General features: G+C 35.5%; 1 protein-coding gene and 1 long non-coding RNA gene across 2 annotated transcripts; both read left to right on the top strand.

Moving 5' to 3' along the window:
* Window positions 1-37,664: 37,664 nt before the first annotated feature.
* Window positions 37,665-62,236, top strand: SEC6. Its single transcript, XM_012220514.4, has 25 exons — window positions 37,665-38,016; window positions 38,441-38,479; window positions 38,608-38,696; window positions 38,836-38,926; window positions 39,353-39,442; window positions 39,563-39,642; window positions 40,235-40,327; window positions 41,802-41,828; window positions 42,269-42,376; window positions 42,563-42,701; window positions 42,793-42,837; window positions 43,644-43,699; window positions 48,327-48,435; window positions 49,309-49,449; window positions 49,558-49,737; window positions 50,006-50,089; window positions 50,194-50,280; window positions 52,051-52,095; window positions 59,464-59,542; window positions 59,642-59,711; window positions 60,424-60,511; window positions 60,622-60,711; window positions 60,856-60,972; window positions 61,258-61,320; window positions 61,830-62,236. The coding sequence occupies exons 1-25, from the start codon at window positions 37,888-37,890 to the stop codon at window positions 61,956-61,958; spliced, it is 2,268 nt and encodes a 755-aa protein (XP_012075904.1). The 5' UTR covers window positions 37,665-37,887; the 3' UTR covers window positions 61,959-62,236.
* Window positions 62,237-63,061: 825 nt separating this feature from the next.
* Window positions 63,062-64,173, top strand: LOC105637110 (uncharacterized). The gene is made up of 2 exons (XR_016322645.1): window positions 63,062-63,477; window positions 63,674-64,173. It is a non-coding gene; the product is annotated as an uncharacterized LOC105637110 (long non-coding RNA).
* Window positions 64,174-72,089: the final 7,916 nt, after the last annotated feature.

Below are 72,089 nucleotides of genomic sequence, written 5' to 3'. Positions count from 1 at the left end.
TATGTATGCATGATTATCCACTTTAACTTGTAAAAAAAACGGGATTTTCAATTTCAATTTTCAATTTTTTCCAAAAAAAAAATTATTTTGTGAAAAACTCTTTTATTATCATTTCTTCCAGAAATTATTTTTGTACTTTAACCAGAAAAAAAATGCTCAAGAAACCACAGAAGAATCCTAAAAAAAACAAACAAAAAGTAGGATGGGCAGCAGTTGGAGCCACCAAGGGGGCAGCAAGCGACTCCGGCGGCGGGCGCAGCCGCCTCCGACGGCGGGTGCGGCCGGCGGGTGCTACCGCCGACGACGGCGGGCTCCGCCACCGTGGAGGGCGAGCGCCGCCGCCGAGGACGGCGGTAGCGGCCGCCTCCACCGGCGGGAGCAGCCGCCTCCAGGCGCATTTTTCTATAAAAACGCCATTTTTTCCAAACTCCACTCATTCCCTCTCGAAATTTGAGCAAAAAAGCAGTTTCTGTAGGAAAATTAGTCAGTTTCTTCTTCTTTTTTTTCAAAAATGAATTCCTTTTATAACCACAACATGCACAATTGGACTAAGAGTCTCTCCAAGGTAGAAAAGATCAATTTGGGGAGATACGGTCTATCTCCTATTGCTACCCTTAGGGGAGTAGTTATAGACTGGGATTTTTTACAGGCCTGCATCAGATTTTGGGACCCGGAGGCCCACGTTTTTCGATTTGGTACCATGATGGAGGAAATGTGTCCTCTCTTTGAGGAATTCTGCAAGATTATAAGGTGCGATCCCAATGCCCCTTTGGTTAGACATGAGGTCAGAATTGGGTATATGCGGTCGTTTGAAAATCTTTTCTAGTTCAGCCGGCCACAGGCTAGGGCCATGGTTGTGGATGACCAGAAGACAATTCTGCTACCACTGATTGATGAATTTTCAGAGACTCGACTAGATGACCCAGACCGAATGAGGCTGAGGATGCGGGCTTTTGTTTTCTGCTTATTGGCGGGTTTCTTGTTTAATAAGGACCCAGGTTTTGGAGATTTACGATTCTGTCCGATGATTCGTCAGATGGAGGACATGGGCTGCATCGGCGGTATTGTGCTAGCCGAGACTATCCGAAGTCTTAACAGGGCCGCCTTGGGTTTTGACAATTGGACTGTCTCTCCGATCATTCTCCAGGTATTTTCCCTTCTCCTTTTCCTTATTGTCTCTTCTTTCTTTTGGCTCATTCCTTCGTAATAGAAAGGATCTATACTCAGTTTTGGTTAAAGGACCACCTCCGAGTGGTTGCTGCTCCTACTTTCTTGCCTTATAAACCCTCTCAGTATCGTATGCGGAGGATCCTGATCACTCATCCGTCTACTGATGCATGGACCTCATGGCTAATTGAGTTGGGTCCAGATGAGGTGCTGTGGTACATTTCCTGGTATGATATCACCCGCTTTATCCAGGTTAGCTTCCGCCACACCCGAGTTTACCTGCTAGGCCTTACACATTGCACGTGGTACTGCGCTTCACGCGTTTTAAGGCAGATGGGGATAGACCAGACTGTTCCGATTGTGGATGGCATTTCCGTGGATTCAGTTATTACTCCGGGTGTTACCCGAGCCATCCTTAAGGCCTGGGTTAGAGATCATCATATGGTTAGGCCCCTACCTAATCCTGCCGGTGTTCATATTTCTCTAGAGTACCGAACCTGGTTCATTGCTGCTGTTTGGCTGATTGAGAGGCCAAGGAGGAACGCACTGCTGAGTGCACTTGAGGGTTGGGCTCAGGTTGGCACCGATGATGCGGACGGGACTGATGAGGAGATTGTGATGGCTTCTCGGATAGGCGAGGTTGGAGAGGGTTCAGCACCTAAAGACGACATTGAGGATGTTGCCCCACGTAGGCGACGGGACACTTAGATTTTTTTTGGACTTTCGACTTTATCTGGAATTTTGGCTTTGGATTTTTTTTTTCTATGGATGTATGTTTTTCGGACTTAGACTTTGATTTTTTTGTTTTTTGAACTTTATGGACTCTTTTGCTTGACTCTATTGGAATGACATTACAGTTTTGACTTTTGGGCTTTCCAAGCATTTCCCAATTTATTTATTCAAGCTCTAACTTTTGACTAAGCCGCCCTTTCGGGTTTTCAGCTTAGCGAGCTACTCATTTTTGCCTAAGCCGCCCTTTTGGGTTTTCAGCTTAGCGGGCCCCGACTTTTGCCTAAGCCGCCCTTTTCGGGTTTTCAACTTAGCGGGTTCTTCTTTTTTTTTTTTCACTTTTTCTCTTTTCTTTCCTCTTTTTTTTTTTTGGCAAAAGAAGAATGAATTATGAAACGATTTTTTTCATTAATGTTTAGACCGCGCCCAAAATGACGGTTGCCTACATATCTCCGATACATAATTTCTTTTTTTTCGAGGAGAATCAGGTCTAATGTAGCTCTTTTGTACATCATGCAATGATTATAATTACACATAATATCTTTTCAACTGATCTAAATTACATGGATTCGTGAACTCCAAACCATCTAAATCAGTCAAAATGACGGCTTCGCTGGACAGTATTCTCTTTAGAATGTAGGGCCCAGCCCAATAAGGGAGGAACTTCCCACGTGGGTCTACGATTGGTTGTCTAATTTCCTTCAAGACCAAACAACCTTCTTCCAATTTTCAGTCTTTGACCTTCTTATTAAAATGCTGAGCCATTCTCCTCTAGTAAACCTGCGTTCGGTGGATCGCTTGTAACCTTTTCTCATCAATACCCAGGAGTTGGAGGTGGTAATTCTGGACCCAATTTGCTTCGCTGATTTGGCTTTCCCGGATGATTCTTGCCGACTGAACTTCCAGTTAAACAGGCAGCACTGCCTCCATACCATATACCAAGGAATACGGAGTTGCTCCGGTGGGCGTTCTGATTGAAGTCCTATATCCCCATAGGGCATTCGGTAACCGTTCATGCCAAGCTTTGTGCTTTTTAACTGTCTTCTGCAAAATGACTTTTATAGCCTTATTTGCAGCCTCTACAGCCCCATTTATTTGTGGACGATAGGGTGAGGACTTATGATGTTGGATTCTCTTTTCTTTCAACAAATCCGAAAATTCACTCTGAAAAGTGGGACCCATTATCAGTGATGATCTCGAATGGCGTTCCGTACTGACAAAGGATGTTAGTACGAACGAATTGCGCCGCCTTCTTGGCATTCAAAACCGAATAAGAGGCTGCCTCGATCCACTTAGTGAAATAATCTACAGCAACCAAGATGAATTGATGACCATTGGAAGCCTTTGGGTGGATCTTTCCGATCACATCTATGCCCCAAGTTGCGAATGGCCAAGGTGAAGCAATGGGATTCAAATTGACCGGAGGCTGTTTTTGCAGCTTAGCAAAAATTTGACACTCATGGCACTTCTGCGCGTGCCTCACGCAATCTGCATTCATAGTTGACCAGTAATAACCCAGGTTCATGATTTTTCGAGCCAGAGCTATCCCGTGCATGTGTGGACCGGACTCCCCATTGTGTAGGGAATCCATAATAGTTTGAGCTTCCCCTTCATCTACGCATTTTAGATGTAAACCGTTCCAACTTCTTTTATATATAACTCCCCCAGTAAGGAAATATCCAGATGCTAACTGTCTCAATGTCCGCTGATCAGTCTTCGAGGATCCATCCGGGTAAGCCTTGTTCTGAAGATAATTCTGTACGTCCCAAAACCAGGGCTTGTCATCGACCAAATTCATGATGTGGGCCGGCTGTTTCTGTAGCCGAACTATCAAAGGTCGAATGATTTGATTCCCCTCTACATTGACCATGGAAGCTAAAGTAGCAAGGGCATCAGCAAACTGGTTCTTGGCTCGGGGCAAGTAATGGAAAGACAGATCCTCAAATTGCTGAGCCAATTCGTCCAAGCGTTGTAGGTAAGGAACCAAACGCTCTTCCTTAATTTTTCACTTCCTTAGAGCTTGAGAGACTATTAAATTGGAATCCCCGAAAATCCTAAGGACTTTTATCTCTTTTTCCAGGGCCGCTTCTAACCCCCTAATGCAAGCTTCATACTCGGCTTCATTGTTGGTGCAGTCGAAATCTAACTTGACTGCGATTGGGACGTATTCTCCACAAGGAGTTTTGAACACGACTCCAATTCCATTTCCGTGATAATTCGAAGCTCCATCAAAATACATCTCCCAAACGTCATTTTCCACGTTCAAGAGATCTTCGTCGGGAAACTCCACTTCTTTCATTTCATCTTCCACGGGCAGTTCCGCCAATTGGTCAGCCAAGGCTCCTCCTTTTACTGCCTTCCGCTGTACAAATTTCAAGTCATAGGCTGTGAGCACTGACACCCACTTAGCCATCTTACTGTCAAGAACCGGCCTCTCCATAAGGAATTTCAAGGGGTTCGATTCAGAGATAACATATGTGGTATAGGATGGAAGGTAGTGCCGCAGCTTTGTACAAGCCCAAACCAGAGCCAGACATAACTTCTCTATCTTATTATACTTCAGCTCATAGTCTAGCATCCTTTTGCTAAGGTAGTACACGGCATTTTCTACCCTGGTGTCTTCTGCTTGTTGAGCTAGCATTGCACCCATCGCTTCTTCTGTCACTGATAGGTACAATAGCAAAGGTTTTCCTGGCCTTGGTGGTTGCAAGACTGGCAGAGATAATAGATACTGTTTGACCTGATCAAAGGCTTTCTGACAATCTTCGTTCCATTTGACGGATACCCCTTTCCTGAGTAATTTGAAGATCGGACCACAAGTATCGGCCAATTGATTAATGAACCGGCTGATATACTGTAGCCTTCCCAGGAAACCCCGAACTTCCTTTTCCGTCTTTGGTGCTGGCATTTCCAAAATGGCTTTAGCTTTTGAAGGGTCAATCTCTATGCCTTTTCGGCTGACCATATGCCCCAGAAATACTCCGGATGTAGCTCCAAACAGACATTTTGCCGGGTTGAGCTTTAAATTGTACTTTCGAAGCCTAAGGAAGAACTTCCCAAGTGCTGTGGTATGTTCTTCAGCTGTCTTCGATTTAACAACCATGTCGTCCACATACACCTCAACTTCTTTATGAATCATGTCGTGGAAGATAGTTGTTGCCATTCTTTGATAAGTTGCCCCGGCATTTTTGAGCCCGAAAGGCATAACCCTATAGCAGTAGGTTCCCCACTCTGTGATGAATACCGTCTTCTCTTTGTTTGGCAAATGCATCATTATCTGATTGTACCCAACAGCGAGATCAGTCAAGGAGACCATCTCGTGTCCAGCCATTCGGTCAACCAACAAGTCAATATGAGGCAAAGGAAAATCGTCCTTCGGACATGCTTTATTCAGATCCCAGTAGTCGACACACATTCGCACCTTTCCATCCTTCTTAGGAACCGGCACTATGTTTGCTAACCATGTTGGGTAGGCAATAGGCTCTATGAACTTGTTTTCCAATTGCTTAGCTACTTCCTCCTTGATTTTCAAGGACCATTCTGTTTTCAGCCTCCTTAGCTTCTGTTTTACCGGCTTAGTCTCGGGGTACACTGGAATCTTGTGTACTGCTATTGCTGGGTCAATTCCCGTGATGTCACTAGCCTTCCATATGAAGCAATCGGCAAACTTCTTCAAGCATTCAATGATCTGTTCCCTGTTCACACAGTCAGATGCAATGTATGTATGTTCATTTTCTTCTTTGCCAATGATTATTTTCTCTTTTTCATTTTTTATTTCATTTATTTCTTTTTCATTATTTTTCCTAGGATATGCTTGGAAAGATTGACACGCAGGGTAACCAATGATCTGTAAGCTTTTATTGATAAGGACGGAATCGTCCCCAAAGATTACATCAAATTTAAAATCCGGATTTTCCAAATCCGATACAGAAGACTCGGAACTAGACTCTGACTCGATTTCAGACTCAGGGTCAGACTCAGACTCAGTACAGGACTTGGCATCAGGTCCAGACTCTAGGTTTGGCTCGGGAAGGGTTTTGTCAGCAGCGCGCTCCTCCTCGTTATACCAGTTGGTGAAAGGCCCTTTATTTGGCTTGATCAGGCTCAGCAAGTCTTGGTTCCCATCATTACTAGTAATAACTGCAACCTCGTCAAAGAGACTGGGCTGCATGAGATCTTCTATCTCCAGCTCGGTTATTGCCTCTGGCTTATCGTCCCAGGCATCAGCAAATATTTCCAGCCCGGGCAGCATTTTCTTAGCTGTCGAGAAGTAGAATGGTTCCGGGAAGCCACAATAGGGAATTGTTTCTCCCGGTTTGCAGAAAAGACCATTCAAAGTCAAAAGGTAAGGCCGCATCTGTACACTCTTCTTCTTGCTTCCCTCGGTCCTTCCAGCAAGGTCTTCATCAGTGGGCTCATAACCTAGCCCAAAGGTCCCTTTGTTCACCGGACACTCCCAAGCTTGCAGTGTGGGGTATGTCTTTCCAGACCTTGCCATAGCCATTCCCGGCAGATAGGACATTTTCAGCATTAAAGGAATCATGTAGTTTATTTGCGTCGTCCCGAAATCAAAGAGAATTCGAGAGTTTGCAATTTTTTCCTTTATGCACTGTACTGTGTCATACTGAAATCCTGAGAGGGGCAGGTTGGCATTCTCAGGGTTGACCTCAAAGAGAGGCTGGCCCTTTGTCTTCTTCAGTTGGCTATAGTAATCCCCCTGAATAGTGAATACTTTGCCCTCGTAAGGAAACTTGACCTTTTGATGCAGAGAAGAGGGCACTGCCTTAGTATGATGTATCCATGGTCGCCCCAGGAGCAGGTTGAAACTAGTAGGCACATCAATTACTTGGAACGGGACCTCCATCATAGCTGGCCCAATTGCTAATTTCAATGTAGCAACCCCCAACACTTCCCTCCGGGTGCTGTCATAAGATTTGACTATCTGGTCCGATGGACTGAAATCTGCTTCCTCCAACCCCAGATAGCTAGCTACCCTTAGTGGGCAGACATTCAATGCTGACCCATTGTCAATGAGAACCATGGGCACAGTCTTTTCTCTAGTCTGAACAGTAATGTAGAGTGCATCATTGTGACTGCTTCCTTCCTTGGGCAAGTCATCGTCGGAAAACCCAATGCTTTGCATCTTGGATGCTTGTGTAAGGGTGGATACCAGCACTTCAGGGCTAACCTCCACCGATGTTTGTAGCTGACGCAAGGCCTTGCAAAGAGCTTGGCGATGAGGGAAAGATGATGCCAGAAGTTCCCAAATTGATACCCTAGCCTGGGTCTTTTTTAACTGCGAGAGTACCGGGTCTTCCTTTGGCTCAGCTGCCCTTTGGTAGGGCTTACTTTGGACTTTGTCTAGAACTATTGGTTCATACTGTCTCCCACTCCTGGTCATCGCATCGATCTCTTCAGATAAGTCATTCAGGTCCAGGACACAGATGTCATTCATTTCTAGGAATAGTTCGAAAGGATCGATCAATTCCTTATCAGCAACGATAGCATTTATCCCGTGATTTGGTAAAGGATTAGTGCTAATATTTGGCTTACTCTTTGGAATGATTGAACCGTTATCCACCAGGTCTTGGATGCGGTTCTTAAGCGTCCAGCATGCTTCAGTCTTGTGCCCGTTACCCTGATGGTACTCACAGTATTCATCAGCCTTATAGGTCCTCGGCAATGGGTTGGGTGGTGGCCTTGCTTCCAAAGGCTTAATGTAATTTGCCTTGACAGCCTCTCGGAATACAAAAAGGATTTGCATCCCGAGATCAGTGTAAGTCCTCCTCGACTGGCTGCCATTTCTCATATTCCCCACACGTAAAGGATTCGTGGGGGTGACACTTGCCACTTCGTGAACTTTGCTAGCTTGGCTAGGCTTCTTATATTTTGAGGTACCCGAGTCTTCTTTCAGTTGACCCATTTGGATTAAATCCTCTACCTTGGTTGTAGTAGCAATGAGTGACTGAAACGTTGGTAGGTACTGAGTTTGCAGTTGTTGTTGGTAGACAGGTAGTAGATTTTTGATGATTATGTCTACCTGTTCTTGTTCTGAAGGCCGATTGATCATTTGGGCGGCCTTGGCCCTCCACCTCGTAAGGAACGAGGAAAAGGGTTCGTTGCTCTTTTGTTTGGTGGTTTCCAGTTCTCTCCGAGTAACATCCACCTCTATATTATAGTGGTACTGCGTGTTAAACGCATTGCAAATGTCCCATTTTAGTCCGATCCAGGCTGACAAACCATTTCAAAGCAGCACCAGTCAGAGATTGTTGAAACAACTGAGCAAGGAGCTCGCTGTTCAAGCCAAACGGGTTGAGGGCACCCACATACATTTTCAGGTGCGTTTTGGGACAAGTGGTTCCATCAAACTTGTCCATGTTAGGCATCTTGAACTTTGTCGGCAATCTTGCTTCAGGGAACAAGGACAAGGAGTCCATGTCCACGACTTCCTTATATGTTTTAAGGGCAGTGATTGACCTTTCCAAAAGTTCCAGTTTTTCTTTCATTTTCTGAGCTTCCAGCTCAGCAGCAGTTCTGGAGGGCATGTCATCCAGGTTAAAGGCAGGGTTTGAGGACGTAGGTCCAGCAGCAGGTCCCTGATTGGAGGTAGCAGGATCCCTTCCCGCAGTGGAAGCCCCATTTCCATTACCACTACCTAGTTCAGCTATTAGGGTAGTTCTCTGGGCAGCTAATGCCTCATTCATTCTAGCCTCCATTCTGGCTTCCAGTTGTTCCATAAGATTTTGGATGTCAGCAAGTGATGCCATTGGTGCAGTTGAAGTTGGTGAAGTTGGTGAGGTTGGTGATAGCACTGTAGGTGTGACTGGAACTTGGATAGGCACTCGAACAGTGGGTACCTGTAAGGATAAGGGTAACTGGATTAAGGTACTGTGGGTAGTATTGTGTATCAGGGTAGCTGAATGTGAGGTAGATCGACTCCCTTGTCCAATTTTGCATGACAAAAAAGAATATTTTGTGTCCTTTTTAATGTTTTTAATGTTTATGAGGTGATATGTCATGAATGCGCACAATATCACGTCATAATTTGTTTTAATGATATGATTCACGTCATTGGGTGCATACAGCCCTAAAGGATAGGTTCTATAGGCTATGACACAAATAGAAAATTGGCTTATTAAGGGACCCTTGAACCTTGAGTAAGGATATACCTAACCACATGTGAAACAAAGAGTTTCGCGTGGGTCCAACAGTACGCATACTCATGGGGCCACCCCCAAAAGGATTAGGGATGGTTCGCGGTAACAGGGAGGATGCTTTGGTTGTCCGTCGACATAATCAAGGAGACCTGCCGATCAGCGCTACTTGCTATCTAGACTCAGAAGTTTGAACAGAAGAGAAGAAATTCATTTGAAATTCGTTTTTTATGCAATGGAGAAAAAGATTCTCAATCGTGCAAATAAATCAACAAATTTAAATGTTTTCATTAAGTTTTACAATTAAGTCCAAATTTCCTTATCAAGTATTCTTAAAGAAAGAACACTTGATTCTTGTTGGGGTACCCTACAAAACAAAGCACAACAAAATAATAAGATTCTCAATCGTGCAAATAAATCAACAAATTTAAATGTTTTCATTAATTTTTACAATTAAGTCCAAATTTCCTTATCAAGTATTTTTAAAGAAAGAACACTTGATTCTTGTTGGGGTACCCTACAAAATAAAGCACAACAAAATAATACCCTGAAGAAGGGCAGGTTAGTTGATGCAGCAATTGTAGTCCACTTTATGCAAAATGATTATATGCGTCCCCAGTGAAGTCGCCAAATTGTGGTTATTTGAATTATAGGCAATTTGTTGCCAAAAAGCAATTGATTAAACCGTAGGCAATTTGTTGCCAAAACGTGATTGATTAAACTGTAGGCAATTTGTTGCCAAAACGTGATTGATTAAGGCTTTTAGCCACAATTATTGATTAATTGGACTTTTAGCCGAACTGTTCGAAATAAAGGCAATTACGCCGTAGTTATTAATTAACTAGGCACTTTAGCCAATATGTTCGGAGTTTTAGCATTAATACCACGATTATTGATTAACCGGGCATTTTAGCCTAAACTTATTTACTTAAGGTAGTTTGCTGCCAAAAATGACGATGGTGTGAATGCAGTCATTTAATTAGAATTTAGAGTAGAAGAGAATATGCACAAAATGCTGAAATTAAATGGGCAGAGTTTCGTTATTACCTGAGTTAATCGGCAGCCGCTTCTTAGCTTCAGCTTGAAAATTCCAGATTAAGCTCCTCGTTTGGGGAATATTAATTAAAATTAATTTAATGAAGTGACCAAATATCACAACAGCAGAGTAATAAAAGCCTACACTAAATGCAGAAAAGCAGTAGAAGAACCGCAAGGAGCGTAGGAGAAAAGAGAGCGTCCGTCAACACAGACTGAGTCCCTAAAACTGTCGATTCGGGGCTGTATTTATAGGAAAAACCAGGCTGGAGGGTGGCTGCCGCCACCGCGGACGGCGGGCGCCGCCACCGTGGACGGCGACTGCTGTCACCCTATCCTGTCCACTCGCTAGTTTTTCGTTCCAAAGGCTTTTTCGGGAGTTCCGTACCTCCAAAAAATATTCCGGGACCAGTTCTGCGATCCTCGTAATTTTCCGGACGTTTCAAGTACCATATTGGCATACTTTCGGTGAACTTTCCGAATGGCCTCCGGTCCGGCTGGACTATTTGTAGTCCGGGAAGACAGGCTTTTTAAGCCTCAAAATTTGAGTATTCACACTAATGGCCTCAAGTCTAGCAACCGGGGCAAAGGTCTCATCAAAATTGATGCCTTCCTCTTAGTTGTACCCTTGAGCCACTAATCTTGCTTTATTTCTCACAACATTACCTTGTTCATCAAGCTTATTTCTAAACACCCATTTTGTTCCAATAACAGAATGGTTTTTAGGTCTAGAAACAAGTTTCCAAACTTGGTTTATCACAAATTGATTTAGCTCTTCTTGTATAGCAAGAATCCAACTTTCATCATTTTAAGCATCTTCTAAATTTTTAGGTTCTAATTGAGAAACGAAAGCAACATTACCAAAATATCTTTTATATTGAGCTCTAGTCATCATCCTTTCTGAGGGATTATCCATAATGTCTTCTTGGGGATGATACTTATGAAATCGTCATTCTTTTGGTAATTGAGAATCTTCATTTTCTATTTTTGGCATTTGACTTTCAACTATATTCTGATCTTCATGTTGAACTTCTGGTTCAGCCTGATTATCAGTGTTCTGCTCACTTTCTGGCTGTTCTTATTGTTCATTCTGCTTTTCATGATTAGAATCTACAATATCATCATTTTCTAATGTTCTAGATGTAGAGTCAGATTCATCAAACACAATATGAATAGATTCTTCTACAACTAGAGTCTTTTTATTAAATACTCTATATCCTTTACTATTACTAGAATATCCCAGAAAAATACCTTCATAAGATTTAGCAAGATGATTTTTCTTGTCATCTAGAATAAAGCATTTGCACCCAAAAATGTGAAAATAACCAATATTTGGTTTTCTACCTTTGTATAGCTCATATGGAGTCTTTTTGAGTTTAGATCTTACCAAAGCCCTGTTTAGAATGTAACAAGATGTGTTAACTGCTTCTGCCCAGAAATACTTTGGTAGTTTAGAATCACTTAGCATGGTTCTGGCCATTTCTTGAAGTATTCTATTCTTGCGTTCCACTACTCCATTTTGTTGAGGTGTTCTAGGTGCTGAGAAGTTATGGAAGATTCCTGACTCATTGCAAAAAGCATCGAATTTCTAATTTTCAAATTCTCCTCCATGATCACTTCTAATTTCCGAGATGTTATATCCTTTCTCATTTTGTATTCCCTTGCAAAGGTGAACAAACATGTCATATGACTCATCCTTATTTCTGAGGAAGAGTGTCCAGGCGAATCTAGAGTAATCATCTACAATAACAAATGCATAGAGTTTTCCTCTAAGACTAGAAGGAGTAATTGGACCGAATAGATCAAGGTGTAGCAATTCTAAAGGTCTAGAAGTAGAAACCATGCCCTTGGATTTAAAAGAAGTTCTGTTTTGTTTGCCCATTTGACAAGCATCATAAATGTGATCTTTTTCGAATTTAAACTTTGGCAAACCTCGAACCAAGTCTTTCTTAGATAGTTTAGAAATAAGGTTCATGCTTGCATGTCCAAGTCTTCGATGCCATAACCAACTAGAATTATCAACAGAAACTAAACATATATCCTGGTTATGCATATCAGAGAGATCTACCAGGTATATATTTCCAAACCTTTTTCCAATAAATAAGGTTTTATTATCATGCATGTTCTGAACTTCACAATAAGAAGGTTCAAAGATCACTCTTCTATTTTTATCACAAATCTAACACTTAACAAGTTATAATGTAATCATTCTACTAAGCATACATCTTCTATTGAAGGATTAGAACCTACCATATCAATACCAACGATTTTACCTTTTGCTTTGTCTCCAAAGCTTACTGTACCTCCCTTTTTCTTTTCTAATCTGGTGAACTTCTTTCTATCACCAGTCATATGCCTAGAGTAAGCATTGTCCATGTACCACATTTCTGTTTTCAGCTCACTCCTTAGGCACACCTGAAAAGATCAAGCAGATTTGGGTACCCAACTCATATTGGGTCCTCGAGGGTTAGTGGTAACAGGTGTATTTAGCTTACTATGATTTTTCTTTTTGTTGAAACTTTGATATTCTAATGTCACAACATTAGAAACTGCATTTTTCTTATTAGAAACACGATTCAGTTTAGAAATGCTATCATAGCTAGAACTTGTCTTTTCTTTAGAAAACGATTCTGAAATTGATTTTAGAATTCTAATCTCAGTTTTTAAAGATTCATTTTCAGAATTCAGATTTTTACATTTTTCTTCAAGATGTGTCAGATTTTCAGAAAATCTATTATTATAATTTTTAAGATCTTTGATTTCTGTGATAAGATCTTTACATGTAACTTCTTGATAAAAAACATCTTTTAAATGATTACTTTCAGATTTTAATTTTCTGAAATCTTTCTTTAGAACTTTATCCTTTCTAACAAGCTTCTCAAACTCATTGCAAAGATTATTGTAAGTATCTAGAAGATCATTTTCTGATTCAGGTTTAAAAATACTTATAGTGCTTTCTTCATGCTTCTAGACCGTTGCATTTGTTTCATTGATTTCAGCTTCCTGTGTTGACATCAGAGTGCTGATTTCTTTGGAGTCAGAATTGATAGTAGCCATTAAACAAATATTAGCTATTTCTTCTTGGTCACTGTGGCTTTCAGAATTAGAATTATCTGAATCACTCTAAGCAGCTACGAATGCCTGCTTCAGCTTCTCTTTCGTTGACTTCTTTTTCAATTTAGGACAATTAGGCTTGATATGTCCGGGTTTGTTGCATTCATAACAAACCACTGTAGAAGGTTCTTTCTCAGGTAAGTTACCATTTTTGGGTGGAAAGTTCTTTTTAATAAACTTTTTCTGTGGCCTTCCACTCTTTCTATAGAACTTTTTGAATCTTTTAGCAACGAGTGCTAAATCATCACTATCAAGATCGGAAGAATTTTCTTCACTAGAAACTACTTTCAAAGCCAGTCCTTTCTTTTTCTTATCTTCTACAGTCAAAGAAGATTTCATTTCTTCTGAAACAATAGTTCCTATAAGATAATCATAAGTGACAGGAGTCTCTTTGTAATTCATGACAGTTCCTATAGAATCCCATTTTTTAGGTAGAATTCTAAGGATTTTCTTAACAAGCTCATCTTCTGAAATTTCCTTACCGAGAGTTCTCAAAGGATTAACTATATTAGTAAATCTAGAATTTAACTCTGCAAAAGTTTCTCCTTCCTTCCTACTAAACATTTCATATTCTCTCCAAAGGATATTTATTCTGGATTCCTTTACTCTATCTGTACCCTCATAGGTAACTTTAAGTTTTTCCCAAATTTCTGTCGCAGATTTACATCCAGACACTTTGTTGTATTCTGTTGCGTCTAAAGCACAATGAAGAATATTGATAGCTTTTGTATTTATAGCAATATCATTCCAATCAGCATCTGTATATTCTTCTTCTGTTTTTCTAATACTCTCATTTTCTATAATTTTCATAGGAATACGAGGACCAGTAATGACATTCCTCCAGCAGTTTATATCAACTGATTTCATGAAATTTTCCATTCTACTTTTCCAATAAGAGTAATTAGAACCATTGAATAAAGGAGGTCCAGAAACAGATTGACCTTCTAACGAAGTAAGAGGAAGTGAGGTTGCCATGGGATCTTATCTCTTAAGCGGTTAAGCTTTGGTAAGTCAAGAGCCAAAGCTCTGATACCAAATTATGGGTCCCGTATATGTATGGCACAACCCAAGAGGGGGAGTGAATTGGGTTTTCTAAAAATATAAATTTTAGATTTTAAAAACAAAATACAGAATTCTAAGTGCAATGGAAAAATAAAGAACTTGTGAGAATAAATTATGGATTAGAATTTCCTTACAATGTTCTATTCAGGAAAAATAGAACGACTATGCAAAGTGCAGCTATTAATTAGAACTGCTTCACAATGTCTTATTCAACATGAGAATTGTTTTAGGACGGAAAGCTATTGTAATTAGAACTTCCTCATAAAGTTTAGAAAATCATATAAGACTGTGTGAGAGACAGTTATTGAAATTAGAACTGCTTCACAAAGCTTTGATCAAGTTTAGAAAACTGATTAGAAATCCAAGTAGTGAAATATACTGTAAGTTGAAGAACGATTTAGAACTTGGTATATTCACTTATCAGAATTCTAGAGTTCTAATATTCAGAGAAGATAAGACTTATTTCAGTTTTAGAACATTAAAACCATTAACAATTTTAGCATTTTTAGAATATAAACAGAAGTGTGAGTAAAGTAGTATCAAGCAAAACTTCAGAAATTAAAAAGATCAACACAGTGATTTATAGTGGTTCGGAACTAACTCGCCTACATCCACTCCCCAAGACTCATCTTGAGATCCTCAACTATGTTATCTCTTTTCAAGGGTAAGAGACAAACGAACAGTACAAGGCAATAGATCAACACCTAGATCTACTATTTATCCCACTAGATTTTCCAAAGGTTCTAGTTAACTTCAACCCTTTCTGTTTTTGGCAGAGTACAAAAACTCAATTCAAGACATTAGAATCTCTCTCACGGAGAAGGTTGCTTGATAACGTCTTTCACAATAGCTTCTCACATAAGCTATTACATAAATGTTTATCAAATAAAACCTGTCTACTAAAGATTACAGAATCTAGATAGACAGACAGAAATGCAAATATAAGCATAGGAAAAACAGTTTTTCAAATTAGAAAATCGTTTAGAAAACAAAACTATTTTTCAAAAGTAGTTGTTATAAAAATTCTTTTCTCTTTTAAAGATAAGAATGTAAAGTATAAAGATGAAAAAAAATAAGGGGGTAGAGAGTAAGTTTTGAGAGATAAAAGATATGATCAATAGGTGAATACTCTTAAAACGAAAACTCTTTCTTCCACTCTTTTCAAAAAAATGAAAAAGCCTTTTTCTAGAGAGGTTTGTGACTCTCGTTTTCAGAAAGTGGATATTTCTTTTTCAAATCAGAATATTTACTTTCCTTATTTAGAAGATACAGAAATCTTAGTTACCAAAAAATCGTTTTATCCTTTTGGTAAGAAAATAGGAGACGATCTTTCTTTCCTTAAATAAAAAGATTTTCGAAAGCAATTATTTGAAAGATATTTTTCGAAAAGATTCTACTTACTAAAACGAAAAAATAAGATCTTTCTTTGTTTTAGGTAAGAAAATTTAAAATTCTTAGATCTTCAAAGAGGATTTTGTTTCCGAAAAAGAAGTGCATAAGATTTATTATTATTTTTATTACCAAAATCGTTAGAGACATAATCTCTTTAATTTTAGGTAATTTGAACATTTCGATTTCTTTTAAAGGAATTTCGAAAACAACTTTTTGACGAAAAGATTTCTTTTGAAGAATCTATTTTTCGAAAAATAATTTTGATGAGAGAAAAAATTTGTTTTTGTGCTTATAATTGAATTTTCTCTCTATCCTACAATGAATACTAAAGATCTAACCGCTAGGGTCTTCGGATGTCTTCATACACTTTGGATTTGTAGGACTTGCCTTGTTTGTTTATTATTTTCCATATGTATTCTACATAAAATATTATTAGCACAAATAATATAATTTAAATTTGTTTGTTTTGTTTTAATCATCAAAATTTCGAGATTAGATTTTGACCCTTGAGCCAACAGATGGGCCATGTGTGAGGACGGCTCATTGGGGGTTTCGGTGATGCCACTGACCAATCTCCACGTGTTTGATTCCTTGAAGGTGTGATTATTTGTGGGTGCTGATGATGTACCATTTGTTTGATTGGATGATTGTTAATTTTAGTAATATAGGAAGCATTTCGTGTGAATGCTTGTGTTATGCAATAATTACAATTCATTATTAGACTCACATTTCTTTGTTTAACTTTTCCAGAAAGTAGACACTTCTTTGTTCCAGTTAAAGCTCTGTCTCCTTCCCCGCAGAGCTAGAAAAGTAACTTTTAGAATCTACAGTTATTTAAATTATGTAGCTATATGTTTTAAAATATATTTATATTATCTGTTAGTGAACTCCTCAGCTGTAGAATTGTAACCGATAAACTGATGAGGAGGTTTAGTTATTATTTTTGTGAATGCATGATTCTGTCCACATGGAGGATGTTTTGTATTATAATTGGGCCCAAACTATAAAATATTTAAGATGTTACATTTGGGCCAAAGTATAATATAATTATGAGATTTATTGTGCATAGCAATATGGACTGAATGTTTGAAATTCATATTTATATGGCTAAATTTCAGTGGTTTAGGCTTACTACAGGCCTCGGGGGCCTTGAGCTTACCTGGGTAATGTCGGTCCGGCTCATGGAAACGGGTCATAACAGCTATACCCTCCATCCTACGGCCTGCAAATACAATGGGCCTCCAAATACAATGGACCTCTCATCAGCACAGCCTAACTCAACAAAAAAACTCTCTATTCTGGCTAAAAACGAGTGAGCATCCTCAGTTCCTGTGAACTTGGGTGGCTTATACCGGATAAACCTATCGTAAAGAGCATCATTAGCAGCCCTCGGGAAAATGGGAGGCGAAGCCTACTGAAATGGCTGTGCTATCAGATTAGGTATGGGAGGAGGCATCTGCTGTTGCTGCTGCTGAGCCTGAAAGAACTGTTGTTGCTACATCAACATGTTATTCATAGCAGCTATGGCCTGTTGAAGTCCAGTCATCAATTTGTTTACTTCCAAGGGGAGTTTATAGCTATATTTTCCTCTTTCCAATTTTCCTGAACTCATTCCTCTTGATTAATTACATTTCTAGCAGGTCTACCCCTTCGTTGTCTAGCGGGAGCTGGATGCCCAGAAGAGGCTTCATCTGGAGCCTCTTGCTCCACATTATCGGATGCTCTTCTCCTGGTATTCATCATGCTGAAATTCAAAGCATAAGACAAAATTTGTCAAAAACATAACAAGTCCTATCCTACTAACATCAATTATATCCCTAGTCTAATTCTAATAATATGACTTTAAAGGCGGTCACGCTGGAATTTTAAGAGGCAAAGTGAAACTACATCAAAACATGACAGAAATACTCCGCAGTTACTTCTAGAATTATAAACCAATGCTCTGATACCAACTTTACCACGATCCAAAATTATAGGTTGGACCGGCACTAGGGCCCAGGTAAGCTTAAGGAATTATATATAAGCCATAGATAGCATGACAGAGCATTTAATTCATATAAATTCATCTCACATTATCAAAATCCTAATTTTAAAGTCGTAGAAAAAATCACATTCTTAAAGATTTAAGTAAGGTACGATCACCAACACATAACCATATGCTTATCATCATAACTAAAAGAGGTACTGTAAGTTAAAAAGCAAAACAAACCTCAAGTCCTTCCTAGGTTCGGCCATACAAAGGGCAAAGTGAAAGAAATTATTTCTTATTGATTTAACCATGCTAACACATTTAAATAAACCCCAATAACCCTTTATATAATCAATTTACCCAACTACATGATTTAAAGACAAAACCACCAATTTATCATGCTCAAGATCATAGGAAAAATTAGCAACATAAGCAATTCTTGCAAGATAAACTCCAAATACTTAAACACATAACCAACAATAAATTGAGAGTATTCTCATTAATTAAAAAGAGGAAAAATCAAGTCTTACCACCCTAGGTTAGTTCGGCCTCTTTTAAGGAATGGAGGAGGAAATAGTTCTCTTTTAAATCAAGCTTACAATAACAGTCAATAGTAACCCAAGAACATGTTTAAACACTTAGCATTCATCAATTATACCAAATCTAGCAAAATCCCAGAATTCAACATAAAACCCTATGAAATTAAAAGCAAGAAAAATTAAATAGGATGAGAAATTAGAAAAAACTAACCTCTAATAAGCGCTTCAAATATGCTAGAAAATCCTCACAAATAGCTTCACTCTCGCCCTCATCAAGTTGAACGTGGAATAATTCTCTAAATTTCTTAGTCTGTACAAGCCAAAATCCAAAGAATTAACTTAAATCTTCAAGAACTAAAACTTGAATAGGTTTAATTAGGTGTAAGTAGTGTGATTGGTGAGTAGGAAATGAAAGAAAATGAAGAGAAGGGGAGGGGGAGTGGTTGGCCAAAGAGAGGAGAAGGAAGAGAAAGGGACAGTTAGCACAAATGAGGGAAAATGAGCTTTTTATGCCATTAGGGGCACTTTTGTAATATTGGACAACTTCCTTAGGAAGTTGTCTAATGTGTGGTGTGGATTTAGTCGAGGTATTTCAATTCGAAGGCTAAGATTAAATCCTACAACCATTCCTCATATTTATATTTTTCTCCACAAATCTCATTAATTTGATTCAATAATTTTAACTTTCCAATTTTCTAATTTCTAAAAAATACCACAAATCTCTATTCATTAATTGCTTAATTTCTCAAATAAATTAATAACTTATTTTGTACCCAACAAAATAATATATACATACTCCAAATAATTATCAAAAATATCAACTATTATTCTATTTTTTTGGATCAGAAAAACACTAATTTTTAAGCTGGGTGGTACTATTCACAGACCGGTAAAGCATTATTCACCAATAATTAATTATTTAATTAATCATGAAAATTTTGTACCTTAACTTAAATTAATTAGGACTAGTAACATAAAGTCTAATTAACTCCATAAATATTAATTATCCACAATATCCTTCTCAGGTCCAAATAAAATATTATTTCCCTCTCAGATGATATCATTCATGACCCGATCAAATAATACAAGTTTAAGATCCGAAATTATGGGGCATTACATTTTGACTCTTAAGGAGTCTTTAATTTCTACTGCTATAGTTCAGCCCCCTGACTGTTCAGAACCTTTCAAGTTAATGTGTGACGCTAGCAACTATGCTTTTGGAGCTATTCTAGGACAAATGAAGGAAAATGAACCTCATGTGATATACTACGCTAACAGAACTTTGGACGATGCCCAAATAAACTATGCGACTCCGAAGGAAGAGTTCCTGGCAGTAGTGTGGCACTAGACAAATTCGGTCCCTATTTGGTTGGTTCAGAAGTAGTAATTTACACTAACCATCAGCAATCTGCTACCTTCTTGCCAAAAAGGAAGCGAAGCCGAGACTCATACGGTGGATATTATTGCTACAAGACTTTGATTATGAGATCAAAGACAAGAAGGGGGGTAAAGAGTGTCGTTGCAGACCACCTTTCTAGAATCCGGAGGCTAGAAGGTGTGGGAGACGATGAAGGTGTTCCTATTAATGATTCCTTCTCTGGAGAACAGGTTTTCCAAGTTCTAACTCAAAAAACTCCATGGTATGTAGATTTCGCCAATTTCTTAGTAGCTAGAAGTTTGCCCCCTGACTTGAACTATAACCAAAAGAAAAGGTTCTTGTTTCAAGCCAGAAGCTACTTTTGGGAAGATCCACTATTGTATAGGAGGTGTGCTGACGGCCTAATAAGAAGATGTATTCCAGAAGATGAAGTTAGTTCCATACTCTTCCATTGCCATTCCGCCCCAAGTGGAGGGCATGCTGGACCTTCCAAGACAACCGTGAAAATCCTTCAATGTGGATTCTACTGGCCTACCATTTTCAGGATGCAAAAGGATTTGTAGAGTCTTGTGATCGGTGTCAATGGACAAGAAATATTAGAAGACGCAATGAAATGCCTCTTTAAGGAATTCTTAAGGTAGAACTCTTCGATGTTTGGGGGATAGATTTTATAGGCCCTTTTCCTTCGTCTTATAGTAACAAACATATTCTTGTCATAGTGGACAACGTTAGGAAGTGGGTAGAGGCAATGGCTGCCCCGACCAATTATTCAAAAGTAGTAGTTTGTGATAAGTGTTATTTTTATAGTATTTTTAATATAGTTTTTATGAGGATTTTTAGTATTTTTTAATTACTTTAATTAGTTTTTATTTAGTTTTATTTATGTTTTTGTTTAAAGCTTCCTTGAATCATATTTCACTTGATCTCGAGGAATTTTGTACGATTTTTATAGGAAACCAACCAAAAATGCAAAAGAGGATCAAAAGTAATCATTTGTTCAAGATTTCCAACAAGAAGCACGCCCTGGGTTTGTTATCTAGCACCCCTGTGCTGTGTTCAAGATAAATTCAATAGAGGTTCAAAGTCTAGCACGCCCAAGCCATGCTAGATTGCACGCCCGTGCTGAATGCCTGACTTCATATTAGGCCGAAAATGACAAATCTAGTATGTGCCGCTTGCATGGACCCGCATGAGATTTTTTTTTTACGTGCCAATCAAGTTTAAATCCTATATAGATGCTGGAAGAGTCCTAATTGTGAAGAAATACAAAGCCTAAATAGTTTCCTATCTCTAAAAGATTTCTTACTCAATAGAGATTCATTTTCCTAAACGAACACGGAGATATTCCAGAAAGTCTATACAAAGAGGGAGACTAGCCATGATCGGGGGTCGAATCCATTCATTGTATATTCCATCTCTTGTCCTATTATTTTCTGCATAATTTTCTCTCTCTTTAAGACTTTAAGTATTCAACTTGACGTCAAGATTCAAGGAAGCCGCTCAAACCCATCGTTGACTAGTTTTGAATTCTAAACTCTTTTTTTGTTTACTATTCTTTATGGGATTATTTGCAAGTTTAATTGAGTTTTATTTAATTACTATGTTGAACTAAACTCTCAAACTAGGGATTTGATGTAGCTTAATTTCTATTCCAATTTATAATATTAGATTTGCTTTTCTTTGTTCAAAGTATAATTTATTATTGAATTTAATGCTTCCAGACAGAATTTCTCCCCTGGACTGTTTTATTTCATTAATCACTATTGGAAGAAGGGTTTTTGATATGAAAAGAATAACTTGATGTGGTAGCTATATGGTTTGACTCATGAGGGGTTTTCATAAATTAATGATCTTAGGTTGTAAATTCACAAAAAAAAAAAACATAAAACTTAATGATTTAATTCATGTTTGATTGCGCTATTAGAAGATAGATAATTAGACTGGGTTAAAATAGCTAACAATATATCGGAAAAGCTTGTTAGTGATTTTTGAGTTATTTCCCCTACTTGAACAATTAAAATTGATTATCAAACTAATAGAATATATCGAATAGAATTAAGTAAAGTCAAAATCCCTAGTAGCTTTTAATCCTTGATTTCTTTTCAACAATTACTTTCTTGAGTTCTTTTTAATCACTTTATTTTATTTCTTTTATTTTTAGAATTATTCTCCTTATTGTCGTTTAAATAATAGTAAGTTAACACAATTTTAGTACTTGGTATACAATCCTCATGGGAACGATACCCTACTCACTCTTTATTACTTATTTGCGATTTCATGCACTTGCGGAAAAGCCTGTCAAGTTTTTAGCGCTGTTGCCGGGGATTGGCATTACCAATATCAATACCAATTAACCTATTATTAATTTAGATATTTTTTATTTTAATTTTTTTGTTCATTGAAATATTTGTTTATATTATTTGTAGTTTTTTTTTCTTTGTTTCTGTTGATTTTTTTTTCATTATTTTCTTGCGAAGTATTTTGAGATGTTTCATCGACAAATAATCACATATTTTAGTGAACAACACTCGGAGCCATTTTATACTGCTTGGGCAAGATTGAATGAATTATTGGAGAGATTTCTTTATCATAATTTTACAAATAAATATCTCACTTACATATTCTACTTTGGATTAAATGAAGAAACAAGAAGTTGGGTAGATAATGGATTTTCGGCAACTAGTATTCACCTTCTGGAAAGTAGCTATGGAGATGTACTTACATGTTAAATGATATGGTAGATTTTGACTACCATTGGCATTGGGATCCTTCACTGCAGGGTTGGAATCACCAATACCCTCCAAATTTTGAGTATGAAGAAGAGAAGCAGAAGAATTTAGAGGATTTGATTGATGCCTTGACTAAATCTCATATGGAAATTATGAATGAAACTTGCCAGAGTTTTAAGATCCAACAAGAGACAAAAAAGAATTTGGAGATACAAGCAGCAGAATTGACAACCATGGCAACTAATGGATATCAAGATGATGAGTGCAAGGTAGATTATAAGGAAACTTCATGGGAAATTGCACCTGTAGAAGAAGTAAAGCCTACATGTGAAGAATGCAATTCCTTTCAAGACGGATTAAATCTCACTTTTTTATTTTCAGACATGATTATTAATGACCATGAAAAAAGTGAGGTACAACTGGAAGGGGTATTGAGTGAGATTTTAAAATGAACACAAGCAGAAAGCAATATTGTTGGGTGAGGAAATAATTGAAACTATTGATTTGGGCTCATCAATGGTCTTCATACATACACCAGCGGCCGAATCCATTCATTGTATATTCATCTCCTTTTCTATTATTTTCTACAAAATTTTCTCTCTCTTTAAGACTTCAAGTATTCAAGTTGACGTCAAAATTCAAGAAAGCTGCTCAAGCTCATCGTTGACTAGTTTTTATTTCTAAAATTTCTTCTTGTTTATTATTCTTTATGGGATTATTTACAACGTTGATTGAGTTTTATTTAATTACTATATCGAACTAAGCTCTCATACTAGGAATTTGATGTAGCTTAATTTCTATTCCAATTTATAATATTAGATTTGCTTTTCTTTGTTCAAAGTATAATTTATCATTGAATTTAATGCTTCCAGGCAGAATTTCTCCCCTGGATTGATTTATTTCTTCACTATCAGAAGAAGGGTTTTTGATATGAAAAAGGTAATAAATTACATGAGAATAATAACTTGATGCGGAAGCTATATGGTTTGACTCATGGGGGTTTTCATAAGTTAACGACCTTAGGTTATGAATTCACAAACAAACCATAAAACTTAATGATTTAATTTATGTTTGATTGCGCTATTGGAAGATAGGTAATTAGACCGGGTTAAAATAGCTAACAATACATCGGGAGAGCTTATTAATGATTTTAGAGTGGTTTCCCCTACTTGAACAATTAAAATCGATTATCAAACTAATAGAATAAATCAGATAGAATTAAGTGAAGTCAAAATCCCTAGTAGCTTTTAATCCTTGATTTCTTTTTCAGCAATTACTTGCTTGAGTTATTTTTAATCACTTTATTTTATTTCTTTTATTTTTAGAATTATTCTCCTTATTGTCATTTAAATAATAGTAGGTTAACACAATTTTGGTATTTGTCCTTATAGGAGCAATACTCTACTCACTCTTTACTACTTTTTTGCAATTTCATCTACTTGCAAAAAAGCCTGTCTGTTTGCTTCCTCAAGAAGTTTATCTTCTCAAGGTATGAGACTCCAAGGGCAATTATAAGCGATGGAGGAAGTCATTTCTATAATTGGACTTTTGATTCTTTATTAAAGAAATATGTGTTACCTATATAGAATAGCAACTCAATATCAACCCCCAAACAAGTAGCCAAGTGGAGATATCTACTACAGAAATCAAGATGATCCCAGAGAAGATAGTGAACAAAACAAGGAAGGATTGTTCCTTGAAGCTGGATGAGGCCTTGTGGGCAACCGAACTGCATTCAAGACACCTATTGGGACATCTCCTTTTCGGCTAGTCTTTAGGAAGTCTTGTCATTTGCCAGTGGAGTTGGAACGCAAGGCACTTTGGGCCACTAGATTTTTTAACTTTGACTCTAAAGTGTCCGGGGAAAAGAGTCCACTTCAGTTAAATGAGTTGGATGAGTTCGGGATGGATTGTTATAAAAAAAATACCCGGATTTATAAAGAAAGAACAAAAGCAAGGCATGACAAGCACATACTGAAGAGGAACTAATCACGATAGGTGCAACGCCCGTGAATAGAGTATGTCTTAACCCTTTGCTTAATTCACGACCCATTAACCGGTCATATAAAAATAACCTTTTGCAAAAATAAGCTCGAAGTGGCGATGTTTGATGGGTCCCTTTTTAGTATAAATCTAAACTTTAGGGCAAGGGAACCCATTCAAACTTCATTGCTTCCCTCATCTTCATCTTCCCAAACTCCCTCTTTCTCAAACTCCTCCAAGCAGTTTTAATGGCTCACAAATGCAAAAACCCTATCACTCTAATGGGTCCAAAGAAGAAGAAGAGAACCACCCCTCAACCGAAAATCACTCGGGTGACATGATCACTTGCTTCTCCACCAAAGTTTCTAATGACCGACGATCAAGCCAAAAGGTATGATGTTCTCAAACTTTGGAATCTAAAATCCTCTAGGTATATGGATTTGGACATCTTAGAGAAACTACTCATTATGGAACAATTAATGAACATATTGAAGTTATAGGTTTGGAAAAGTTGTTGCACATTAGGGAAGAAACTTTTTCAAACCTCACCCTTAAGTTTTTGAGTAGTTTCTCTATGGTGGTTGATCTAGATGATGAGGAAGATAATGGGTTTGTGAGTTTCCATTTCAACAATTGGTCCATTAGAATACCCCTAGTTGAACTCAACAAGTACCTAGGGACTCCACGACAAGGTATTAAGGGTAAACCAAAAAGTTATTCTCGTACGGATGCATTGGAGTTAGTTTTCAGAGATCCCAGTTTGTATTTGAGGCACAATTGTGATGGCAATGTGGATGATTAAGAACTAAAGGATAGGTCCTTGAGGGTGCTCCATAGGTTCTTTAGTTTCTGTAATTTAGGAGATCGAGGCATCGACAAAATCGGCATTGCAGATGGCTCCTTAATACTGATTGTTGGCACAGGTTCTATTGACTGTACTCCCAATATTAATCTCTCCTATGTTCTTCATGTTCCTAGATTTCGTGTTAATCTTTTATCTATTAGCCCAATCACAAAAAAACTTAATTGCAAAGTAACCTTTTATCTTAATCATTGTATATTTCATGAGTTGAACATAGGGAGAACGATTGGCAGTGGTAGCTTGCGCGAGGGACTGTATCTGGTGGATGACGTATGTCATTTTTTAAATCTGGGTAGCAGTCAAGCTTTGTTAGGAACTTCTAGAAATCCTTCCCATAAGGTTATTCAATGGCATAGGGATTAGGACATCCTTCTTTTTCTGTTTTAGGACGTTTATTTCCCACTTTGTTTACTGAGTGTGATTTTTTGATTTATTAGTGTGCGATGCTTGTGAACTTGCCAAACACACTAGGGATTCTTATTCTTCAATTAATAATAAAAGTTTGGCACCTTTTGCTACTATTCATTCTGATGTATGGGGCCCTACTAAAACTGTTTCTCTTTCTAAATATAGATGGTTTGTGACCTTTAATGATTGCTGCACTAGATTGACTTGGGTTTATTTGATGAAAGGAAAATGAAGTTTTTTCGTGTTTTTAGAACTTCCATAAAATGATTTGTACTCAATTTGATGCGCATGTTAAAATTCTAAGAACTGATTATGGTACTGAATACATGAATGCAAATTTTCGTACCTATTTAGATTCTAATGGTATCATACATCAAACTAGTTGTGTCAATACTAGTGCTCAAAATGGAGTAGCTGAAAGAAAAAATAGGCATTTACTAAAAGTAGCTCTGTCTTTTATGTTTACTATGCAAAGCCACCTATTTCCTAAGCATGGCGAGTCCGTAACGAGTTAGCTTCCTTCTTAAGAATCTTCCTAAACTATATTGGGTTTGACTGTTGCTTACCTTATAAATCATATGCCTCTTCTTACTTTAAACATTAAAACTCCATTAAAGGTTCTTCAAGGAAAAAACTCTTATATTGTACCTCCTAAAGTTTTTGGCTGTGTTTCGTTTTGTTCATCAAAACAATCTAGGCAAATTAGATCCTTGAGCTTCGAAGTGTGTGTATGTTGGCTACTCTAATACTCAAAAGGGGTACAAATGTTATCGTCCTCCTTCGAGAAAATACTTTGTGAGCATGGATGTTACCTTTAGAGAATTTGAATCTTATTTTCCTTCCTAGCTACCTCTTCAGGGGAAGAAATGTCAGATGGAAAAGGTGATGGATAATTCTATGGAGATTCCTTTCTAGTGGGAGATTCCTATAGGCATAGAAAATAATAGAGACTAACCAACAGAAACTCTAGTAAGATTGGATAGACCTGATTTGACAACCTACACACGGCGAGGTGATACAGATATAACCATGGAGCATGAAATCTCTGCTCAATCGTCCTCTCCAAATTCAGGTCCTGAAAATACAGAAGAACAAGAACCTGATGAGTCTTCTTTTATCCCTGTTGATTCTTATAACACCCGCCGCCCGATCCCGAAAGACCCGACTGTGGATGCCACATTCGGTGCCGAAGGCATTGTCCTAACCTACATATAAACCATACAATCATATTATGAATTAGAAGTGACTTAGTATTCATAAGTTTAGCAAGTAAGAATATTTTGTTTTGAAAATGATTTGGGAGAGTCCTACAGAAAAACTGCAAGAGTTTCCCCTAAAAATAGAAGTTGCCAAACATATGAATACAAAGCACTCCCAAATCCAAACTCCAAACCCCATCAAACTCCAATAACAACACAATAGCACTTCTATCATTTCATATCCTCAATAACATTTTAATATTCAACAATTAAATAGATGCATTTAAACATATCAACTTCTAATATTCTAACCATTAAATAAGTTCCAAGTTTATCTCCCAATATATACACCAGAATAATTTACAACAATATGCTTAACTTATAAATTAAATAATACAGTCTCCAAAAATACAATACTTATACATGCCATAATTTTTCGTTACATAAAATACTAATACACTACCAAAATATCTCTTCAGCTCTGATGCTACTCTTTAGGTCTTTAAGCAGCAAGCACAATCCCCAACCTGCGCGTGATAAAATCAACGCGCTGAGTATAAAACCCAGTGGTGCTTATAAACACAACAAATCAATGTTGTGATGACAACATACTTAAAAAAAAAATCATTTATATACATAAAATCCTTAAATTTAAACATGTATTACATATGTACACCAACACATCATGCTTTAGAAACTCATTGAATATCATAAATAAGTTATAGTAAACTAAGAGTTATTAACATAATGTGATCTCATTTATTTCACTTCCTTAAAAATATTTAACAAGGGCTCACATACACTTAGGAGAAAAAGAAGCAGATAAGTTGTCATAACTTATTCATAATGGCCTTAGGTCGCCAACCTTATCATAACATATAGAGCGTGTCCGCCCTAACATAAGACACCCACATGCCTAGCATATGATCATAGCTTCTTATCATAATGGCATCAAATGCCGAGCATGCTCATCATACATAATAAAATCAAATCATGCATCAAATCCACACCAAGTATATTAGAGCCCAAAAACATTTCTCATAAAATTCATTTTCTTTAGTCTTCTCATAATAAAAACTTAATTTAAACTTAAGTAATTCATAAAAATTCTCATACTTAAACAAAATGACTTAACGTAGAAAATTTTCAGCATAAAAGTAACATTGACCCTTGCTGTGTTTTTAAAACATAACTTAAGTTATGGGTCTCCAAATTGAATGAAATCAGAGTCATTAGAAAGCTAAGACAAAATTCTACAAATCTTATGAAGGGATCATAGCCTAGATCAATATGGAAGAAAACAAAACAAAGCTAGGAACACAAACTAACAGACCAGACCTGATTCAGCGGAACCAAGTCCAATGTTTATTGAATTCCTACTTAACCAAACACTCAAATGAAACCAATTTAGAACGAGGAAAGTCGCAAGACACAGGGAAACAACTTTTATGAAGAACTCAGAACCTAATCTTATCATTATAGTGGTCAAAATGGGCACTCAATTCAGTGATGCATGTGGCCCGACATAAACAGAGTCAGTTTGGATGTTTCAGCCATAATTTTAGTTATATATCTCCAAATTGGACACAAGAGGATGGGTTGGAAAGCTAAGAGGTAGACCTACAACTTTTATGAAGGACTCAGAGACAAATGGAAACTAGAAAGGATCGAAAAATGGTCCTTAATCTCACTCAATAACCCGTTTTTCCCAAATTCAGTTTACTTTAGCCATGAAAGGAACATGAACAACAAAGATACAAGGTAGAAATGTCTACCACAACATCAATAGTCATCACACATCACCCAAGAGCATGTAATTGCAACCAAAATTCAACAAATCAATCATTTCATACAAAATCCCAAAATATCCACATAATAGCATAAAGGCACAAAATCAAAAATTTGAGTAAGGTAAGTGTGTTTATGAATACTAACCTTCAAAACAAGCTTTAATCAAAGCTTCTCAAGCTTTGGTCTTGCCCTTATCTTTGTGAGAAGGCTCTCCACCCTCTACATGTAAGAAACTCAAAATCAAACAAAGAAAACAAATAAAAGAAGTAATTGGAGCATGATTAAGCATGTATATGCTAAAAGACAACTCTAAACCCAAAAATAATGAGATTATCATAAAATCACTTACTTGACCCAAGTAGGAAAATCACCAAATTCCTTGAAATTAGTCACCAAAAATGACTTCTCTAGCTTCACTCTCTAAGATTTAGTACTTAAATCAAGTTGGATGGGTGAATTTGATGTGTTTACTAAGTGTTTACTAAGTAAGAATTGAAGAAAAGGAAGAAGAAGAAGAAGAAGAAGAAGAAGGAGGAGGAGGAGGAGAAAATGTGTAAGGATAAGAAGAAGGAAAATTTGTTGCTCAATAATTGATGGTTGCCTTTAATAAAGCAACTAAAGGGTATTTTGGTCTTTTCTCCAAAGTGGAGGGTGTTTTGGTCTTTTCTCCAAATATTCTCCAATTAAATTCCTTCAAAATATTATTTGTCTCCACAAAACTCTCTAATTTATTCCATAAAAATAATTCCTCAAATTTCCTCCATAAAAAATAATTGCTCAAATTTCCTTACTTAATATAACACCATAATTCACTATTCACTAATTATCTAAATTCTCCAAAAATATTCCTTACTTACTTTCTACCCATAAAAATCATGCATACATGCTCCAAAAATGTTAAATAAAATATAAAACATAAATAGTAATTTTTCCGGACCAAAAATAATACCGACTTCCGGACCGGTGGTACTATTCACAGACCGGTAAACTACTATTGAAACACAGGAAAAATGGGGCGTTACAATTCTGTTCTTAATCCTGATTCTAATCCCGTTGATATTGATCTTGTATTCCTATTACTCTTAGAAAATGAGTTAAAACACGCACTAAACACCCAATATCCCATTTTATCTCCTATAATGTTCTATTCTCCTCCTATAGAGCCTTTATTTTGTCTGTTTTTTCTGTTTCTATACTGCAAGATCGGCAAGAGGCATTACAGGACTCAAAATGAAAGGCTGCAATGACTGAGGAAATGGGAGCTTTGGCAAAAAAATAAGACATGGGATCTTGTAATTCCTCCACCAGGAAAGAAGCCGATTGGATGTAAATGGGTATTCACAGTTAAACATAGGGCAGATGGTGAGGGGTACAAGCCTAGATTGGTAGCCAAAGGGTTTAGTCAGACCAATGGGGTTGATTACCAGGAGGCGTTTGTTCCTGTAGCCAAGATGAACACTATCAGAATTTCATTGTCTTATGCAGCCAATCTTGACTAGGAGTTACGTCAATTTGATGTTAAAAACGTCTTTCTACATGGTGATTTGAAAGAAGAGATGTATCTGGAGATTGCTCCTAGATTTGTTGATGACAAGACTAAAGGGAAAGTTTACAAGCTGAAGAAGTTATTGTATGGGCTAAAGCAGTACCAAGAGCATGGTTTGAAAGATTCAGTACAGTCGTGTTCTCTTTTAGGTACATTCAAAGCGATGTTGTTCATACCTTGTTCATTAAACATCATGCAGGTAAGATCGCATTACTTATTGTTTATGTTGATGATATAGTGGTGACAAGGAATAATGAAGAAGAAATGACTCACTTGAGAAATTGGTTAGCTAGATTTGCTCCTAGATTTGCTGATGACAAGACTAGAGGGAAAGTTAGTTTACAAGCTGAAGAAGTCATTATATGGGCTAAAAGTAGTCACCAAGAGCATGGTTTGAAAGATTTAGTGAAGCCGTGTTCTCTTTTGAGTACATTCAAAGCGATGTTGATCATACTTTGTTCATTAAACATCATGCAGGTAAGATCACATTACTTATTGTTTATGTTGATGATATAGTGGTGATAGGGAATAATGAAGAAGAAATGACTCACTTGAGAAATTGGTTAGCTAGGGAGTTCGAGATTAAGGGTTTTGGAAAGTTTAGATATTTCCTTGGAATTGAAGTTGCTAGATCTGAAAAAGGAATTTTTTATCTCTCAAAGAAAGTACATTCTTGATCTCCTTAAGGAAACCAATATGTTAGGATGTAAGCCTGCAGAATCACTCATTGAAGCTAATCACAAGCTTCAAGCTGGAGTAGGAAGTCTGGTTGATATAGGCAAGCATCAGAGATTGGTTGAGAGACTGATTTATCTTTCCCATACTACACCAGATATTACCTATGCTATTAGTCTAGTGAGTCAGTACATGCATGACCCTCGGGAATCTCACTTAGAAGCTGTGCATCGAATTTTGAGATATTTAAAATCAGCCCCAGGTAGAAGATTGTTATTTTCTACAAATTGCCATTTGAAAATAAAAGGCTACACAAATGCAGATTGGGCTAGTTCTCTTGATGATAGAAGATCAACCGCAGGTTATTGTGTTTTTCTCGGTGGAAACTTGGTCACATGGAGAAGCAAGAAACAAACTGTTGTTGTTAGTCCAGTGCAGAAGCTGAGTATAAAGCTATGGCACAAGGAATCTGTGAACTTCTACAGTTGCATAGAGTGATGGGAGAATTAAAGTTGTTCGAAACAACTGATACATCCTTGTTTTCTTATAGTAAAACAACCATCAGTATAGTGAATAATCCAGTCTAGCATGATCGAACTAAATAGAAAGAAATTAATCATCACTTTATAAAAGAGAAGATAGTTGAAGGTTCCATAAATGCTTCCTATATGACTTCAAAAGAATAACTAGCTGATGTTTTCATAAAGGGCTTGAGTAGCAAGTTGTTTCATCCTTTGGTTTGCAAGTTGGGCATGTGTTATATCTTTGTGCCAACTTGAGGGGGAGTGTTGAAATCCTTATAATCAATATTGATTTACTTTCCTAGTTAACTAGACTTTCCTAGTTAATTATTTTCCTATTCTAGAGAGATTCTTGTATATAAATTACCTAGTGTAGGGATTGCAATTAACACAATAGAAAGAAATACAACATATTCTTTTCTTTAATTTCTTTAAGAACTTTACCAAAAATCTTGATATTGGAAAAATGACTTGATATTCTTGTAGTCTTTCTTAGAGGAGCAAAATATTAGAAAATCTCTTGAAAATACAATGTTTAATGAGGCGTTTGGAGGGCTAGAAGGTGGTAGTCATTGATGGAGCTTAGTGGAGAATCAAGTGAAGGAAGAATAGGAAGAGAAGAAGAAGAAAGGTGATGTGGCATGGATTTTTAAGTAAAATGGAAATGTGGTGTGTTGGTTTTTACAACAAATGATCATGTGATTTATTTTTATTCACATGCTTGAAGCATGTGAATTCATGGGGGGTGATGTTATGTAGTATGGCACTATAAACACTTATTTCTAATTGGTTATTGAGATTACCTAGGATAAAAGAGTGATGTGGTTTGATTACATTAGGATAAGAAGATGATGTGACATTATTGGGTTTTAAATAAAAATATGGTGTGGCTTTTGGCTTCTAGTGTGTAGTAATGTTGTTTGTCTTATCCTTAATTTGTCTTTATTATAAAATGATTGTAATTTATTTTCTCTTTTGAATTTAAAGGCTAGAATCACACGCAAACGCACATACATGCATGGTATAATAATTAACTAACATATTAATATTATACTGTGTTTTTAAACACAATCTCATGATACTATAAATTACCAAAATGCCCCTACGACGCTGTAATTTATCAGAGTCACTATAATCCAGAATCATAATTAATTCATAATAAAGCATAATTGGACTCTAAAAGTAATTTAATGCATGCTAATGATATGTTATGAAAATGTGGATGTGATAACTCTTCCCGCTTAGCCAATTTCATCCCCAAAATTACCTGAGAAAAGCTGTGGATACTACTGTCTCATACTTTCTTCTCTCTCCCAAGCAACTTCCTCTAGCTTATGATTCCTCCATAAAACCTTAAGTAAAGATATTCTCTTGTTCCTCAACTCCTTAACCTCTCTAGCTAAGATTTGAACCAACTATGCCTCATAAGATATATCTATCTGAATCTCAACTGCCTCGGAAGAAATCACATAAGAAGGATCTGACCAATATCTAATCAACATCGAAATATGGAATATGTAATAGGATCTTGTCCAGCTCAGGAGGCAAAGCTAGTCTATAAGCAAACGGATCCACACGCTCTAGAATCTCGTATGGACTAATGAACTGAGGACTTAACTTCCCTTTCTTAGAAAATCTAAGGATCTTCTTCTAAGGTGAAACCTTAAGAAAGACCTTATCACCCAGTGTGTATTCCATGTCTCGTCTCTTAAGATAAGCATAAGACTTTTGCTGGTCTGAAGCCTCCTTTAGTCTACTCTGAATCAACTGAACTTTTTCATTTGTATCTCTGATCAAATTGACCCAATGATCTTCCTCTTACTCAACTCTATCTAATAGAGAGGTGTCCTACGTCTCCTACCATACAATGCCTCAAATGTGGCCATTTGAATACTAGACTAGTAACTGTTATTATAGGCAAACCGAATCAAGAACAAGTATTTTTTCCCCACTGCCTTCAAACTCTATAACACAGTTACGAAGCATATCCTCTAAAGTCTAAATGACCCTCTCAAACTAACGTCAGTCTAAGGATGATAAGCAATACTAAAGTGCAACCATCTACACAAAGTCTCATGCAACTTAGCCTAGAATTTAGAATTGAACCTCGGGTCTCGGTTTGAAATGATAGATGAAGGAACACTTTATTTTTTCTTGGTAATAAAAAAAACCTCGGTTGATTACGAATGACTTACCAAAACTATCGATATATATAAAAGGAAAGTAGTTTACCTTACGTAAGTGTGAATAGCACAATTTGCCACTTGGCAGTATTTTGGATTATAAAATGACAAATATTAGAATTTTAAATTCAGATTTTAAAAAAAAAAGACAAAAAAAAAACAAATTAAGAAAAAAACTTTATTTTTTGTTGGTAATAAAAGAAAAAAATTGGTTGATTATGAATGACTTATCAAGACTACTGAAATATGTTTTTAGTTGTAACGATAATAATTTTTTTTCATTCATTAATAAAAAAAGACACAAAAATAAATTTTTAAAAAACAATTAATTTTTCTTGATACTAAAAAAAATCTTAGTTGATTAGCTTGGCGTATGGAGTAGTTTCATATATCAGGAGTTAGGTTGTACGGACATGGTATACGAGATACGAGAATGTACATGATACGATAATTTTATAAAAAGTAGAACATCCACACATTTAGGAGAAATTACACTAAATAAGTATAAAACATTAATATTTTAAATAAATATCATTTATAATAAATCATAAACATAAAGTAAAAAAAATATTTAATTTCTTATTTCAATATAATTAGTTAAATTTTCAAAATTATTATCACTACTGAAAAATACATCAATAGTGTGTGACTTACCAAGATGACAAAAATATATTTTTAGTTGTAATGAAAGTATTTTTGATCATTCATTAATAAAAAAAAGACGTAAAAATAAATTTAAAAAAATATTTCATTTTTTTAATAAAAAATCTTGATCTATAAGCTTGGTGGATGAAGTAGTCTTATATATCAGGAGCTAGATTTCACGGATATGAGATACGAGATACAGGAACATACAAGATAGGATAATATTTTAAAAAATAGGACATCCACACACTTAGAACACACTATACTAAATAAATATAATACATTAATATTTTAAATAAATATACAATCATTTATAATAAATCATAAACATAAAATAAAAAAAATATTTAATTTTTTATTTCAATATAATTAGTTAAATTCTCAAAATTATTATCACTATTGTCACGTCCCGACTCTAATCACCAGAGGAATTGTCCTCTTTGTTGTAGTCCATGGACGCCCTACACCTAGTATCAGAGCCGGACCCCCTCCAGTAGATATATGGTTCGAGGACGAACCATGCGGAAGCTGGTGGGCCTGTGACATCCCGACCCGGCAAAGCGATCCTAAAGATGACAGGCTAGTTAGGGTAGTGGAATGTGGGACACAGGAATGAATCGAATCATATATCGAAAAGGGGGAAACTAATCATTAGAGGCGCCTTTTGGTGGAATGGCTGGAGAGTTGGAAGAACTCCAGGATTAAGCGTGCTCGCTTAATAGAAATCTCAGGATGGGTGACCTCCTGAGAAGTTTCCCATTTCACCTGCGGGACAAAACCGTGAGGTGTAGGGCATGCGGGGACTACACTGAGGTGTAGGGCGTCCGTGGACTACACCAAAGCGGACAATTCCTCTGGTGATTAGAGTCGGGGCGTGACAACTATTGATAAATACATTAATAGCCTGTGACTTACTAATACTACCGAAGTATGTTTTTAGTTGTAACGTGAGTATTTCTGATCATTTGTTAATAAAAAAAGCCATAAAAAATTAAAAAAAAATACTTTTTAATAAATAAAAAAATATTAGTTGATTAGCTTGGTGTATATCAGTAGTCTCATATACCATAAGCTAGGTTTTGCGGACATAAAACACGAGATAGGAGAACATACAGAATATGACAATTTTTAAAAAAGCAAGATATTTACAGACTTAGGACACACTATACTAAATACGTATAATACATTAATAAATAAACAATTATTTTACAATAAATCATAAACATAAAATAAAAAAATATTTAATTTTTTATTTCAATATAATTAATTAAATTCTCAAAATTATTAAAAATTTATATATCTATATAAAAGCTAAAACAAAGAGAAAATTCAATGCTCTTTCTCCATCAAAGTTTCTATTTTTCTTTTTTTATGAATTTTTAAAATTTTAATTTATTTTTCTACAACTTGATTGATTATTAAATATATTTTCAAAATCAAAATTTATTTATAATTATTTTAGTACAATATGTTTAGATGATTATGAGTTTGAAAATTTTAAATTATTTAACTAGAAAACTAGATAATTACATTTAAAATGAATTGCAATTTTATTTTTATTTGTATCTTTACATATATGTCTACTACTATATATATATTTATATGTTTCTATTTTTTGTACTTTAGCGGCATCTCATTGTGTTTTTTTTCATCGTCTCTTTCTCTCCTATGCTTTAAGAGCATCTCTTTAATTTCTTATTTGAATAGCAGTTTTTTTTTTTTTCAATTTAGCAAGTTTTTTTTATTCTTTCTTTTCAATTTAGTATATATAATTTGAATTTCTTTTTATTTTCTTTGGATACTTTATCACCTGCAAAACAACCGTTTAAGGCAAATTAGACACTTTAAATCTCTTGAGCAGCAAAACGAAGATGAAAAAGATGATAGTGAATCAAAATGTGCCACTTTCCCTTTCTAATTATTTGTACATATATAAAAGCAGATGGAAACGACAAAGAAAAATTTTTTTTTTATTATTTATTTTTCATCTTCTACCATTTTTTTGATTGGCAAATGAAGTATTGCTTTTTGTAAAGAGTTCATTATTATTGGTCACCTCCTTTATGTTTTATGTGTTTTATTTTTGTTATTCTAATTCTTTTCTATTTTTTTTTTATAGTTTTTGGATAAGGATGCTTGCCTTTAAATATTTAAATAATTTCATTCCGGTTTTTAAATTTTAAAATAATAAATTTTAGTTTGATTTAAAGGTAAACAGTCCTAATTAATAACAATCTAATTAATTTTATATCATTGTCAGGAGCACATTTTATTTGGTCATCCAAATTGAATGATTATCATCAATTTTTTAATTTCTTTATTTTTGTCTTCTTCATCTTCTACATCTCAGTTTATCATTCCTGTATTATCAAGAATATATAAATAGGAAATATTTTGATCATCATCTTGCAAATATATAAACAGGAATGGATGTGCGGTGGAGATTGAATTGGGTCAAGCTCCAGATGGATTGTTAATTTTAGTTTTTCACTAAAATTTCTAAGTTTTGTTGGTATCTTAATGCAGAAGTAACCCACAATATATATATATATATATATATATATATATATATATATATATATATATATATATATATATATATATATTAGTATTTTTTTTTGTAAATCTCTATTTAATTTCTACTAATTTAGCACTCTAATCTGGGGAGTTTTTTTTTATGAATTTATATGTTGACTTAGCTTTTAATTTTTTTTTTTAGTTTTTATCTATACGTAGGTAATGTGATATTTAATTTTTTTTTTGTTTTGCTATTTATTGGTGTGTATATGAAAAAAAAAGAACAATACTGGCTATATCTCATTATCTCAAACTAATTATAAGTTTTTTATTAAAAAATTATTTATTTTAATTAATCAATAGCACCTTATTTCATATCATATCAATACATCATTGAATGGTATTAGATAAATTAAAACATTATAGATTTTTCAAAATAATAGTCTTGCATACAGATTTTATTATGTACGTATTCAAAACATTACATATTTTTCAAAATAAGATTTTAAAATAAATATGACTATATTTTTTTAAAATTTTGAACAATAAATTTTATATAAATAAAAGATAAGGCCAATTTATTATTATTTATAACTATGACTGTATATATTTTAAAATCTTGAACAATCAATTTGTATAAATAAAAGATGAGGCTAATTTGTTATTATTTAAGGGTTTATTAAAACTCTTTCTAATTAGGTTTTGGAGTGAAGTTATTTTTGAAAAATAATTCAATAATAATAATTATTCAAACAATTAATTAATATTAATTAATATCTGCACGTGAAATTACGACTAGTTTATCAATTATGCATGTACATTACGTCATTTATATCTAATTAAATAAAATACTGAACAAAGAGAATGGTCGAAGCTTTCTCTTTAAATTACGACTAATTTATTATCAGTGCGCGTGCATCATGGCATACATATCTAATCAAATAGAGCACTGGACAAAAACAAGAATTTAAATTTTTTTTTTATTTCAGCTGTATATATACGGAGACAATTTTAAAGTCATGACCTTTTTAAGGGGCGTTTGCGTTAGTTTCTTGGGTGAAAATAAGCCAAATATAGTAGGTTGACGTCTTGATTGATTGATCTGTGCAAAGTGAATGGGTAAATAAATTCCTCATTTCGTTAAAAAAAAAACGACGCCGCATTTTAATTTCTACCTTTGAAACGGTTTTGCACTGAATTTCATAATTTTGCTTCCATTTCTCCCATTAGATCCTTAAAAATCAATTAACAATTTCACTTCATTCTTCAACAATAATCGTTCTGCAAAAATGATGGTGGAGGATCTCGGCATCGAAGCCAAGGAAGCCGCCGTGCGCGAGGTGGCGAAGCTCTTGCCGCTTCCTGAACTCCTCCAGTCCATTTCCTCTATCAAGGCCGATTACATCACGCGCCAACAGGTACCGTTCCAATCCTACTCTCTATAGTCGTTAACAGAATTTGGAACTCAAATCATTTTTTACCTAACTTGGGGTTTCGTTTCATTATTCTCAGGTAAATCATCATGTATAGTTTACATGCTTCTGATTTTATGTTCATACCTGGTTTTTGTTTTACTGAAGGTTTTGCATTTGGATTATGGGTGGAATATTGGATCTTCGTTTTGTTTTTATAACTTAAAGATTAATACCTCGCAGCTTATTGATAGTATGGGAACTTGCAATTGTTATTATTATTATTATTATTATTATTATTATTGTTAATTTCTGTAATGTGGTTGCATTCATGGAACACGAAGCAATTGGATTTTTCCATATTGCTGTAAGTCATCTTGGCAGTTAGGGTAATACTCATCTGTATCTTGGTAATGAATTATGTTTGCAGGCAAATGACGCTCAACTCAGTACAATGGTGGCAGAGCAGGTATATAGGAGGATCGATGCTCCAAAAGATTTGGAAAAAGGCTAAATTTGATAATTGGATACTGCTTGATAATTGGGTATTGTATATGTTGGGTTTTTTACACTTTGATGCTTTGTTGTGAAATGTAGGTTGAGCAAGCACAATGTGGGTTGAAAGCACTCACCTCTTCTCAGACAACAATAAACCAGCTTCGTCAGAACTTTATTTCCATTGAAAAGTATGTCCTTGACAAGGCAACCTATGACAAACAATTTAGTTATTTAGTATTATTGTTATTAATAATATTATTAGTTTTTGGCAAGATATGCGGGGTTGCTTTCTGCATTTTGTGTAATTATAACTGGCTTATGCTTCAGGTATTGTCTAGAATGTCAAAACTTGATTGATAATCATGATCAGATAAAGCTCCTTAGCAATGCAAGGAATAACTTAAATACAACCTTGAAGGTGGGTAATGCTATTGAACACTTAAAAGTTTTTAGTTACAATTATTACATTGGAGAATTTGATAAAGTTAAAAGAACAAATGCAATGTTATGTCTACTCAGTGTGCTCCTTTATATATTATGCTGCATCCTGAATTGCCATCTGCAAGGTACCACCACTCAGGTCTGGTTGACATAGCTTGATGAGAATTTAGCAAACTGTCTTTGCAAATTTTAGTACAAGGCATTGACTTAACCCTGTTGGATAAAGGTTGTTGGTCTTTGCTATGTGATGGTTTTTGTTGGTAATAATGTAACACACTCTTGTTAGCTGTAGCTTATGAAGCTTGAGTTTCAGCTTCTATCAATTTTTCAACCTATTCTTTTTTTTTTTTTTTTTTTTTTTTTGGTATGGTTTTTGTTCAACTATTCTCTTGATACTCTTTAGGATGTTGAGGGTATGATGTCTATATCAGTTGAAGCAGCTGAGGCACGCAATTCTTTGAGTGATGATAAAGAAATTGTTAACACTTATGAGGTAAACATGGCAGATGAATATTGAATATAGTGTTAAGTTCTGTGTGTCATATAAATGATTCATAAAGACTTTATTTATTTATAACTTGTTCTTTGCCTTTTTATCATCAATTTGTCATAGAGGTTAACAGCACTTGATGGGAAGCGAAGGTTTGCATTAGCAGCTGCTGCATCTCACAAAGAAGAGGTTGGCAGATTAAGGTCTGTATACTTTTTCAATGTTCATTTTGGCAAAATGGGAAATCTATACTAGTTAAAAAACCACTTTTCTTGTATTACCTGTAACTTCCCGCCCTTTTTTTACGGCGGCAGATGATCCTGTTAAATGTAGTAAATCTTTAAAATGTCAAAGAGAATTGGTTAGCAACTCCATCTCTTGAATGCTATTTTCATTGTACCAAGGAAGTTAGAATTTGATGGTGAAGCTATATTCTGAAGTAGCTTATCTGTTCTTTTCCAATCTACTTATGCAGAAACTAAAGTCTATTAATTGTACCAAGCATGTGCTTGTGTTAAATCTCCTCTTTTATGGCAATCTATTTTTGTTACTTACAAAAAAAATGATTATACTTTTATTGTTCATGGCTTCTAATTGTACTAGTGTGAAGGATGGTTTAATTGTGGCATGGTGGGTTAGAACATGCTGAAATGTGATTAGAAAAAAATTTTGGAGATGGCAATAATGATAACCATGAAAATGGAAGCTTTGCAATTATCAATTGTTGCCTCTTGATGTTTTACTATGTATTATACTTTAGCTTGGGGTTTAAAGACTTGTCTATATACTGCCCAGAGAATATTTTGAAGATGTAGACCGAACTTGGGAGACCTTTGAGAAGACATTATGGGGTCATATATCCAACTTCTACAAACTGGCAAAAGAGAGGTATAAAGATTCTTATCTATTAGGATGTCCATATTTGAAGTTTTCTGTTTATGTAACTGACAGTGTCTCAGTTCTTCAGCCGCATATTTTGGCATGTGGTTGGTTTCTCAATTATTCTTCCTACATTAATTGTATGTTTCATGTAAAAGGGTGTCCTTGGTGCACAGGATTCAACCCTTTGCAAGGGTCAAAGTAGGAAGTTGTATTTTTCATTTAATAATTTTATTCAACATGCTACTGTTTTGTGTCACTTCTGATTCTGCTTTTCTCATAGCATCCCACAAATTCTATCCCCTCATGTCAAAGGAGGGAAAAACCACTCTAACATCAATAAGGAGACCAAGTTGATTTTGAGGTCAATTATTTCATTTAGAAAAGTTACCCCACTGATAAAGGCTTTTTGTTCTTTGGAAAAACATTGGCCAATAGAAGTATTTTCTTCCCTCTCCTTTCTACATTTCTTATTTTCTTTGTTTCTTTTGTACATTTAGAAATGGTTTTTGGTGTTCATAGGTATTGGATGATAATTTTGCCTAGCTAATTTTGAGGATCATTCATCAGGTTGAAATATGTTTGCTATTTTGGAATAAGATATTTTTTTTAGCTTGATATTATCACTTTGAAGGGTTGCTGAATTATGAATAGAGATTGAAAATCTTTAGTTTGCTAATTTTTCTTTTCCCTTTATTTCACTTCAAGGAGGAATACTTATCCCCATTCTTAGAGATTGCCCCTTTCATTCTGGGAAGGATCCTACCATTTGAGCCCTTTTTTTTTTTTCATTCTTATCTTGGAGATCTGGAGAAATCTGCAATCAATAGGATTTTCCTAACATTCCCTTTTATTTGGCGTCTAAAAAGGCACTTAAATTGGACCGAACCCTTTGTTGATGTATTACGATCTTCTCTAATATGTGCAACTTTATTTATCCAAAACAAAAAAAAAAAAAAAAGGAAAACAATGTCAGGAGAAATGAACTTTACTCTTTTGACAATGCCACTCTATTTTGGTTTCATTTTAAATATTATTCATAAAAAAAGAGGAAAATTATGTCCAAGGAAATGGATTTACTCTTTGGATGATGTCAGTGTCTCTATTTTGGTTTTCATCTTTAGAGAGCAATCTTAAAGGGCTAAAACTATGATACTTGATGTTATATAGTTGGTAGAACAGGAAAGAAGCAACTTTGGCTAGGAACATAATTCCACTTTTATGGTTCTTAAGGATTATATACATTTTCTTTAAGTACGTACATACTCAGCAAAGTAAATTGCCTAAAAACAAATTGCCTACTTTATTATTAAGTTGAGGGTTTCTCCATTCTTTCTGTACTTATATCTATTTCATCATTTTTTCAGCAGTTAACCTGAGATTGTACATACATTGACAAATACACACTTGTGTATTATTTGCTTGCCTATTGATTTGTTTCCTGCTGAATTCTAATGAAGGTTTATGTACTGTACTTTTGCAGCCCACAAACACTGGTTCGTGCTATAAGGTATGTTGCTGAAAAAAGTACTCAGGCCTCCATTTATTGCATGTATAATAGGCAGCTAAGTATCCGGGAAACAATCCTTTTCTTCTTCTTCTTCTTCTTCGTTCTTTCCCATAAAGTAGTTCTTAGCAATCCATGGCACAGTAATTGGTCTAGGCTATTAGGGAAAGCATTCCGTCATTATTATTGTCATTATAAAACTAAGAGCAATTTATTTTTTCCATTGAAAATTTGCATCTGCTCTTTTTTTTTTGAAAAGGTCTGTCCTCTTTTTTCCTTTATAAAATTAACTTGATCATGAATAAAGTGACATGTAATAGTTAATTTTTTTAAAAATGTTGAAAATTTGCATACATGCATATTCATCTTAATTCTACCAAAATAAGGAACCGTGGAATGAGGGGAAGAAAGTAACTGGTCAATTTTACTATTTTTCCCTCAAGGGTGGTTGAAATGCAAGAGATTCTTGATCAACAAGTTGCTGAGGAGGCAGCCGAGGCTGACGGAGAGGGTGCAATGGCAACAATTGCAAATCCTCGTAGATCTGCCAAGTAACTGTCTTTTATCTATTTCAGTTTTCTGTCCTTGCTTAATAATTGGTTTCAATTGCCTTTTCTAATCGTCGATTTTTTTTTTTAAATTTAATATTATCCTTTTCCATTTTTGAGCTGTAGCAACTTTGTTTTATGAAGCAAACATCACTGTATGTTAGTTAGTTGTTTCCTAATGGACTGCAGAAAATCTACTTCTTCAATGGCTTCTTCCAAAAACCTTACACAACAGAAGTTAAAGGTTCAGGGAAAGGGTTATAAGGATAAATGCTATGAGGAAATTAGGAAGGCAGTTGAAGGGCGCTTTAATAGGCTACTCACAGAGGTACTCTTTTCTTAATTAGTCTTATGCATGAATCAGTGTTCCTTTGTTTTTAATACATTATGCATTTTTCTAATAGTCATTTCTTTATCAGCTTGTTTTTGAAGACCATAAAGCTGCTTTAGAAGAAGCTCGTGTGGTATGTATTATTTTTAACTATAATCATGCAACATTAATATTGGATTTATGATCTGTTCTAGTTTCTTTGGATGGAAATTTCTGGCACTTTATCTAAATTTGAAAAAGTTTTTACATATATTAGCTTAGCATGTCCTCTTCTTATGTAAACTTCATTGAGTACTGGAGCAGCTGACTCTAATAATGGTTTTGACTTTTTAATCTTGGAGATATAATAATTGATATGTACTCTGGATTTTATTTTTTCCATTTAAGTGCTTTCACTGTTATAATCAGCTTAAGTAATTGTCGATGCATGAAAAGACTTATGGCTCCGTTTATGTTCTTGAGTGTATGGAGATGATGCTGGTTCCCTGGAATTATAATATTCCCATAAAATTGCCTTAGTTACTATAGAATCTCAGGACTTAACCTTCTCTTTTGTGGAAATATTATAGGTGTTCTGCAGTTAGTGCTTAAATAAAATATTAATCACTGGTCCATGTCTATTTTGCTTGTTCTGCTGTCACATACATAGGGTGGCTTGTGGTGTGTCTTCGTTGTCTATGCATGCACGTGTTTCCTTGTGCATTGCTTTCATTCATATTCTTTGGTTTTGGAGTTCTGAAAGCAACTATTGCATGTACCAGATCTATGTATTTTTCTTGCTCCCCCTTGAGTTTGATCTCTATGTTATGGTTAACCTGATTTAATCTCTGCATGACGTTTTCTTGCATTGCCTTGCCTGCCAAGTGCTATGTACTCTTACTGCCAAATTCTAATTCCAATTCCAATTGGTGCCTTTCTTCTTTTTCTTTTGACATTTAGATTGGAGAAGAGCTTGGAGATATTTATGACTATGTGGCCCCATGTTTTCCTCCAAGGTTTGCTTCATGCTAGATCTATTTCTAGATATTAACATTCATGTGGAGGTTTGCTGATTTCTGGCTTGCAGCTAATTTTCAAACTTAAATTGTCTTATTTTTTCATATTTGCCTACTTTTCTGTGATCTCATGCATCCTGGGATTGTTTTTAGCCCATATTTTGAATTAATAGAGACAGGTATGGGAGAAAAATTTTTTTATTTCTTGTGTTTTAATGAGATTATGTACATCCTATTTATACACAAACGTCTAACTGAGGAAAAATACAAATAAGAAAGGAGCAGTATTCTCTCCTAAATAAGCTATGCAAAAATATTCTAGTGTATACAAGTCAATACTCCCCCTGAAGTTGGTGCATAAATATTACACATGCCTAACTTGCATATCAAATTATGAAATTATTTACTGTTAAGCCCTTTAATAAGAACATTTGCAAGCTGATTAGTTGGAGAATAACCAAAGGAAATCATCACCTTACTAAATCTATTAAACCATGCTCTAGGTGACTGTTTCAGCCCGTACAATGCCTTCTCCAATATGCAAATCTTACCTTTAGTTTTCTCAGTATCAAAGCCTGGAGGAATATCCATGTATACTTCTTTTTTCTAGATCTCCATGCAAAAAAGCCATTTTTACATCAAATTGATGCAAGCCCTAGTCCAGATTGGTTGCACATGACAACAAGATTCCAGTGGTGTTCATCTTTGTAACTGTAGCAAAAGTCTCTTGATAGTTCACTCCCAAGGTCTGAGTAAATCCTTTTGCACCAATCTAGCTTTGTACCTTTCAACTGTTCCATCTGCCTTGTGTTTTGTTGTGAACACCCATTTGCAGTCCACTGGTTTCTTCCCTAATGAAGGGGTACTAAATTCCTAATTTTTTGCCAATGCTTTCATCTCCACCACCATTGCTTTCCATTTTGGATCGCAATATGTTTCCTGCCAATTTTGTGTAATAGAAACAGATAACACAAAGGAAATAAAGAGTTGTAAGAAACAAATTGGGATATAGGACGTTTGATGCGAGTTCTAACCCCTTTTCTGAGAGCAATGGGAAAATCAACATCAACTACAGGATCCGATTCAAAAAATATTAACAAAAGGAATTGCATCAAAATTAGAACCAGGAGTTATAGAAGACTTACCACATGGATTTTCAGGAGGTGATTGCAGAGTCGACGGTTGACCAGGTGTATCAGGCACAATGCAATTAATCTTTTCTCTAAGACTCTACCTCCTTAAATTTGGCCTATCAAGTCAACCCTTTTAGGTTCTTGCTCATCAGTAGTGTTTAGATTCACAAATTGTTCAGGAACAGATACAAACATGGGAACTAAAGGTGCTTCCTCTTCTATCCTAATCTCCCCTTGAAGAGGAACTTGGGAGAAATAAGGCTCAATGTCTCCAAAGTTCACATCCATACTCACAAAGTATTTTGTAGATTGAGGATGATAACACTTATAACCTTTTTGAGCGGTAGAATAATCAACAAACACACATTTCAGGGCTTTAGGTTCTAATTTGCCTTCATGCCTGTAATGTACAAAACAGACACAAACAAATGCTTTTGGAGGAACAGTGTATGAGATATTACCATGTATAGTTGCTATAGGACTTTTAAAATTGAGTGTCTTAAGGGGCATTCTATTAATGAGACATGCTATAGAAAAGCACAACATCTCCCCAGTAGATCTAGCTACCTCTAGTAAATGCCTATTTTTCCTTTCAGACATTTCATTTTGAACACTAGTATCCACATAGTTAGTTTGATGTATGATTTCATTGGAGTTTAAATATGCCTGAAAGATGCTATTCATATACTCTGTTCCATTATTGGTTCGCAAGATTTTAACCTTTGCATCGAATTGTGTACTAATCATGTTGTGGAAAGATTTAAAGCAAGAAAACACTTAATCTTTTGCTTTTAACAAGTAAACCCAAGTTAATCTAGTACACCAATCAATAAAAGTAACAAACCATTTATAACCAGATAATGAGAATAATAGAGGGACCCCTACATGCGAATGAATAATCATGAAATGAACTGAACTTCTATTATTATGAGAATTATAAGAAATCCTTGCAGGTTTAGCAAGTTCACAAGCATCACAAAATAAAGACTCTTAAAGACAATAATCAAAAAGGCTAGGATATTAATTTCCTGAGAACTGAAAAGAAAGGATGCTCTAATTGCCCACAAAATAAAGACTCCAACGGACAATACTCAAAAAGACTAGGATATAATTTTCTGAGAACTAAAAAAAAGGATGCCCTAATTGCCTATGCCACATAATTATTTCTTCACTAGCATTACTATGATTTCCTAACAGGGCTAAAGTGATAGTAGGAGCTAGAGAGCTGCAACCTTTTTTGAGAAGATACATACCATTATGCGATCTACCAAAGCCAATCGTTTTCCCTGTTCTTAGATCCTGCAAGATATAATGAGTAGGAAAAAAAATTCAGTTTTGCAATTGAGAGCTTTTGAAACAACACTAACAGATAAAAGGTTTGCAAGAAAATTGGGAATATGAAGAACATAAGTTAAATTAATGGTGGATGTGTACTTGAAAGAACCTGTACCAGAAATAGGTGCGAAAGAACCATCTGTAATGCGAACAGTTTCTTTATCAGAACAAGAAGAATAGTTCAAAATTTATTAGAAGAGCCTGTCATATGTCTGTTTGCTCTTGTATCTATAATCCAAGAATCATCATCAACAGAATTAGTAAGAAGGCCCATACTTGTTTGCACAAAATTGAAAGAAGCAGTTGAGGTGGATGGAGGGTCAAGTTTTGACAAAAGACGCCTTAAGGATTATAGTTCTCCAATAGAGAGACTCCCAACAGAAGATGCTTTAGGTACTGCTACTACTTCAGCTTGATGTGCTATAGGTCTAGTTGAATCCATCCTTTTACCAACGCGACCCCTAGTTGGTCGTCCATACAACTTCCAACATGTTTCCTCAGTATGTCTCGGCTTTTTACAATGATCACAAACTAAGTTATCTTTTTCTAATAAGGTCTGGGTAATTTGTGTAGGTTAAGAAGTTAGAAGACCTGCTTTCTCAACGGAAACAATAGTTAACATGACACATCTTTGAGTTTCTAATAAGGTCTCCCTGGATTTGAATCCGTATTGGATCATACTCTATATTCAACCCTACATGAAAATCATATATAAGTCCCTTCTCGACCTTCCTCTGATGTCCTACCACATCAGCCTCACATTTGGGATGATAGTCTTCATAGTAATCAAGTTTCTGCCACAAAATGTTCAATTCAGCATAGTATTGATTATTCATCATCTCATCTTGCTTCGTGCTTTGAACTTTATTCCGAAACTCATACACCTGTGTATCATTGCCATGTTGAGAGTTGGTTTGGGAAACTGTCTGCCAAATTTTTGCTGCAGCATCCAACATCAAATACCCACTAGAGATCTGGGGTTGCATAGAATTAATATGCCAAGACATGACTAGGAAATTTTCAGAACCCCATTTATCGTAGGTAGGGCTAGCTTTTTTAGGTTCGGCTTTAGTCTCAGTAAGATATCCTTGTAGTCCTCTAGCTTTAATAAATAAAAGACAAGACCTTGACCAAGCAATGTAATTAGTGCCATCAAGCTTAACTGGACTAATTTGCAAAAAGGGTTATCATTGGGGACAATTTCGTTTTCGTGATTTAATACCATCAACCATGATTAATCAGACGCAAGACAACAAATATAATAATGGACAAAAGGCAGAATATTCCTTCAAAAGTTAATCTGAGATAGGAAAATAAATGAATCGGTCCACAGTATTAAAAATACTCGTGAAAGAGAAAAACCAGGTCAAAGTTCACGTTGGGCAGAGGCGCAGCACACAGAAGAGTCGCCGGTGATGAGTCCGATCAGATAAAATCTCGCTGGAAAAGCTTCCATGCACTCCTATGTGCGTGAGGAAAGGGCAGAAATTACGATCGGCACGTGATACCATGCGTTTCACCAGATGGCGACCAAAATTTGGGGAATGGCCGATCAGCTGTATCTCTTTCTTCTCAGGTGGGCAGTGATAGTTTAATCCATCCTAGATGGGCTGCCGAGAAGCTTGGCCAAAAAACCCTAAAAATTTCTAACCTATTTCTAATTTTAAAAATGCCAAAAAAGAGGCCTTGCTCTGATACCATGTTGAATTAGCAGAGATAGGTATGGGAGAAAGAATTTTTTATTTCTTGTGTTTTAATGAGATTATATACATCCTATTTATACACAAATATCTAACTTGTAAATAGGAAAAATACAAATAAGGAAGCAGCAATATTCTCTCCTAAATAAGCTATAAAAAAAAAATGTTAGATTACACAAGTCAATGCTGTATTTGCTTGATCCTCTTTTCTTTGTTATTAGGCCACATCACATAGATTTACTGTACTTTTGTGAAGTGTGCAAATACTCTCCAGTCCAGGCAGTGCCAGCCAATGAGTTCAATATCAAACTGATACAGTTTAATACCATGATATTGGAATTGGAACTGTGACTATGCTGTTTTCTAAAACCCTGTTAGCTATCTCACCATAAAAATATTTTTCTTTTGGTGGGTAAAACATTTTCTTTGCTCCGTTAATTTGACCCTTGATGTTTGCAGATATGAAATATTCCAACTGATGGTAAATCTATATACTGAGAGGTTCATTCAGATGCTCAGATTGCTTAGCGACAGGGCAAATGAACTATCAAACATAGAGATTTTAAAGGTATGTACTTTTAGCTTGTTCCTAATGTAATTTCAATGTTTTACCTGATGTCCACAAGGGTACATTTGGTTGCAGAAATGAGCTGTCTGGGTGTTACTGTCTGTGCATTACCATGTTATACATTATAGTGTGGCCTGATCATTGCCCAACTTGATCCATTTTAAGTGCATCAACATAGAATTAACTCCTTTTCAGTTGGTTTTAGCAGCTCTCGAGGTACTTAAAAATTACCTTAGTCAAGATAAGAGTTCATGCTGTGGAGGAGAGGGGAGTGTGGCAAATATGAATGCTTATAATTAGATATTGGTGATTCATATATACTTGGAGCACTCCAAGTGTTTGATAATAAGCTCAAACTCATTGTCGGTTTCTTAGAAGATCACCCTGTTACTACTAGTTGCCAAAAGATCTAATTTTTTTAAATGAAATTATAGAATTAGGTGTTCAGGTTTATTATTGGATAACATTAGTATTTAACTTTTGATTGTTCATTAGTTTTCTAGTGTTGTCCTATAAACTACATGATTTTTGAAATCATGGAAGGATTTGCAATATATTAATGATTTCCTGATTTTCATTTGTCATTATTCTTTGGTTGGTACCATCTATAATATTGCTGCTAAGACTCAGTGATCAGTATCTATGAGGTCAATCCCAGGGCACCTTCACAATCTTGGGTGGGTGGAGTGATCATTGTAACTCTGCTCTATAAGCAGAATGCATTAGATGTCTGCCCTGGCAGTGAATTTTTAAGTGAAAAAAATAGTTTGATAATATTAATTAAACAATGTCCTCTGCATGAAATGTTTATACCGAGTAATTTTATCTATGATGTGGACTGAGCAGTTTATGGTTTTGATTGCTAACAAAAAGGTAACTGGCTGGGTAGTTGAATACCAAGATAATCTGATTGGGCTCGGTGTTGATGAGTCACTGGCTCAAGTCTGTTCGGAGAGCGGTGCAATGGATCCCCTTATGAACTCATATGTTGAGCGAATGCAAGCTACAACAAAGGTATGATATTATATCTTGTTTGTTCAATTTTTTTTTTTCTTTTTGAATGTGTATATTATTCAGCTTAGGCTACTCGCTTTCTGACTTGTTTTGCCAAAATTATTGTAGAAATGGTACATGAATATCCTGGAAGCTGACAAAGTACAGCCACCAAAGAAAACAGAGGATGGAAAGCTATACACTCCGGCTGCTGTTGATTTGTTCAGGATTCTGGCGGAGCAAGTTCAAATTGTTAGGGATAACAGCACTGATGTAATGCTATACAGGATTTCTTTGGCTCTTATTCAGGCAAGCATGGATAAATTTTATGCAAATAATTGTTTTATACTTGGATAGGTTTTCAAGATTTTGTATCACTCGGACCACAAGAAAGTAGGTTGTTTTTATGTTTAAATGTATAGAACTGCTGCATCCACTCGAAAGAGACAGATTAAACATATTTATTACATTTATACTATGAAGCATGTAGTTGGATTGTTGATCTCTGCCTGTGTCTTAGTTTTTTCTTTCCCCAATTTTTCTGTTTTTTTGATATCGACCACTTTCCTTTCTTTAGGTGATGATAGATTTTCAAGCAGCTGAAAGGAAGAGGCTTGAGGAGCCTGCTTCTGATATTGGTCTGGAACCTTTATGTGCAATGGTTTGTGGAACTTTTCCAATTTCATTATTTTGGGCAAGTATCTGTTGGTTTGGATGCAGATTTTTTGTGTAACATATTTTTTCCGCTACAAATATCATCCACAGATAAACAACAATCTGCGGTGCTATGACCTTGCAATGGAGCTCAGTAACAGCACCATTGAAGCTCTTCCACAAAACTATGCTGAGCAGGTTGCACTATATATTTTTTTTCCTACTTCATTTTGTTTTTGTTCCACTTTTTTTTGGATACAAAATATGTATTCCAATGTTGAAAAATGAGTATGGACATGGAATGATTTTTTTTTTGGGTGAGATAGGGGGTAGGAAATTGAAAGGGATGGGAGGTGAGGAAGACATAGTGAAAGGCATTTTCCCCACCCGGTTGTTAATGATGGAAAAAGAAAGTGATGCTATTGTTATGTGATGGTTTTGACTAGTAGCAGTACGGTTTGGTTTGGTATGGTTTGGAAAAATTTTCAAACCAAAGCAAAACCATCTAATCAATGAAATCAAACCAAGCCAAACTGTAATAAAGCAGTTCAGTTTGCAGTTTGGTGCCATAAAAAATTATTTTTGCATCAATCTATAAACATAATGGAAAAATTCAGTATAGACGAAGGAAGTGCAAATTTCTTTCATTTTATTAGTTGCATTCATTGAAAGTTTTAACTAAATAATTGATAAAAAAAATCTTTTAATTATTAAAAACCAAGTCGCCATGAAATTAGTAGAAAATATAACATATTCCTAGATAAGAAACTGTACATGTAATAATTGCCAACTTTTAACATAAAAGGTTTGGTTCGGTAGTAAATGGTTTGAATAAATAGAAAAAAAAAAAAAGGTTTGGTAAATTTTGAATTGAACCAAACCATTAAAATAAACGATATAAATTTATGGTTTGGTATGGCTTAACTGTTTGAACTGTTTAATGCACACCCCTAGGTTTGATTATGTCCTTTGAATATTCAATTAGTTAGGGACTTGCGCTTTTAAATTGTATTTTCCTTCTTCTTTTTGTTTGAAGTAATTGTAACTGTGCTGTCTATGCTTTCATACTGTTCACACTTCTGCAGCAGCAACAAGTTTCAGAGTTTGGCTTTTGGCTTCCTTATCTAGGATTTTGCTATCAATGCTGTGATTAGGGTGGTTCTTTATAAATTGCCATATGGTAATGGAATATTATAGAGAATTTGAAACATGAACATGGTGCCAGGGGTTTTTCTTCTTCTTGTTATATCACTCTGTGTCATCTTATTCTTTTTAGCTACATTTATCCATCCATTGGCCTTCCCTTTTCATTCTACCTTAGACTCAAATTTTCAACCTTGATTACAAACCAAACTTAAAACAGCTATTAAACACCACGAGTTGCCTGAATCAATTAGCAAGCCACTATTCTTTTTAGGGTTTAGGGATCTCCTATGAAAGTCAACGGTACTTTAACTAAAACAGTCTTATCATATGGGCAATGAATATGTGAATTTTTGGCCTGGAGGGCTATCATTTCCTTGAATCTTCTTTGATGGTTTACTTTGACATGCTCTAATCTTGGTTACTTGTTTTTTTCAATCTCATTTCTTTCCTGCTTCTTTGTATTTTCCTCCTGCAATGGAATTATTTTGCAATAAAATTCTTTTATTACAAAGGAGAAATAATATTTTTGCTTTTGTTCTTTTGTGTGTTTTTGGTTTACTTTTTGTGCTGAAGTATCGAAAAGAAATACCTAAGACGACAACATTTATTGTTATAACTGCTATTATATTACTGGATGCTTCTGTATAAATAAGCATTAGCAATAAATGTATTAAAATCTTGGCAAAGAATTCTTAGTTATGGTCCATTTTACATGTACATAAATTGCAGGTTGTAATGAATTTCTCACAACAGGGATGGTTGAATAAATTATTTCTAGCTTTTTGCTGTTATTCTGAACTGCGACCATTTCCACTTTCTCAGGTTAATTTTGAAGATACTTGCAAAGGTTTCCTAGAGGTTGCAAAGGTACTGTAATTTAATGTGGAAAAATATTATTGTGTATATTTTCATCAATAGGGTCGCATATATATACATATACAAGATATTATAAACTTATTAGGAATCTAACTCATAATAGAATTCTATTTACAACTAGTCCTTAACACTTTCCCTCAGGTTGGAGCATAGATGTTAAGCATGCCCAAATTGTTACAAAGATAGTCAACCCAAGGTCCATTTAGAGCTTTTGTAAAGATACATCTTAATTGTTCACTTGTTTTAACGTGCCCTATAGAGATAACACTTTGTTGTATTTTTTCATGAATGAAATGACAATCAATCTCAATATGTTTTATTCGTTCATGGAATACCGGATTTGATGCAATGTGAAGAGCAGCTTGATTATCACACCATAACTTTGCAGGCAAGGACGACTTGAAACCAATTTCCTCTACCAACTGATGAATCCAAATTATTTTCACAAGCAGATTGGGCCATAGCTCAATCTTCTGATTCAGCACTCGATTATGAGATTATATTTTGTTTCTTGATCCTCCAACCCACAAAGACACAATATCCTAAAGTTGATCTTCTATCAACCTTCGAACCTGCCAATCCGCATTTGAAAACACTTTATGTCCAAATGCCCATGATTACTATAAAGGAGGCCATGACCTGGATTACCTTTCAAGTAGCACAAAATCTGTCCTAAAGCTTCGCAATGGATAATAGGAGAAGACATCTCAGGATCATCAAATAGCTCACCATCAGCTGTAAGTTGCAAATTAGGAGTCATTGGAGCTGCATGGCTTGGCACCCAACTTTCCAGTTTCCTTTAGTAAGTAGGACGTACGTCCTTTGAGATAAGAAGATGTCTCTCTTACACCTAAACACTTCCAAAAAATACTTCAACGACCCTAAAATCTTTTGTCTGCAATTGAGTTTGGAGAAATGACTTGAGTGATGTAATGCCAGCTGAATCACTCCCTATAATAACAATGTCATCAACATAAACCACAAGTAGAATCAAACCAGTCTTAGTACTTTTGAAATATACAGAATGATCAGAAGTACTCTTCTGCATGCCAAATTGGTGTACCACATCGCAAAGCTACCAAACCAAGCTTGAGGACTCGTTTTGGGCCATAAAGAGATTTGCGAAGTTTACACACTTTGCCCTACTCCCCTTGAGCAACAAAGCCTGGCGGTTGCACCATGTAAACTTCCTCCTGAAGATCCCCAAGAAGAAAGGCATTCTTAACATCTAGTTGATGAAAAGGCTGCTAAAGAAATAAACAAACGAACAAAAGACAATTTGGCTACAGGAAAAAAAGTGTCAATGTAATCAAGGTCATAAATCTGAGAATAGCCCTTAGCAACTAAACGAGCCTTGAGACGAGCAGCAGACCTATTAGGATTCACTTTAATGGTGAAAACCCACTTACAATCAATAGCTTTCTTACCTGCAGGGAGAGGCACAAGATCCCAAGTACCATTAGTATCTAAGGTAACCATCTCCTCTTTCATTGCTGCACACCAACCAAGATGGGACAAAGCTTGAACAATAGTTTTAAGGGTAGAAACAGAGTGTATGTTACTTACAAAACAACGAGATGAAGAAGAAAGATTATCATAACTGACAAAAGAAGAAATAGTATAGGTACACTTGCGTTTACCTTTTTGAAGAGCAATAGGATGGTCAAGGTCTGATTGAGGAGTGGATGGCATAGGCTCAGGTTAAGTAGAGGAGATCGAATCTTCTATTGAATCGGCAGGTGGGGGAAGTGAGTCAAGAGCCCCTAGTCTTCTGTAATAAACCTGTTCAAAATGAGGGCGAACAGATGCTGGTGCAGGAGCAGGTGCAAGATCAAGAATAGGAGCAGGAGCAGGAGAGCTAGGAAGTTGCTGGATAGTGTAGACTAAAAGCTCATCATCCTCCCCTTCACTCTTTTATATAGAAGAAGAAGGAAAAAATGAAGTATTCTCAAAGAATGTAACATCTACAGAAACAAGATAACGGTCAAGATCGGGAGAGAAACAACTATATCCCTTTTGATAACTAGAATTCCCAGAATACCCAAGGAAAGTGCAACGAAGGGACTTTGGATCTAATTTGGAAATCTATGGACGAACATCACGAACAAAACAAGTACAACCAAAAATACAAGGTTCAATGGGAAATAGAAGCTTAGAAGGAAACAAGACACTGTATGGAATTTCACCATTTAGCACAAAAGGCATGCGATTGATAAAAAAACATGCAGTGGAAACAACATAAGCCAAAAGTGTTTAGGGACCTTCATTTGGAATAGAAGTGCCCTAGCAACCTCAAGAAGATGTCGATTTTCTTTCTGCAATCCCATTTTGAGGAGTATCAATACAAGATGTTTGATGGAGAATACCATTTTGTGACATATAAAATTGGAAGGAACTAGATAGATATTCTTTAGCATTATTACTTTGCAGTATGCGGACGGAGGTATTAAATTGAGTTTTAATCTTAGCACAAAAGGAACAAAAAAATAGAGAATATCTTAGAACGAGTTTTCGTTAAAAATAACCAAGTAACACGAGAATAATCATCCACAAAAGTTACAAAATACCAAAAGCCAGTTTTAGAAATAACAGGACATGGACTCCAAACATCAGAATGAACTAACTCAAAAGGGGATGAAACCCGTTTATTGACTCGAGGAACTAAAGGTAAACAATGATGTTTCGCAAATTGACAAGATTCACATTCTAAAATTGATAAAGGCTGAAACTGCGGACACAACTTCTTTAAAGTAGACAATGAAGGATGACCCAAACGACAATGAACCTCAAGAGGAGATAGAGCACCAGCACATGCTAGAGATAATGAAACTTGTTCATCCAGAAGATAAAGGCCACCAGACTCACGTCCTCTACCAATAATCCGCTTCGTCAAAAGATCTTGAAACACACAATAGGTAGGATAAAATTTAAAACAACAATTCAGTAGACGAGTAGTTTTGCTAACAGGCAATAGATTGAACAAAAATGAGGCAAACAAAAAATAGAAGACAACGGAAGAGATGGGATGGGATTGGCGGTGCCAATGCACTTGACAGAAGATGTGGACCCATCAGCTAGAGTAACATGACGATTAAATTGTTCAGGTTCTTTTAACGAGGATAAGAGACTAGGGTTACCTGTCATGTGATCTGTGCAACCGGCATCAATGACCTACTCTGATGACGTAGACATAAGACATGTAGTAGGAGTACTTGAATTGGCAGCAGAAGCAATTGAGGAATCAGTAGACTTAGAAGAATGGTATCTAGAGAGCTCAGCATGCTCCGTAGCAGAAATTGTTACAGTGTTGTAAGAAAAAGTAACTGTAGAATCTTAAGTGGCCATATTTGCCCTTGGTGGCTTGTTTATCAGTTTCTTGCAATACCGTTTAGTGTGACCAAGTTCATGGCAATAATGGTAGATGAGAATGCTTGTCTCCAGATTAAATGCTCCATTACTACAGTTATTTCCTCCTTTTCCTCTGTTTCCTGGCTGCCTAACTATCTGATTACAACTCGGAAGGGCACTATTATCAAAAGGGGAAGGGGTATGAGAACCTTCAGTACGCAGTAATCTAGCGAAAGTCTCTTGAAGAAAGGTAACGTAACTGCCTGAAAGAACCTGTGATTTGGCATTTTCAAAATCCGGAGTAAGATCTGCAAGAAAACTTATTACAGCCATTTGTTCTCGCTGAGTCTGTTGAACCTTAACATCGGGGCTAAAAGGCAATAAAACATTAAGTTCCTCAAAAATCTTCTTAAATTCCATGAAATAAGCTGTAAGGGGCTTATCTTGCTGGTCGACCCGATAAAATCCTTTGCAGACCTCATATATACGAGACAGATTACTTTTTCCTGAATATAAAAATTCAAGATATTCCATTAATTCTTTAACAAACTCACAATGATTAATTAACCCAATTACTTCACTGGCAATAAAATGTCAAATCAGTAGAAATAACTTAGCATCTTCCATTAGCCATCGTCTAGTGTCACCAGTTAGTGGATCATAAGTAAGATGATCATCTTTTTTCAACACTCCTTAAATTAATTCTAGTTGTCGTATTCCAATCTAAATAATTAGTTCCTTTCAATTTATGTTCTGTGATTTTATTCATTGCTGGGATCAATTCAGTAATAGTAGCTTTAGAATCTATAGGTTCTGTACCTATTAATAAAAACTAAACACTCCAATTCAGAAACAGAGCACCAAATAATAGCACGAACCCAAAAGAACAGTAGCAACACCAAAAGGAACCGAAAGCCACAAATAGTAGTAGCAAAAAAAGCAAAGAAAGCGCCTACCAGATGTTGCCAGAGCATAAAACTACCCACTGGAAAAGACTCTTGACGGTGAGTTGATCCTGGAGGACGAAATCCGGTTGCTGGAAACTGCTGGACGCGCCTCCACTCGCCGGCACGTGAGACGTCAGATTCTTCTGACAGCACATGAGGCCCACTCGCCAATCTTCAGGTCATCGGATTTGGTGGAGAGGCCAATCGAAGGTCACTCTCCCTTCCTTGGGTGGCGGTGAGACAAATGCACAAGCCTAGGTGGGAGACCTAGACTGACAGTCACGAAACAGTGAGCTTCTCGCCGGAAGCGTCAACGCAGAAAGGAAAAAAAAACACTAACGAGCCAAAGACAGAACTTTACAACTAGTCCTTAACAGATACTATGTGAGAAAAAAGAAGAACAGGTGTTTTGAATCAAGCAATTGGCTTGTTAATTCCTCATTTTAGTTTAGGGTATATATAGTACAAAGTATATAATCTAAAAAGGAAAAATAATCTCCTAAGCAACTCCTAATTATGACTAAATATCACCCCAATATATGCACAATATTTTCCTTGTTATTACAAGATTCCAACAAGACACTTTACTTTTACATCAACCATTTCCGTCTCCATTGTCTTGAATGCATTTTGAATTAGTCCAGCAGGTTTTATTTTTGCATTTTTTTGTGAGGGTAGAGTATGTTAAATATGGGGGAATTCCTGCCTGCTCTGCCTGTTCAACCATTTGTCTTACTCTAACAAACTCAGCTCTATTGGTAATCAAAGCTTGACAACGCTGAATTTGTGCCTTCTTACAAGGAGATGCACCACAAAAATGGTAATGACTTCTTGTGTATGAACTAGAAAATTTGCTCTTGCAATAATTGCAAGCCCATTGTTTAGATCCCCTGGGTTTTTTCCCCATGCTGAACCACTCATTGTAACTTCTTTCAGTAGTGACCTCAAGTTTGGATTTGGTTTGCATTTTGAACCACTTAATTGTTGTGTTGGTTGTGCTTCCACTTGATTAGTTTCTTCATGTTCATCACTAGAATAAACAATATTTTCTATTGTAGTTACCTCTTCATCTGAAGATTCTTATTGTGTATTTGTTTTTCCTAACATTTTTTTTCACAAATTGTCGAAACTAAAGTCTGAGAGTTGGACTGTTTGAGTTGTTTTTTCCTTTATATGCAAAATGTTGGGTAGAATGCAAAGTGCAAAAAATTGGCTGCGCTTTTAGGCTAAAGGTTATTTAATGATTTTTATTTACAGTTTGAATTTTTTAATGTTATTTTAGGGAATTGTGAGATTTAAGATTTTAAATTTCAAAAGGCTTCCAAGTTGAATGGCTCTTCAGATTTTTACAGATTTGTTTCTACGGATTTACTTCAAAGTTCAATCTGTACAGATTCTTTCCTAATTTTATTATAATATTCATGTTCCTAATTTATTGAAAATTATATATTTCTACTTTATGTTTTCTAATTTATATTCCTATTTTATATTGATATTGTGGACTTGTGCTGGAGCAATCCAGGGTGGATGATTTTTTCTTTTTGCCAATTTTTCTTCTCTAGTTCAGGATTGTTTAACTGCTGGAATTAAGGTCATCCATCTAGGGTGACATTCCTCTCTCATTGCGCACCCCAGGAAATAGGAAACAATAGTTACTTTAGTGAACATTTTGTTATTTTGTTAATCTAGGGTCTCTATCGTTGTTTTGGTTGAGGTACATTATATTCTACAGAATTTAGAGATAAAATTATGTGAGGCATCAGAGTTTTATGTGCATCTGTGTTGTTTTTCCTCCATCCATGTGTTCTGATGCTTCTTGGTGCAGTGACCAAAAAAGTACAAAGCTAAATGCACCAGCTGCAAAGTTGATGGTGCAACCATGTAAATGCAGCATGGAGTTTGGTCATTATAAGTCTATTATTCTACTGCATTTCTGATACATGTATAGGTAGTGGTAGTTTGTTTTTGTAGCAACATTGTCTAGCTAGACATCCTTCTTTGAAGAGAATTGTTAGAATAATTTACGGGATTATGTATCCATAATTTGTTTCCTAATTTGAGGAATTATCTTTCCTTAATTTATGGGATTATTGACCCTAAAATTGTAATTGTTTCATTTAATATACCTCCTTAGATATACTCGTGTATAAATACGAGCTATTAAATATACATGGATAAACAATATTTATCAATAAAATACAGCCTTAAGATTAGGGTCTGTGGATGTAGGCCGTTCTGCTGAAGTCTCCTCTCTCTTATCTTAATTCTCGTCTTCTTTCATATTATTCTAAATTTATGACATAGTATCAGAGCCAGTAGAGTGAAATTCTTCCACCATTTTCCTGGTTTTAGTACTGTCTTGAGGGTGATTTTGTGTTTTTGTCTTCAGTGAGCTGTTGTCCATTTGTTTTGATGTAGCTATTGCTATCCATTTGGATTGTGTTGCTCATAATCTTATAAAGCCCTGTGAGCTGCAATCTGGTTTGGTGCTTTCTTGTTGTGCCCTTATGCCACCTTGTGAGTTGCTGTTTGGTTTGGTGCCTTGAGGAGCTCTTCAATTAAATTTTTACTCAACTTGTCACCCACCATCACTGCCACTTTCAGCAATTTTTCCATGTCAGTACTTTCGATTCTTGAATTTGAGTAAATTATTCAACCTAAAGTTGGTATCACCTCTACTATCTTGAGTTTGACGGGATGTGTTAGTATAAATATGGGATTGTGTATCCATAGGTAATCATGTTTCCCTAATTTGAGGAATTATCTTTCCTTAATTTATAGGATTATCGGTCCTAAAGTTATGATTGTTTCCCTTAATATACCTTCCTTAGCTACATTCCTCGAGTGTATAAATACGACTTATAAAATGTACTTGGGTACGCAATCTTTATCAGTAAAATTTAGCCTTAAGATTAGTGTAAGTTGTTGTAGGCCGTTTGGCTGAACCATTGTAAACTCTTATCTTGTCTTCTCTCTTATATTAATTCTCTTCTCTTTTTTCATACCATTCTAAATTTATAACAAGAATCATCGAACTTGTTTCCAAACTACTCATTGATGGCAGGAAGCTGTGCATCTAACTGTTAGGGTTATCTTTGAAGATCCTGGAGTGCAGGAGTTGCTTGTGAAGATTTATCAGAAAGGTAAAACAATTTTTGTTACCTTTACAGATCTTCTGTCTGCAGTAGTACTCTAAATGTTCTTTTTACCATTTCATCTGCCTGTACCATTTTATTGTCCAGAATGGAGCGAAGGACAGGTTACAGAATACCTAGTTGCAACATTTGGTGACTATTTTACAGATGTAAAGATGTAAGTTCAATTTCTTTTTATTTCTGGTCGTCCTCTTCTCAGCTGATTTTCCTCCGCTCTATCTGTTTAAAAGGGTAAACATAGTTAAGCTCCCACACACAGGTAATGATATTTCTAGTTAGAACCTCATTGCATGAAGCTAGTTCTCAAACATTTTAAGCTATCGGTTTTATGTGCATGGCCAACTTTATGGGATGAGTTGACTTTTCAAAGCTGAATTTAGCCACATGCAATTTCATGCTCAAAGACACATAATCCAATCAATTTTATAATTTCTGGAGTGATGGAAAGAAAGTCACTCCATGATATGTGGTTTAAAGTATGCAAGTAAGCTGTAACTTGGGGGAAATAATGAAGATAAACGAAATTATGAGGTTTGTCATTATATGGTATGGTACATCTTGAGCCTCTATCATTCGTTAGTTGGTCATATAAATGTTGGTTAAAATTACTTTATAGTCAACCTGACCTATACAAGGTTATAATAATAGCACAAGTGTTCCTCTTATCTTGAAAATCAAAGCATCTTTTGTTTTCTTGTCTCCAAATTAATTTGATAATTAGCACTTTCAGGGGTCATTACTAATTACGATATGATTATTTATGTCGAAGAATTTATTGTCCTTATTTAAAAGAGATTGATTATCTTGTGTGCTTGTTTTTTCTAACCAGAAGATTTATGCTTATTGGTATTGATTTTTGTTGCTTAAAGGTACATTGAAGAAAGATCATTTAGGAGATTTGTTGAAGCTTGCCTGGAGGAGACTGTTGTGGTTTACGTTGATCATCTTCTTGTGCAGGTTCTTTTCCTTACTAAACTATGAAGTTAAAACCTTTCTTGCCCACATTCTTCTCTGGCATCTTTGATTTTTGTTATAGATCATTGTTATTTCGCTTTTGATTATTGTAGAAAAACCACATCAAGGAAGAGACTATTGAACGGATGAGACTTGATGAAGAGGTTATCATGGACTTTTTCAGGGAGTACATAAGTGTCTCTGTAAGTGCTGGCTTTTATTTAGAACTGCCACTACGACTATCTTTTGCATTTTATATTCAATAGTAAATCTCTATTCAGATGTATATTAATTCTTTTTCCACCTTTTTTTTATCTTTCTGTTCAACTCTTTGATATTTGCTTCAGAAAGTGGAAAGTAGAGTCAGGATAATGAGCGATTTAAGAGACCTTGCTTCAGCAGAGAGCTTGGATACCTTCACACTCATCTATACAAATATTCTTGAACATCAACCTGACTGTCCGGTAAACATTAGCAGCCTCTTTCTTTTGTTCTGGATATATCTTATTTCCAATGGTGGGACTTGGTTTTGCCTAGTGCGCTATGATTGGGCAAAATGTTAATTCAATTTTTGCTTCAGCTTTTGAATTCTGTTCCACTAAAATATGGCAGCAGAATTCCAAGCACCTTCTTCCTGTTTTTTTTTCAAATCTGCATGTATCTCAAATTTACTGAAGTTTTCTGCCAATAATGTCCCCATTATATGATTTTTTTTATTTTTTATTTTTTATTTTACCAATCTAATGTAGCCTGAAGTAGTTGAGAAGCTTGTTGGAATGCGAGAAGGCATACCAAGGAAGGATGCAAAAGAGGTAATCAACCTAGTGATATAGTTTCTTTGTGCAAATTAAAAGCTTAAGGTCATCCTGGGGCTTTATTTGGTATAAAAGGAATTCTATGAAATCTTATGGAAAGCATTTGGAATTTTATGTTTTCATGTTTCAGTATAAAAAGAAAATATTTGTTTTACTTCCATGAATTCGGTTTAATGGAATTCCGCATAATTGGAAAAAATTCAATCATTTATAAATGAATTCTTTACTTCAAATTCGTCTATATCAAACAGGAGGGAAAAGAAAATAATTAAATAAAATGAAGCCTTTCTTTTGGGGTGTTGAAATATGATCGACAACCATATAACTCAATTTGAGACACAAATATTATCCTTAAGATGAAATGTCTGGCGGCATTGCTTGTCTTTTTCATTAGATGAGGCACTGCTCCATTGGGATATATCTGCTTCAACTAGTCAATTTGTTTTTTTAGTTATCAGAACTTTTTCAATAAATCTCAAACTAAATTTACATTGTCCCTGTCACAGGTGGTACAAGAATGCAAAGAAATTTATGAGAATTCACTTGTGGGAGGGAACCCTCCAAGGACCGGTTTCGTTTTCTCAAAGGTGAAGTCCTTACAGGCTACCAAAGTATTCTGGCGAAAGCTTACTTAGTTCCAACTGTCAATGCCAATGCCAATGCTATGCCACTCGTGGGTTGTAACTCCTGTAAATTTTTTTCTCATTTCATTCCATGTGGTGAATTGATGCATTATCTTCCTCTTTTTTTTCTTTTCTTTTTTTTTTTTTTTTTTTTTTTTTTTTTTTTTTTTTTTCCAATGATAATATCAATGATTTTGTGTACCACATTTCTTAGTAACCCTCACCTGTATTTATATCTTTATTATGTAGATCTAGCTAATTAAAATTCGAAATGTTCTTGATTTTGTATATCCCAGTAGACCCTTATTACTATTTATAATGACATTAGAGCGATTCACTATTCGGTAGGGATTTTTCGGTCTGGCATCAAATCAATTATGGTAATTTGTGAGTTGAATCAAACCAAGAATGGTATTGGTGTCATTTGATTGGTTGGATTCATTTGGCGGTTTGAGTGGTTTGACAAGTTATTGATGTGTATGAGATGCATAAGACTTTAGTATGAGAAATTAAGTTACTCCATCCCTTAACTTTAATAGTAATATTTGCTCTTTTCACTGGGATTAAGAAAATCATTGGAATTCATTGATTTTTCAAAAATAGACGGTAGAATGTATAAATTGTCATTCTTAAATATAAATATAAAAATAAATTATATCTATAAATATTGGTAAAATTGAAAAAGAATAATTAATGTAGTTTTAAAATCTTAAATGAGCATTTAAGTGGAATAAGGTAAAATGTCTATTTTTTACTATTAAAGTAGAACGGATGGAGTATAATGCCTATGGAACAAATAGGGTCAAGCCACTAACAGTCATAAATTCAAAGTTCTAAGAGAGCACATAAAGGCCAAAATGCCTAAATGAATAAATAGGGCCAAGCCCTACCATTTATAAACTAAAGCTCTAAGAAAGCATATAGAGACAAAAAGTGCCTAAGTATATAAATAGGGCCGAGCCCCTATCACTATATAATTGAAGCTCTAAGAGAGCATATAAAGGCAAAAAATGCCTAAATATATAAATAGGGTCGAGCCCCTGTCATTATAAATTAAAGGAAAAAGGCTCATTTTGGCCTTTCAACTTGGTCCCCAAAATCAATTGATCCATATTTTTAACTTTCAAGCCAAATTTTTTGGTTAGTTAGCGTATTACAGCCAAATAGTTCAGACCTTCAGTAGGTACGAGAGCATGGTTCACATGCGGTCAAAGAATGTTTTTTTAAAAAAACAATAATTAAAGATGAAAATATTCTATGAATCGTAATTACAGTTAAAATGCTAATTTTGTTTCTCAAAATCCCTAAATTATCAAAAACCAGAACCTCTAACACAAAGAAATTCTTAATCAACTAGAGAACGAGGATGAGAGATCAAGGAAGCTCGCTTTCTAGAGGTCGATATTCAAGCTCACCCAACATTTGCAGTAATGGAGGTTCTCATCTAGAGCATGATTATGAGGGAGTGGCTCAATATTGTATACGTGGTTTGAAGGCTCCACGTCGTGTTTCTTGGACCGATAAAAACCAGGTAGAAAGATTTTATGCACGTAGGTTTTTGAAGGTAAATTTGGTTGTAATATTTTTTTGTTTTGATTTTATGCGTACAGGTTTTTAAAGGTAAATTTGATTGTAATGTTTTTTTTCTTTTGTTGAGAAACAATATTTTGTTGATATCCATATATAACAATGTGATGCTGTATGCTTATCTATTTATTTTTATCCAGCCTAGGGGATGTGACTTCTTTCAGAGGCATGATGCTAAGATGGATGATAGGGCTGTAGAATTGATTAATGAGCTGTCATCACAAATACATTGGAAAAATTCAGTACATGCCGGTGACTATTTGCAAAACAGTGGAAGTGGTAGATATGATAATATTTCATCTACAATATCAGGGGAGGTGGAAAACTTATTAATGGAGTTAAGGGAACAAAGGATCGAACTACAGATGATGAAGAGAAGAGAAATCTTCTTGTATTTTGCAGTTTACTTTAGTGTACTTTTGTTGGTAATGTTTTATTTAAAGATGTCTAAGCAGTAATACATAGTTGTGAGATGTTACCTTTTGTTTTAGGTTAATTATGTGGAAGTAAGAAAGAAATAGTGCTTTTTGCTGTTTGTTGATTAGGTGGAAGCAAGAAATGGTTGTAATTGAATATTGATCTTTTTTTAGGCTGCCTTAAACTGTGCAATGAAAGATTTGAGAGGGCTTCTTGTTTCCTATTTCTTGCTTGAATGTCATTTTGTTGTAATTTACACTAAATTGTACAATTACATAAACACAAATATCATATTATCAAAAGCAAAGTGAATAATAGAAGATTTAAAGGGATAAATTGCATAATTTTAATATATTAATTCTGCAAATATGCAAAATGTGGTTGTCTGCATAAGATTTGCTTGAAGGAATTAAAAAATACAGGGCAAAAAACAAAAAATGCCTTGAATCTGTTATGCCTTTCCTGTGTATCACCTGTCTTTCCTGTGTATCATCTATGCAAAAAGATCAAAACAATTCTTCAAAAGAGACATTTCTAAGCAAAAAAAAGGTACCCTAAAAAGTACTTAATCAACTACCAAAACAGAACAATCACAAAATCACACTTTAGAGCTTCATGGCTTCCAAATAGACCTCAATGGCCACATTGTCTGTCTTTTATTGGTTGGCTTCTTACGTGGAACACTCGGAAAAAGACCATATGAACTGTCTTGATTGAAGTCTTGGCTTGGGTCCATAAAATTGCTTGATTTTTGAGTATTTGGTGCCTCAGGTGCATTTGGTGTTGGAATGAAATTGAAATGTTGCAGATAATCTGAACCTGCAAACTGGGTTCCTTGCAATGAAGGTGCAATCGTTGTAGACGCTTGAGTATTAGAAGAATTCCCACAGATGAAACGTGCCCCTGCTTGAGTGTATGAACCATGTGCTTTGTTGTGCGCATAAACCATCTAAGGGGGTTCAGCTATTATTTTTCTTTGTTACTCAACAGGTATTGGATTGGTAGACTTCAAAATCTTCTCAGTCCACATACCTTGCTGCATTTGGATATAAAATAACAATACATAAGTACAATAATACATTAAATTCTCAGTCAAATACATGCAAAATAGTTGAATAATACAAATTCTATTTCATAGATTTCACACTTACATTCCAAGTGGCACTACCATCTGAACCATTATAATACAAACCGAATCCGAAGCTATTCATTCCTGTTCCTGCATTTTTCTTTTTTGTGGTGGCTCTATCTTTTTCTTTTCCCTTTCCTGAAGTGGCAGCTTGTGGTTCAAATTGTGGCTGTTGGCCTTGATTAGCAGGTCTTGAATTCTAATTCCTCCAACTGGTCTATTGACAGCATTTTCTGTTCTACCATAACTCCAATTTTTATTAAGGAATGGTGCAAATTCTTTGAGTGTGCTCGAATCAAGTGTAGGAGGTTGAACATGTATACTCTCCTGTGTAAGAAGAAAACAGAAACTAGTTATATACTCTTTTGTTCACAGAGATAATAAAAATACAAATTAAAGAAATCGTGCACAAAAGTCAATCAATCCATGAGGTATTCATATTTGGGCTCTACCAAGAAATAAGGATTATCTGTAAATTAAAACATATAATATTAAAAGACAGAATATAGTCATAAACAGAATGTATCAGTAGTGACCTGCGATGTATTTTGACTGAATTGCTCCTTGTTTTTGCAGCTACTTTTGTTGTGACCTTTACACTTGCATAATCAACAAATAATTTGTGTCCCTTTCTTTGAGATTTTTCCAGACTTCTTTGGTTCATCGAGGTCTTAGACTCTATTTCTTTTTGGCCTGCCTGGCATTTTCTTCACATCCGGAGGCAATATTCTAGGCTTTTCAGTCATTGGCTACATGTTGCTACCCTTCACAGGTTCAAGTGAAAAATTGTATGACAACAAGAATTTTTCTTGCTATAACATGCATCTACATAATCCAATATGTTTCCTTTTGAGTGATAAACAGCACAGATACAATGTGCACATGGGATACTAGAGAGATCACATGCCCTGCATGTGCATATTCTTTTAGCAAAGTCAGAAGTATGCCTATCGTTTCCTTCTGATACATCATATCCATGATTGCCATTGAACTCAACATGGCACTGACATGCCCTAACCATGTTTTGTTCCAACTTCACTATTGCTGCAGGACTTATGTCTGTAACCCACTTAGAAGCTTCTTTCCTTCTTTCAACTATCCTCTTCATCATGTCAATTCTTATTTCTTCTAGCATTGTCACAATATGCTTAGTCCTAGATTGCAAAATGTTTCCATTAAAAGACTCGCACATATTGTTATCCACTTTATCACACTTACTAGCAGTACCAAAATATGCTCGACACCACTTTGGAGGAGGCCAATTGAGCAATTCAGCAACTGAACCTGGAGCAAGACTATCCATGACTTTCAATTGGTCTTGAAATTGCTGCCAATACGTACTTTTTGAGCAAATCCAAAAATGTTTTCATAACTCTCCATTTTTTTTGCCACCTACTAAATATATGCATAGCACACCATCTGTGTTCAGCAAGAGGCAATTGATTTTGCACAGCATCAATGAGTCCCTAACAAATTCATTGACAAATGACAAGTTACAAAAATTATCAGAGTTTGATAGAATGTAACAAGTTACAAATTAAGACTTAAACGTAATAGACAAATCTAAATTCTACCAAGCTAGTATCTGACATTATAAAATGAGTTATCAGACAAGCATTTGACAAGTTGGTTCATCTTACAAAAGAAATTTTATTTGCAAGCTCTTATTAGTGTTTGTGATCAACTCTATCATCTAAGCCCAGAATCTGTGATGTTTTTATCTAGAAAAAACACATCCTATACAAATTATAGCATGCACCAGTCTGTTATTTGAAAAAATAAAGAGCAGTAAACCAAAAAAAAAAAAAAAAAAAAAAGCCTAAAAGATTGATATTTTAAGTCCAGCAGGCCATTATTTACACGTTAAACATTGCTTAAGTATAGAATGGAGACTGCAGACAGAACGCGAAAAGATTTTCAATGTTTTCATCATTCAGACAGATAAAAGCTGAAGTATTCCCTATCTTTAAATGAATGATGCAAACAAAAGGTGAAGATGCCTCCTAGTTTTCCTGAAGTATTCTCTAATATTGACCCTTCACTCAGACTGCTCATATATATATATTACTAAGCCACGCAATAAATATGAATTTTATGTTTGTTTTGCTACTGACTATTGCCCAATGGTGAAACAAATAGCAACAGCAAAAGCATGTTCTTAACAGGTAGTTTCTTGGATCTGATACATAAAAGTGTTCAATGATAAAATAGTCATGGACCAGCAAAAAAAAGTGAAAAATACCAATCAATGATTATGGTACCCTTGGATTGCTAGTGGTCATTTCCCTTCCATTTATGTCAAACGGTGGTTCAAAAATGGTAGAAAAGAAGAGAAAGAAAGAAAAGGAAAATTTAAAAACAAAAGCAAGCAGAGGCAGAGCAATGACTTTGTCAATTATCAAATGGGAATGACAGTTCTAGCTCAAGTAAATTATCCAGCTTTAAGGAACAAAAATCTGAAAACCATGACCATATTTAATGTCATAATTCCATTAATGATTAACCAAAAAAAAAAAAAAAAATTCAACTTAAAACAACCAAAATGAATTCAGGTCAACAAATGTATGAATCTGCAATCATTTCTTGTCTGGTGATTTTGATTTTGCTTAGTGTAATGTCAATAACATCACCTAGGTTTAATGTCAATAACAAAAACAATCTTGATAAGCCATTGCTAAAGGTTCTTGTCTAATTAATTATCCCTTAGTAAATCAACTTGCTGAGATACACACACACACACACACACATATACATACAAGACATTTCTCGGTAAAAGTTTCATTTACACTTGCAGAATAATAATATCTCCAATCCGAAGAAATTAGGCATAAAAATTGTACAAAAAGCAGCACATAGTCAAATAATTATAATATTAGTATATGCATTAAGAGAATTAGAAACCAAACCGCGAGCATACCCTAATTCATAATCAAAAAACCACATGGGAACTAGAAAACATGGAATAAGTAAATAAGTTGAGATCACGTCTGATTTATTTTTTGGATTTGAAAAGCAAGCAAATGGAACATGTTGAAAGAATATTTCGAATTTCTTTTTATATTGTGTGTTATATTTTCAATCTCTACATCACTATATATATACACAAGATTGTTCCAATATAGGAAGAGATCTAAATAGGAATAAACCTAAATTAGGAAAGACAATAAACCTAAACTAGGAAAGACAATATTGATTTTAATTACAAAGCTTTCAACACTCCCCCTCAAGTTGGTGCATAGATATTACTCATGCCCAACTTGCAAACCAAAGGATGAAACAGTTTGCTATTCAAACCCTTCGTGAAAACATCGGCTAGTTGCTCTTTTGAAGCTATATAGGAGACCTTTATAAGGCCTTCAACTATCTTCTCTTTTATAAAGTGACGATCAATCTCTATGTGCTTAGTTCGATCATGCTGGACTGGATTATTCATAATACTGATGGCTGCTTTACTATCACAAAACAAGGATATATTTGTTGTTTCAACCAACTTTAACTCTTCCATTAACCTGCGCAACCATAGGAGTTCACATATTCCTTGTGCCATAGCTCTATATTCTGCTTCTGCACTGGACCTTGCAACAACAGCCTGCTTCTTGCTTCTCCATGTGACAAGGTTTCCTCCAACAAAAACACAATATCCTGAGGTTGATCTCCTATCATCAAGAGAACCAGCCCAATCCGCATCTGTATAGCCTGTTATTGTCAAATGGCCATGTTTAGAAAATAAAAGTCCTCTACCAGGAGCTGATTTTAAATATCTTAGAATCCGATGCACAGCTTCTAAGTGAGACTCCCGAGGGTCATGCATATACTGACTCACTAAACTTACAGCATAGGCAATATCTGGTCTAGTATGGGCAAGGTAAATCAACCTCCCGACCAATCTCTGATACCTGCCAACATCAACTGAACTTCCCACTCCAGCTTGAAGCTTATGATTGGCTTCAATAGGTGATTCCGCGGGTTTACATCCCAACATACCAGTTTCTTTAAGGAGATCAAGGATGTACTTTCTTTGAGAAATAAAAATCCTTTTTTCTGATCTAGCAACTTCTATCCCAAGGAAATATCTCAACTTTCCCAAATCCTTAATCTCAAACTCCCTAGCTAACAAATTTCTCAAGTGAGTCATTTCTTCTTCATTATTTCCAGTCATCACTATATCATCAACATAAACAATAAGCAAGGTGATCTTACCTTTATGATGTTTGATGTTTGATGAACAAAGTATGATCAACATCGCTCTGCATGTACCCAAAAGAAAGCATAGCTTTACTAAACCTTTCAAACCATGCCCTTGGTGATTGCTTCAGCCCATATAATGACTTCTTCAGCTTGCAAACTTTTCCTCTGGTCTTGTCATCATCAAATCCAGGAGGAATCTCCATATACACCTCTTCTTTCAAATCACCATGTAGAAAAGCGTTTTTAACATCAAACTGATGTAATTCCCAGTCAAGATTGGCTGCACAAGACAGCAAAATTCTAATTGTATTCATTTTGGCTACAGGGGCAAAAGTTTCCTGGTAATCAACTCCATAGGTCTGACTGAACCCTCTAGCTACCAATCTGGCCTTGTACCTCTCAATGGAACCATCTGCCTTATGTTTAACTGTGAACACACATTTACATCCAACTGGCTTCTTTCTTGATGGAGGAGTTACAAGATCCCATGTCTCGTTTTTTGCCAAAACTCTCATCTCCTCAACCATTGCAGCCTTCCATTTTGAGTCCTGTAATGCCTCTTGCCAATCCTGTGGTATAGAAACAGAAGAAACAGACAAAACAAAGGCTCTATAGGAAGGGGACAGAGCATTATAAGAGATGAAATGGGAGATAGGATGTTTAGTGCATGTTCTAACTCCTTTTCTAAGAGCAATAGGAATATCAAGGTCATTGTCAGAAGGGCTGGAATCAAGATTAGGATCAGAATCATCAGGAATTAAAGAAGACTCACCAAGTTCTTGTTCGGCTGTATTTTCAGAGCCTGAAATTGGAGAAGACGGTTGATCAGAGGTCTCATGCTCCATGGTTGTATCTGTATTAGTCCGTCGTGTGTAGGTTTTCAAATCAGGTCTATCCAATCTTTCTAGAGGTTTGGGTTGTTCTCTCCTACTATCTATGTCTACAGGAAACTCCCCCTGGAAAGGAACGTCATTCATCACCTCTTCCATCTGATATTTCTCCCCCTAAAGAGGTGATTGGGAAGGAAAATAAGACTCAAATTCCCGAAAGGTAACATCCATACTCACAAAATATTTTCTAGAAGGAGGATGATAACACTTGTATCCTTTTTGAGTAGCAGAGTAACCAACAAACACACACTTCAAGGCTCTAGGATCTAATTTGCTTAGACCATTCTAATGAACAAAACAAACACAACCAAAGACTTTAGGAGGTACAATATAAGAGTTTTTTCCTTGAAGAACCTCTAATAGAGTTTTAAAATTTAAAGTACGAAGAGGCATACGATTGATAAGGTAAGCAGCAGTCAAAATAGCATCCCCCCAATATGGTTTGGGAAGATTCATAGTGAACATAAGAGACCTAGCTACTTCCAGTAAATGCCTATTTTTTCTTTCCGCAACTCCATTTTGAGCACTAGTATTGACACAACTATTTTGATGTATAATACCATTAGAATCTAAATAGGTACGAAAAACTGCATTCATGTATTCAGTACCATTATCAGTTCTTAGGATTTTAACATGCGCATCAAACTGAGTACAAATCATTCTATGGAAATTCTGAAAACACGAAAAAACTTCATTTTTTGTTTTCATCAAATAAACCCAAGTTAATCTAGTACAACAATCAATAAAGGTCACAAACCACCTATAACCAGAAAGAGAGACAGTTTTAGTAGGACCCCATACATCAGAATGAATAGTAGCAAAAGGAATCAAGCTTTTATTATTAATTTGAGAATAAGAATGCCTGGTGTGTTTGGCAAGTTCACAAGCATCACATACTAATGAATCGAAATCACACTTAGCAAATAAAGTGGGAAATAAACGTCCTAAAACAGAAAAAGAGGGATGTCCTAATCTCCTATGCCATTGAATAACTTCATGGGAAGGATTTCTAGAAGTTCCTAACAAAGCTTGACCGGTACCCGACTTTGAAAAACGACAAACGTCATCCAACAGATACAGTCCATCGCGCAAGCTACCACTGCCAATCGTTCTCCCCGTGTTCAGTTCCTGAAATATACAATGAGTAGGGTAAAAGGTTACTTTGCAATTAAGCGCTTTTGTGATTAAGCTAACAGATAATAGATTAATAGGGAATCTAGGGACATGAAGAACAGAGGAGAGTTTAATATTGGAAGTACAGTTAATAGAACCTGTGCCAGTAATGGGTACTAAGGAGCCATCCGCAATGCGAATTTTTTCTGTGCCTTGATACTTAGAATATGTAAGGAAATGTTTTATAGAGCCTGTTGTATGTTTATTTGCTCCTGAATCTATAACCCAAGAGGGTTTTGCAATTTTTGCAAGAAAGGTAAGAAAAGCATTACCTGAATTAACAAAATTAGAAGCTGCAGTCTGAGTTGAGGAAGAATCAAGCTGTGACAACAATCGTTTCAGGGACTGAATTTCCTTATCAGAAAAGCTACCAGTAGTAGATGTTTCCTCACATAAAGCTCCACCATCAGATATGTGTGCCTGCAGTCTAGAAGAACTGACCCGCTTTCCTCCACGCCCTTTAGTTGGGCGTCCATGTAATTTCCAGCAGAACTCCTTCGTGTGCCTATTCTTACCACAATAGTCACAAAATAATTGATCTCTGTTTGAAGAACCGTTCTTGGCAGCCTGTATATGTTCACTTGCAGAATTAGCAATTAACCCTGCTTTATCAATTGTAGATCTGTGAACCATTGCATTCCTCCGAGTCTCCTCTTGCTGTACAAAAGAATATGCTTGTCGCAAGGATGGAAAAGGATCTCGTCCAAGAACTTGGACTCGAATTTGATCATACTCGTTGTTTAGGCCAGCTAGAAAATC

This window comes from Jatropha curcas, chromosome 9 (assembly GCF_041381405.1).
Source record: "Jatropha curcas cultivar XTBG-Jc1 chromosome 9, XTBG_Jcur_1.0, whole genome shotgun sequence".
In the NCBI taxonomy this organism is placed as follows: domain Eukaryota; kingdom Viridiplantae; phylum Streptophyta; class Magnoliopsida; order Malpighiales; family Euphorbiaceae; genus Jatropha; species Jatropha curcas.
Note: the sequence above shows the minus strand (reverse complement) of the source record. Positions and strands in the feature narration are given on the sequence as shown.

Coding starts and splice junctions, on each gene's coding strand:
- SEC6 (XM_012220514.4), top strand. CDS start 37,888: ATGATGGTGGAGGATCTCGGCATCGAAGCCAAGGAAGCCGCCGTGCGC. Junction 38,480..38,607: donor GTACAATGGTGGCAGAGCAG/GTATATAGGAGG, acceptor TGTGAAATGTAG/GTTGAGCAAGCACAATGTGG. Junction 59,543..59,641: donor TGTGAAGATTTATCAGAAAG/GTAAAACAATTT, acceptor TTTATTGTCCAG/AATGGAGCGAAGGACAGGTT.